At 35.7% G+C, this 72,089-nt stretch overlaps 3 protein-coding genes across 3 annotated transcripts; 2 read left to right on the top strand and 1 right to left on the bottom strand.

The window, feature by feature from the left end:
- The first annotated feature begins 18,404 nt into the window (after positions 1 to 18,404).
- On the top strand, positions 18,405 to 26,678 carry LOC110784581 (floricaula/leafy homolog). Its single transcript, XM_021989033.2, has 4 exons — positions 18,405 to 18,905; positions 19,484 to 19,761; positions 20,415 to 20,884; positions 26,103 to 26,678. The coding sequence occupies exons 1-4, from the start codon at positions 18,607 to 18,609 to the stop codon at positions 26,460 to 26,462; spliced, it is 1,407 nt and encodes a 468-aa protein (XP_021844725.2). The 5' UTR covers positions 18,405 to 18,606; the 3' UTR covers positions 26,463 to 26,678.
- Positions 26,679 to 29,575: 2,897 nt separating this feature from the next.
- On the bottom strand, positions 29,576 to 36,404 carry LOC110784605 (glycine--tRNA ligase, mitochondrial 1). The gene is made up of 9 exons (XM_021989054.2): positions 35,760 to 36,404; positions 34,936 to 35,318; positions 34,725 to 34,842; positions 34,186 to 34,380; positions 33,856 to 34,080; positions 33,639 to 33,698; positions 33,447 to 33,527; positions 32,696 to 33,101; positions 29,576 to 30,022 (listed from the first exon to the last, which is right to left on the bottom strand). The coding sequence occupies exons 1-9, from the start codon at positions 36,294 to 36,296 to the stop codon at positions 29,790 to 29,792; spliced, it is 2,238 nt and encodes a 745-aa protein (XP_021844746.1). The 5' UTR covers positions 36,297 to 36,404; the 3' UTR covers positions 29,576 to 29,789.
- Positions 36,405 to 47,890: 11,486 nt separating this feature from the next.
- Positions 47,891 to 53,853, top strand: LOC110784608 (E3 ubiquitin-protein ligase ORTHRUS 2). The gene is made up of 10 exons (XM_021989056.2): positions 47,891 to 48,491; positions 49,581 to 50,110; positions 50,415 to 50,540; positions 50,893 to 51,016; positions 51,098 to 51,162; positions 51,254 to 51,356; positions 51,535 to 51,652; positions 51,791 to 52,005; positions 52,278 to 53,079; positions 53,417 to 53,853. Exons 1-9 carry the CDS (start codon positions 48,024 to 48,026, stop codon positions 53,046 to 53,048), a joined length of 2,520 nt encoding a protein of 839 aa, XP_021844748.1. The 5' UTR covers positions 47,891 to 48,023; the 3' UTR covers positions 53,049 to 53,079; positions 53,417 to 53,853.
- The last annotated feature ends 18,236 nt before the right edge of the window (positions 53,854 to 72,089 follow it).

Here is a 72,089-nt window from a genome sequence, read left to right on the forward strand (position 1 = left end):
GTAAATATGAGCAATTGGTAAGGGTATGAAATCCTGGGCCTGCTGGAGGCTGAGATATGGGCCCCGGAATTCTGGTCTGAGCCCACGTACTAGAGGGTTCGTGTTTGAGGGTATTTGAGTAATTTCCCCTAAGAGGGATATTTTGGTATTTTACGTAAAAGTGGGTCCCACAAGGGGGCCCGAACATTAGCCCCATGCCAAATTTGCGAGTTTGGTCGAAGACTCGGGAGTTTTGTGAAATAACTTCGATTCTTACTTTTTCCATGGTGTTTTGAGCGACACTTGATGTTCGGCTTTTGATAGACGCACATGGAGTGGCATAGGGAGCGTGTGTATGCCGACTTCTATTTGCCGCACATGATGGTGCGATGGCTTCTATTTGCCGCACATGGTGTTGCGCTTGCTTCTATTTGCCGCACATGGTGGTGCGCTTGCTTCTATTTGTCGCACATGATGGTGCGATGACTTTTATTTTCCGCACATGATGGTGCGATGGCTTCTATTTTCCACACAAGGTGGTGGGTTGGCTTCTATTTGACGCACATGATGGTGTGATGGCTTCTATTTGCCGCACATGATGGTGCGCCGGCTTCTATTTGTCGCACATGATAGTGCGACGGCTTCTATTTGCCGCATATGGTGGTGCGCTGGCTTCTATTTGCCGCACATGCTGGTGCGCTGGCTTCTATTTTCCGCACATGATGGTGCGATGGCTTCTATTTCCCGCACATGCTGGTGCGCTGGCTTCTATTTGCCGCACATGTCGGTGCGCTGGCTTCTATTTCCCACACATGCTGGTGCGATGGCTTCTATTTGCCGCACATGATGGTACGTTGGCTTCTATTTGCCGTACATGATGGTACGCTGGCTTCTATTTGCCGCACATGATGGTGCGATGGCTTCTATTTTCCACACAAAGTGGTGCGTTGGCTTCTATTTGCCGCACAATCATGTGCGGTGGCTTCTATTTTCCACACAAAGTGGTGCGTTGGCTTCTATTTGCCGCACATGATGGTGTGATGGCTTCTATTTTCCGCACTTGATGGTGAGCTAGCTTCTATTTGCCGCACATGATGGTGCGCCTACTTCTATTTTCCGCACATGATGGTGCGATGGCTTCTATTTTCCGCACATGGTGGTGCGCTGGCTACTATTTTCCGCACATGATGGGGCGATGGCTTCTATTTGCCGCACATGAAGGTTCGATGGCTTCTATTTGCCGCACAAGGTGGTGTGCTGGCTTCTATTCGCCGTACATGATGGTGCGATGGCTTCTATTTGCCGCACATGATAGTGCGTTGGCTTCTATTTGCCGCATGCACATGATGGTGCGATGGCGTCTATTTTCTGCCCATGAGGGCATGTGGTGCAATCCCATAGGGGGCGCTGAAATTTGGGTTGTCATTCCATGCCCCTAGCAGGCTAAGCTGTTGGCGTGCGGATCGAGTGATGAGGGCGCGTTGGGCGCTTGATATGCGCATGTCTGGCGCTTGCTAGGCGTAGGCTATGCGCCTGAGGCTGCTACTTCGCGCATTTTAGACAATCAGAGAGGCGGGCAAGCTTGTGCGCGGGGGCAACGCGGGCCTTGCTGCCATTTCTCTCCTTATGGCTGCCATTTTGCGCCTTGTGGCTGCCATTTTGCGTCTTTGGGCAGTGATGTTGCGTGTCCTGGATATGTTTGTCGGGCGTCGAGCACGCTAAGCCCATTTGTTGGGCGGTTATGTGTGATCAGCGCCCATCGGGCTGTTATTCCTCGCACTTTTGTAAGGTGATCAATGTGGGCTTTAGCAAGCCAACGAGTGTTTTTGCTTGGTGTGTGCCTAGCCGGGGCAGGGGATGCTCGCACTTGTTGGTGTGCGATAGATATGTGGTTGTTATTCCACGCTCGGGGGCTGCTAGCGCGCTTTGAGCATTTTTAAGTGTGGTAATGGTGCGCGAGGCGTTAACTAATGTGGCGTGGCTGTTGTATCTCGTATATACGTCATCATGCCTCGCACGAGGCTATTCTTCCTCGCATAGGGTTAATGCGTGTTTGGTGAATGAAAGACTCATATTATTTTTCTAAGTATGAGATGGGCTTTTGATCTCCAATATAGGGTAGTAATCCCCATGATTGGGCGAACAATGAAGCGCCATGCTTGAAAGACTTAGATTATTTTTCTAAGTATGGGAGTGGGCTGATGTTCTCCAAAAGGACTAATGAGCCCCATGCTTGAGAAAACAACGATGCCCCATTCTTGGAAAGACTTATATTATTTTTCAAAGTATGGGAATGGGATTCTGTTCTCCAAAAGGAGTAATGAGCCCCATGCTTGGGCGAACAATGATGCACCATTCATGAAAATACTTAGATTATTTTTCTAAGTATTGGATGGGCTTCTATTCTCCAAAGGGACTAATGAGCCCCATGCTTGTGCGAGCAATGAAGCGACATGCTTGAAAGACTTAGATTATTTATCTAAGTATAGGATGGGCTTCTATTCTCCAAAGGGATTAATGAGCCCCATGCTTGGGAAAACAATGAAGCGTCATGCTTGAAAGACTTAGATTATTTTTCTAAGTATGGGGTGGGCTCTATTCTCCAAAGGGACTAATGAGCCCCATGCTTGGGCGAACGATGAAGCGCTATGCTTGAATAGACTTATATTATTTTGCTAAGTATGAGATGGGTTCTTGTTCTCCAATAGAGGCTAATGAGCCTCATGCTTGGGAGAAAGATGAAGCATCATGCTTGAAAGACTTAGATTATTTTTCTAAGTATGAGGTGGGCATTTTTTTTCTCCAATAGAGGCTAATGAGCCTCATGCTTGGGCAAACGATAAAGCGTCATGCTTGAAAGACTTACGTGTGCATTACAATCAATCCGGCTTAGCAACATAGTATAGCGCATATCCCTAAATTGATTCGTGACCCAAAGTTTCAGACTAGTAAAGACCATCGAGGGCTGATACTGGCCACTCCCCGTATTGGTAACTTTATCCCCGAACCCAAGCTCTACTCTACAGATATATGTTGGGGAAATTTCCATTCAAGATCACAAGGGAACGATTTGCTCTTGTAATCAAATACTTGAACTTCTGTAGATCAATCTATGGTACTCTTGTATCACAAAGACGGGGTTTTGTCAGTTTTCTCTGATGTGTAGGCTAAAACTGCATGGGGGCTCCATTGAACTAGTTAAGGCAGGATAAGCTACCCTCCTTAATTGATTGCCACAACATAAGAGAATAGATGAAAATCAACAATAGTACACAATCCATTCTTGCAACAGAAATGTTGTGCATCTGAAAATTGCATCACTTTTGTACCCCTCACACCTACCACCATTTATCTCTCATGATATTTTCACATTTGCAAGAAAAAGGTTGGAACAATATTCCATTGCTCCCCAAGTCCCCATGCCACGTGTCAACCATTTTTAGCATGAAATTAGTTTTCATGAAAACATGGTTTCAATCTGACCTCAGGACCATTATGGCCAGGACTAAATCTGATTGGCGAATGGTTAGAGGTGATATTGAATTCCTGGAAATGGGAAATAACTGGTTTTTAATCCGTCTTCCAAATGATGCTGATTTAAATCTTGTTTGGTCAGAACGCCCATGGCACGTCCAAGGGAAACTATTTGTTCTTCAACCATAGAAACCTTTTTTTGATCCTTATATAGAGGAAATTAAAGGAAAAATTACTTTAAATAATCCAACCTTTTGACCATTTTCCGTTAATAATCCAACCTTTTGATTATTATCTAATAATCTAACCTTTATACCCTATTAATTTTTATTGCACCTAAACCACTTGCAACCGGCACAACAAGTCATCACCTTTATTTATTTATTTTTATTTATTCTAAAAAGAACCCATCCTTCCTCAAAACTGATTGCTGTATTTTTTTTCCTTTTTGATGGAATTATTTTATTTATATTTCTTAAAATTAATTTTACCTTTATGTAACAAAAAATTTCTCTCCATCCTTTTATTGTCTGTACCGCACCACCACCACAACCACTACCCAACCAATTAAACCAACCATCTTTCTCCTTCACCTCTCCTCCCCACCGTCTATTCTTCACCACCAACAAACAATCACTAACACCCAAAATCAACCACCACTGCTAATACCCCTCACTTCGGAATGTCCCTAACTCTGTCACCACCATCAAAACCATCTACAAAGTGGGGCGGCAAAATCTAGCAGATATATAACCACACCCTCATCAAGATCTACAAATCCGTTTCCTCATACTAAAATTTCAATTGAAATTCTCTTTAGTTATTTGAGTAATCCTTCATTAATTTTTTTACTAATCATAAAAAAAAAATCAATAGAAATTTCACTAGTTGAAGAGGCATAACTTGTTGGTGATTGACAAGAAGAATAAAGAAGGAATGATGATGAAGCGGAAGAGGAGGAGTTGCGGTGGTGGATATAGGAGATGAGGAAGTTTTTTTTTTAACGTAATTCAAAGAAATAATATTAAAAATGAAAAAAATGGTTTTTATAATGGATTTGGTTAAGGGTTAGAGTTCTGGTGGAGGCCGCGACTAAACAAGGAGGAAGGGTAAAGAAAAGAAGAAAGAAAAAAACTAGAAAAAGGAAGAAGGTAAAGGGAAAAAAAAAATATATTAATTATTTTCTAATATAAAAATAACAAATGGTTGCATGACACATATATAGGTGACCTGCTATACCGGGTTGGTGACTTGTTAGGTGCAATGAAAGTTAATGGGGTGCAAAGGTTAGATTATTAGATAATAATCCAAAGGTCGGATTATTAACAGAAAATCGTCGAAAGGTTGGATTATTTAAAGTAATTTTTCCGAAATTAAATGGGTCGACCTATGGGTAAGAATTCCAAGGTTTCCTTCCGAACTTATTAATGTTGAGTCAATAGCTTCTCTTTTCTCTTCTAATGAAATTGGAGCATTGATAAGACTCGACCAAAGAACTCTGCTTAGAAATAAAATCCGGTTTATTAGAGCTGTGGTAAAAGTAGATATCACTAAACCCCTCTCCACCTATGCTGAAATTCTTAGACATGGGGGACAAGTTTTTTCATACCTAGTATGGTATGAGGACTTCTCCCTAGGTTGTTCATTCTGTGGAGATGAACTCCATACCATAGAGAAATGTCCACTTCTTACCAAGCCACATAAAGATATAAAGATTGTACTGGAAAAGAATCCAAAGAAAAAACCAATTGTCGGTCAAGCACCTGCATCCAATGTCAAGTCTGCTCAACCTGCTCCACAGGCCCAGTCAGCCTATGTGGTGCAGGCCAAACCCAGGCTTAAGCCAAGAAATACTTTTGAAGATCCCCAAAAAAAACCTTTTAATGCATCAAGTGGAAAAAAGCCAATTTTACCCACCCCTCAATCTAGGCCAAAGGCTAAAGGCATTATCATCAATGAGGAAGCTGCTGCATTTGCAGCTGCCAAATCATTGGAAAAATTGTCTGTTGCTGCTTCTAGCTATGAGAAAGGTAAGGAGAAGGCTATATATCCATCTTCTCTGGAAAAAAGCAAAAAATCTACTAAGCCTCCCATCCCCCCATTGGTTCAGTCAACTCAGGGGGGATCAAGTAGCATTGTAATTGCTCCCCCAAATATTTCTGTTATGGTTCCAGTACCTGCATACCCCCCGGGGTTCGAAATCCAGACTCTTTCCAAGGCACTTCCTATAGATGAGGATGCCTTGGATGACTATGCTTATGATTCAGATGTCAACTTTGAGGATTATGATGCCTCTGGCATTATATGTGATGAAAACTTCTTCAATGCACTAGATATTCAGCCGGACCAAAATCTTGAGTCCTTATTCCCAGAAGAGAAGCAGCTAGCTATTGAGTCCTCTGAAAAATCAGATTCTTCCAAGAGGAGGAAGGATGGAAATGATGAGGACACAGCATCCACATCTCTGAAGAGAGCCAGAAACTAAGTAAGTTTAAATGACGCTAGCCTTTTGGAATGTGAGAGGGTGTGGAAGAAAGGACCTGTCTGAAGAAGTGAAAGTATTTTGTAATATGTTTAGCATTTGTATTATGGTTCTTTGCGAATCGAAAAGTAAAAAATCCCCCTCCTTAGCTAGCATTAGAGCTTGTGGTGTAGTTCCCACTATTGGGATGTCTGGTGGAATGTGGATTATGTGGAAAGAATTCATCTCTAATCCTTTTGTTTTCACCCTTTTGCATAAAGCATCTCGATTTGTAGCTTATAATTTGAAGTTATTAATAGCAATGTTTCTTTTGTTATTTTTTTCATTTATGCCCCTGCTAGAACAAATGGTAAAGATGAGTTTTGGTTGGAATTCTCTCAATATGTAAGCACTTTAACAGAACCTTTTTTAATTGTTGGAGATTTTAATGAAATTAGCAAAAGGTCTGACAAAATGGGAGGAGTTCCAATTACTTTGTCTCGTTTTAAAAGAATTGATGATTTTATATCTCAAGTCAATTGTATAGAACTCCCTTTCTCTGGCCAAAATTTTACCTGGAGGAAAAAAAAGATGGTTCAAACAATATCTTCGAAAGACTAGATAGAGGTTTAGCTAATTCTGAATGGCTAAATCTTTTCCCCACAGCTCATATTCAACATCATACTTTCACTACATCAGATCATTGCCAGATTTCCTTAAATTTAGCCCTTAATAAATCTTTTAAATGTCCTCCATTTAGATTTGAAAAAATGTGGTCACAAAGATCAGACTACATGGCACTTGTGGCTAAAGTTTGGAATAATAGATTTGAGGGATCAAATATGTGTTGCCTTACAAAAAAGTTAAAGCTTCTCAAATCAGTTTCTAAAGAATGGAACAAGACCAAATTTGGTAACATTTTTAGACAATTAAAGAAAGTTGATCAAAACTTGGAAAACATTCAAATTAAGCTTCATTCCCAGCCTAATAACCAAAGGGCCATTAACAAACAAACCATATTTCTTTCTAAACGAGAGTGTCTTATTAATTTCAATGTTAACTATTGGAAACAAAAAGCCAAAAACAATCATTTAAAGCTAGGGGATACAAATTCCAAATACTTTCAGACATGTGCCACCATTAGAAAAAATAGGAACTTTATTAAGAAGTTTCTTTCAAAAAAATGGCTCCTTACTACAAGACCCAATCTCAATTGGAAGGGAGGTTAGCAAAGAATTTGCGGAAAGTTTTACTCATGACTCAAATTGTAGTTTTGACCCTCATACAGATTTTGATGTGCTTTCCCCCATAATTAGCCCACGAGAAAATATAGAATTAATAAAAGAAGTTTCTTCTGAAGAGATCAAGGAAGCTGTTTTTCAGCTAGCCGAGGACAAAGCTCCAGGTCCGGATGGTTATCCTCCATTTTTCTTCCAAAAATATTGGAAAATAGTTGGAAACTCGGTGATTAGAGCAGTCAAGGCCTTTTTTCATTCTGGGAATTTGCTAAAGGAAATAAATCATACTTTTTTGGCTCTCATTCCTAAAATAGCCAATCCGGAAAGTTCGAACCATTTCCGTCCAATAAGTCTTTGTTCAACTATTTACAAAATAATTTCAAAGATAATGGCTAATCGCCTTAAGATTGTTTTAGGAAAAATCATTCATCCTCTCCAAGGAGCTTTTACACCGGAAAGACTCATTCAAGATAACATCCTCGTTGCTCATGAGGTGTTCCATTCCTTTAAAAATAAAACTGGAAAAAAAGGATGGATGGCCATTAAATTAGATATGGAAAAAGCTTATGATCGGTTAGAGTGGAATTATATTAAAGCCATTTTTCAAAAACTTGGTTTTCATGAAAAATGGGTTAATTTGATTTTTCAATGTATTTCCACTATCTCGTTTTCCGTCCTAATAAATGGATGTCCAGAAGATCGTTTTTTCCCTTCTAGGGGTATTAGACTAGGGGACCCTCTACCCCCCTACATTTTTATCCTTTGTGCAGAACAACTTGCCAGAACTTTTCATTTACATAGTCTAAATTCTCCTAAATTAATTGGAGTAAGCCCGGGCCATTCAAGAACCACAATCCCTTTTCTAACCTTTGCGGATGACACAATGATATTCGCTAAGGCTTCACCGGAAAGTTTTTCCCTTATTAAGGAAATTCTAAATAAGTATTGTTCAATGTCGGGGCAACTAGTTAACTTCAATAAATCTGCTTTTCAATGCACAAAAAATGTTCCTAGAATTTTAGTAGAGCAATGCAAATCCATTCTTAATATGGATGAGTCTACTTCATTAGGTAACTATTTAGGTTGCCCAATTATTGTCTCAAGAGTTACTAATGAGACTTTTGGCGAGGTTACCACAAAAGTAAAAAAATCAACTCTCTAAATGGAAAGCTAATTCCCTTTCGCAAGCCGGGAGGACTATTCTTATCCAATCCAATCTAGCTTCTAAAGCAAATTTTCAAATGCAAAGTTTTACATTGCCTCCGACTATTCTGTCATCCCTAGATAAAACTTATAGGAATTTCTTTTGGAATAAAGATGTTTCCAATAAGTCTCCAAACTTAATTGGGTGGGATAAAATTTGTAAACCTAAATGCTATGGTAGATTAGGCTTTAGAAAAGCCGAGGCTAACAACAAAGCAATGCAAATGAAGTTACTTTGGAAAATTATTTCCAACCTTGAAAACCAATGGGTAAAGTTAGTTACAAAGAAATATTTAAAGAATAATAATCTTTTCAATTATAAACCCTCCTCTAACTGTTCTTGGCAGTGGAGAAAGCTAATGACCTTGAGACCTCTTTTTAAAAAAGGTTTGAGATGGCAAGTGGGTAATGGTCATTGTATCCAGTTTTGGCATGACAATTGGATTTTTTCCACCCCTCTTAAGAATCATTTTCATCAGTCCATTATTTTTCCTCCTAGTCTTGTGTCTGACTTTATTACTAATGACAAAAATTGGGATAAAGAGTTACTGCATCAGTACCTTCCTCCCCATCTAGTCCAAGATGTTCTGTGCATCCACATTCCTACTAATCCCATAGAAGACAAATGCTTTTGGGGTCCATCTCCGGATGGAGAATTCTCCGCTAAGTCAGGAGCTTGGCTAGCCCAAGGGTTAGGCCCCTCTCCTCCCCCAAAAGTTTCTTACAAATGGATCTGGACCCTTGATGTCCCCCCCAAAATCAAAAACTTTCTCTGGAAAATTTGCAACAATGGGCTCCCTTCAAAGGATAGGCTTAATAGGAGAAAGTTTTTGTCCCAATGGATTGCCCTCTTTGTGGTCATCATCTTGAAGATACTTTTCATATTTTATTCTCTTGTAACTTTACTTGTAATGTAAGAGCAAAGCTCGAGGTAGAGGAAGGTTGGCCTTCAATCTCTCTTCTACCTAATAGCCAAGATGTTATTTCTAATCTAGACTACTGCAAAAATAAATTAGGAGGTCCTGCCATGTTTAAATTGGCTTTTCTTTGGTGGACAACTTGGTACATCCGTAATAATGTCACCTTTAGAGAACAAAGTTTCACCTTTCCCCAAAGTGTGGAACTTGTTAAGAAATTTTCCAATGACTGGAAGATAGCCAAAATTTCCGATTTTCCTCCCTTACAGTTTCTTTTTCAGTTACAAATGAAGTTTCTAAGGAGCCTAGTTCTTCCCCTCTTTATGTTTGTTGGTCTCCACCGAATCTTCCTAACCAATACAAGCTAAATTTTGATGGCTCCAAACTTGCTAATGGTAGTTTGGCTTTGGGATTTGTCATTAGAAATTCCAACAGTGATCTATGTCTTGCGGGTTCCAAATTTTTGGGCTATCATGGCGACGTCCTCCAGTCGGAAGCGTTGGCTCTTCGGGAAGGAATTAAAGGAGCGTTATTTCTCGGGATCACCCATATTATCATTGAAGGTGACAATTTATGCGTCATCAACGCAATCAAAAGGCAATGGAAGATCCCTTGGGCAATTTCCTCCATCATACATGATGCGGAAATGGACCTTCGTTCCTTTACTTCTGTCTCCATCAACCATTGTTACCGTGAAGCAAATCGGGCGGCAGATTTTATGGCCAATCATGGCCACTCTTCTCCGACAATGTCTTCTTGGTTCACTTCTCGTAACAATGAGTTCTCTCATATCATCCGAAAGGATGCTTTAGGTTATTCTTTTGTTAGAGAATGGCCTAGTTTTTTCCCCTTATCAAAAAAAAAAAAAAATTCCCTATGTTCCTTTATTTCTCATCTCTCTAGATGTTTATTTTTTAAGCTCGTCAATTTATTTATCATCATTACTATTTGTTTTTTCCGTTTTGAACTCTCGAACAAATATGCATATGTTCCTGATCAATGACCTAGAATGAATTTGGACTCTCATACTTCTCCCATTCTCTTTCAAGATTGTTTACATTTGGGTAATGAACTTCAGGCTAACTCAAGAACATAAGCATATTTGTAATGATTTTGGTTGCATATGATATATAATAACTTTTTCATAAGTAAACTGTTATAACCAAACGCGCGCGTGCCACGGATAATTAGGAACAAACCTACAAATATAAAATAGAACAAATAGCAAAAATAAGAATAAAAGACACGAGATGAGTGTTTGTGAGGAAATTTAGATTTCCTTCCCTCAAATATTATCGTATTACTAAATTCATGCAAAATAATACAATAACCCCTCAATTGATGATTCCTCTCACCAATGTATTTTCCCTCTTATTTTCTAGTTAGGCCTAAACCCTTTTTATAGACTAAACTAGAAACCATCATCTACTAGAACCCAAATTCTTATATGAGACTGTCCTCACCATCAACTGATGGTGAGACCAGTTCACACTTGTGAATTTAGGTATGTAACTTCTATAGTTTAGACATGTTACTTTTTTTTTATAATTTTAGAGGAGTTACTTATTTTAGTTTAGGTATGTTACTTCTATAGTTTATACATGTTACTTTTTTTATACGGAATAGTTTAAGGGGAGATACCTTCTTAGTTTAGGTATGTTACTTCTATAGTTTAGACATGTTACTTTTTTTTTTTATAATTTTAGACGAAGTACTTTTTTTAGTTTAGGTATGTTACTTCTATAGTTTATACATGTTACTTTTTTTTATACGGAGTAGTTTTAGGGGAGATACCTTCTTAGTTTAGATATGTTACTTCAATTCTATAGTTTAGACATGTTACTTTTTTTTTAATAATTTTAGAGGAGGTATTTTTTTAGTTTAGGTATGTTACTTCTATAGTTTAAACATGTTACTTTTTTTTATATAATTTTAGATGAGGTACTTTTTTAGTTTAGGTATGTTACTTCTATAGTTTAGACATGTTACTTTTTTTTTATACAGAATAGTTTTAGGGGAGGTACATTTTTAGTTTAGGTATGTTACTTTTATAGTTTAGACATGTTACTTTTTTTTATATAATTTTAGAGGAGGTACTTTTTTGGTTTAGGTATGTTACTTCTATAGTTTAGATCTGTTACTTTTTTTTTATAGTTTTAGAGGAGGTACGCTATTGGTTTCGCGCTCGTCACACCATCAAGTTGATGGTGTGACTGGTCTCACAGGAGACGCGCTGCTACTAGAATTATACTTGCTCTCCAAGCATAAATAATTGTAGAGATTGTTACATACCAAAATATATCTAATTTCCTAATTATAGTTCTACAAAAACTAGGAAACTAAACCAACATATTGAATTAAGGAATAATTCATACGAAATATAATTATATGAATCATGCAGGCTTTCCATATGCGTGCAATATTCCATTGCAAACAATAGATTCCACAAGAACCTTAGTTGGCAACAACTTCTTATGTAATACTCCCTCCGTCCCGGAATACACGCACCGGTTTGAGTCAACACGCTTGCCAATGTACAACTTTGACCACTAATATTTTTAACTACATATTATAAAAACTTATGAAATATTAATATTTTGAAAATATATGTTAAGATGAAGCCAACAATATATTATATGCTTACTTTTGTTTTCATATACTAGAAATAAAATAGGGTCAAAGTGAATTATGTGAATAGTGCAAAAAGTCAAACCGGTGCGTGTATTCCAGGACGGAGGGAGTACTTTGGTATATCGCTTAATAATCTGGTGTTGACTCCGATCTCTTATACGAGTACTCGTGGGTTTAATTAAGTTGCGTTTTATTCCTAACAGAAATAAACCAAAAAAAATATTTTACCATTGTGTTTTTCCTTGAATATTGTTTTTATATGTTGAAACAAACACTTTGTCTTATATTTCACTTTAACTGATGTTGGTGATTTCATATATAAGGAAAAACAGGCATGTGATACCTATAAAATCATCTTAATTTATAGTTTTCAAATACTCCACTAACTTGTAATAACTTTTACATACTGATAATTCAATATATTAATAGGTAAAGTTATACGCTGACAGATATAAAAGTCAAATGGTGTAGATTAAATAAAAACGAATGCAATATGAACTACAGAGTATGTATTTCTTTTAAATTCAATAAACTTATAAAATTTTATAGTATGGTCACAACAAAATATCAGTCTCAAATTTTGATTTAATATGGATTTGAGACGGAAATAAGCATCTTAATACGAGTCGTCTCAAACATGTTTAATACGAAATTTTGACACTCCATTAATAATTTTGAGAGTGAATTTTGACAACTCCGTACACAACTTTCATTTACTATTGCATTGATTTACTATTTCATTGATTTACTATTCCATTGCACAATGGTGGGTGATTGAGTTACTATTCCATTGGCCAATGGTGGGCTATTGAGTTACTATTCCATTGGTGGTTAATTTATGGTTGTAAATTGGGAATCAGCCAAGCTTAAACGATGGAGAAGATGACACGTGAATAGTCAGAGAAGTAAAGTAGTACAACTCCATCATAAGTGTATCAGCTCTGTTATAATAGTACATCGATCTTGTTGCATTCTTACAGTTTTACAGTCTTAAATTACCAACTGATACTGATAGATGTTCTCTCTTTCCACTTGATTTGAAATTTACTTCATTACTTTGCCCAAATCATAATCAGAACTCCATATTTCTAAACCTACAATTCGTGTAATACGAGTACTTCCATCGTATATTTATTTTTACTACTCCGTAGTTTTATACGCACTCGATGGGCGTGCGGGATTTTTACTACTCCGTAGTTTTCAATGTGTGCGGGTATACATACAAAAATTAAAATTGTATAATTACAACTAATCACCACAAATAATAGGTAAGAAAAACTTTCAGAAAGTTCATTTAAAGAAAAAATAGACATCATCAATCTCAACATCAACCAAACATCTAAATAGTGAAATAATGTATGGAGTAGTATTCATACCGTTACACGACGAAAAAATCTAAATACCAATGCAAAAAAATAAACATATAAATATTGGGTGTTTCGCCTTTTATATTTACTTTGCTTACAATATTGCCTAACCATGTGCACTTCTTCTCCCAATCGATTTGCACCTCATAACTAACACTATAAGAATGCTCTGGATTAAAATATTCAATTAGTGTAGCTGTGTAGGTAGCACCCGTGAAAAAGCTTTGCATTGGTTCCGAAAATTGAGAATTCTTTTTCCATGAGCCGATTACGTCTATTAGGATATATAAACGTAAAAAATTTCTCTTTCAATTTTAACACAATATATATGAGCTAATTAAAATCAGAGGAGTATGCGGTTATAGTAGATTGAAACCTGTTGAGATACTTATTTTATTTTAGTAGCCAATCAGTCTAAATTGTGTTGTGCAAGGTGGATGCGATAACCTATAAAACCAAGTCAGTTATTGATTTTCCCTTAAAAAAAAATCAAATACTTAGTTTTGACCTTCAATTTTGCGTATCTTAATATTCGTTTCCGTCCAATACATAACTCTAGAACTACACATTATTTTACCAATAATCAACCTTATGACTATATCTTTTTGTTAGTCCTACATCTTTAGTGTATAATTTACATAACATAATTTACTGCTTTTTAATACTTTGTACTGAACATTAACCTTTTAACGAGTAAAGCGTAGTTTTTTGAAAGAAAAATGGCGAAAGAAAAATAAACTTTGGAAAGACTTTTTTGGAGAGAGGAAGTTGTGCTCAAATATACTTAAAATAAACTAGTCTATGCACGTGTTGATGCACGGGAGTTCAATTAAAATGCTATTAAAATAATGCATAGCATTAGATAAAAACAATTACGGAGTACTCCGTACTATGTATAATGGAAATGCCAACACACACGAAGTATTGTAGTTATGAAATTAATCAAGGATGTACGCATTTATGTGATAAATAATGTTTTCTCAACGATGTTAGATAATTAAATTGGAGTTAGATGTCTAAGTCAAATGTCATGCTCTAATTAATAATGACGTAACGTATTTTATAACAGTTCTTAAATGACTTTGCAGAATTAATAGTATTGTATGATTTTATGGTTGTTAGCTACTTTTTTTTTTTTTTTTTTTTATATTGATTGGTCATTTATGTTTATGTGTAATTTGGTTGTTTAATATGTGAATGTCTATAACTGTATTGTGATTTATTACTAATACTGAGTTGAGTATAAAGTCTACATTCTATTGAGAGTTTCCTTATTTTCTTTGTTTATATGATCTCTATACCAAGCTTCCATATTGTTGATTAAATGTCTATAATAGCAATAATGTTTTGTACTTTGGACTATATGTACGCATGTTATATTATCTACTTACTTACATGTTTCTCATAACAATATATTTTTTACAAATGGCAAAAATTGAATATTGGCGAAGTAAGTGTAGTAATATTGGTATCACAAATGAGACAGAGCATTTTTTATATTTTAGACCCGAGTCTCGATAATGATGATTAGCTTTAATTTAATCTTGCTAGATTGATTTTCTCCTTTAAAAGAACAACAAAGGGGTTTGGATCAGCTCCTATCTTACACACGAAAAACCATTGCTCGACTAAACTACTAACAAGCCCTACCCAACTACTACAAAATTCTTCTCACCGCCAACAAAAATCTCCAAACCAAGCCATAACCAACTAATGCCATCAAAACCTCCTCCATTGATGAAAATGGTCTCACCTCATCCACGTACGTACGACACAAATAACTATATACCCTGGTAAAAGCCCATGAAAACCACTCTTAACCTCTACCCACCCACCCATCATGAAATCAACCACCCACCACCCCCTCTAAAGCCCACAAACAATCATGATCTTTGGCTTTAGATAGTTAAATTCGACCATGAAAGCTTTAGTTAAAAGATTAATTGTGGAGGTCTAATTTGACCGAAATAAGATTCAAATTAGAAAACTAATAGTTATGCAAAAAATTATATTATCTACTTTATTACATGTTTCTCATAACAATACATTCTACAATGCTTCAAAAAAAAAAAAACAATACATACTACAAATGACATGAACCGAATATTGGTGAAGTGCCTAGTAATATGGGCAATACAACAATACTCTCTCTTTAAAGGGGAGAAGGAGTTTTGAACATTATTTTAATTGTAGTTTTTTTTTTTTTAAATACTCCCTATAAGTTATAAAGTGTACGGTTTACTATCATTTAACTAAAGTTTTCTATTTTTATTAAAATGATTAGAGTAGAAGTAAGCGAATCATACAAATAAAAAAATTTAAAGGGTGATGTTTTCTATATTTATTAGATTGATTGAAATTTAGCAACTTTGGAAATATGTTTTAAAACTTTCAATCCATTCTTTTTTGTATTCTAGTTTCCAATTTAAAATTTTAAAGGCATTTAAGTTGATTTCATTGTTTTTTTTTCAAATTTATTACGTTTCCTGCATGAGAAATGGGGATTGGGGGTTTGGAGCCCTCACATTCTCTATCTCTACCATTCCGTTTTAATAATAGATAGATTGTTTTCATTGTAAAATTTGTGCTAACTTTCTAAATTTTTGTTTTACAAATCGTGATAATCATTGAAGACGTTGTACGAATAATTAATGATATATTTTCTTTTATAAAAAAAAAACAATAATGTCATATCTCTCTCACTTAGGTCTCAATCGGTAAAACTAGCGGTAGCGGCCTAGCAGGGTAGATTAGCGGTTGAGTAGCGAATAGTGGTGATAGCAACGGAGAACAATTAACAATCAAAATAGCCGGTAACTATTATGAGTGTTCTGTAAAAGTAGTGGTTGAGATTGTAAAATACTATGTACAATAAAAGCTATAAATATTGTTTAAAACTTTACTACTTCGTATAATTTTATCAAACTCGACCATCTACCTTTAAAAGCTATTATTTTTAACGTTTGAGAAAAGCTAATCAACCGCTACCTTTATCTCTAATCGTCATTTAAGCCGATACCTTACCAAACACTTACAAATTTTACTAATAGCGTTTGGATAAGTCAAATTAACATTACATTACCTTAAACACTACCTTAAACACGTCTTTGACAACACGTAGGGAAAAGGAAGCTAGGGTTTTGGATAAATTGGTGTAAAAAATGTTCCATATGTTAAAATTTTGTCTTGACCACTAAAGGTAATATAAGAATGTGTGCACATTTATTCTCTATATTTAACATATTTTCATGCCTTTTTATTGTTAAATTATGATTTTTTTTAATAAACTAATTTGGTATAGGCCAAAATGTAACATCCAAAAATTGGTTCCTTTTAGCATTGGAAAAGAGGAAATGGATAAAATTAATAAAATAAAAAGATGGGTAGTAATGAGTTTATATGATGGCATTGTTTTAACTAGTGGATAAATAAAAAGAGAACAGTTGAAGTAGTTGATGGATTGGAAGAAGAACTTGAGACATCGATACCCAAAATAGGAAAGAAAACCACAACGGATATTTCAACAATCACACTCATATTACTCGTTTCTCCCCACTTGCACCTCCCCCTAGGAAACCTATTTTTACTGTTAGCCCTGTTTATTGGACACCCAACGTCTAATCTATATTTGTTACGTTTTAAATGTTGAAACACTCGTTTTATTTTTTTATTTTTTTTTTTTTGATAAGGAAAGAAAAAACCAGGTTAGCCCCTTTGAAAGGGATAACCTAAAGCATCCTTGCGGATGATAAGGGAAAGGGAAGGATCAAAAGACGAAAACTACAGCGACATAGAAATACAAGAGCTTCCTTTTGCCGCCATAAAATCAGCCTCGTTTTATGGGTAGGAAAGGAGTACGAAATTTTCAATCGGGTGTACATAGACTTATACTCCTTCCGTATTTATTTAAGAGATACACTTGGTCAGACACGAGTATTAAGAAAAAGAATTGAATGAAATAAAATAATAAAGAAAATGGGGTTGGGTAGATATTTTAATAAATAAACATGCAAGTGAGGACCATGTCATTTTGGGGGGTGGGTGGTGGGGTGGGTTTATGAAATTATTTGTTTAATATGTTGGTGGATCATAAGGTAAATTAGATGTATTATTTAATTAGATGGTGGGGTTGATAAGTTACTAAAAATGGCAAGTGTATCTCTTAAATAAATACGGCCGAAAAAGGCAAGTGTATTTCTTGAATAAATACAGAGGGAGTACATGTTTGCGCACTTTGAATTATAATTTCGTACTCCTTTCCTAACCATAATTGGGGAACAAAGCTCTAAGCGAGTCTAGATAAGGCTATTTGTGTTATGTGAACCGGTCAGGTGAATTAAGTGGGTAAGGTTGGGTGAGTTAGGTTATCGAGTGGCCAGTGTCAGGTAAACCGTGGCGTGATAGATCCAAGTAGGTTGGGTTGAAAAAACTAAACCCACAACACACTAATGCCTAACCCTAGATATATTGTACTTGGATTGAATCGGATCAGAATAAAGCTTGACCCACGAGTCAAGTTTGACCATGCTCGACTCTGCCCAGTGACCATATCTACAACAACCACTATATAATTGTTTTACGTGTTACGAAGTTCAAGCCTTACATGTTCTCTTTGCCCTATTTTTTTTTATTATTTATTACTTATTCTTCTTAGAATCAAATTAGATGAGAAAAATTCAGACCAGAATAAACACACACATAAAATATTAAAATCAGACCAGACTAGAAACTAAAAAAATCATACTAGACTAGGGGTGCGTTCTCTTCACCTGAATTTCACTTAAATTATCATATTTTATTGGATGTGAACTTGTTTTATCTAATTTTATATATCTTATATTATCTTATCTGAACTTATTGACCTTTATTTTAGCTTATATTTCGTATGCATTATCTTATCTTATTAGGCCTAAAATAAGTGAAAATAACATAAACAGAACACAACATTATAAGTTTGTCACCATGGATGATGGGGTGGGACCAAATCAAATTTAGTAGCAAAATTAAAGTGTGTAGGCTTAGTTACAAAAAGGACAAGAAAGTTAGAAAGACATGTCCTATCCAGTATCCTATACCCTTATTTTCCGAATGTTTAGCTTTTATATCTAGCTAAAGCTAAAACCCAACCCAAATTAGCTATTTATATTCACATAAACAAATTCATTACCTCATCTAGACCAAACACAAACACAATATCCCACCTTCAAATTCCCTTTCATACCTTCCTTTTTGGGGTTTCTTTTCCTTTCTAGTACGGAGTAGTTACAAACATTTGTGAAAAAATAAACACTCCAAAAAGAAACCCTTAATTGTTGAATTGTGTGGAGTATATATAAATGGATCAAGACCCATTTACAGCAACCCTATTCAAGTGGGATTACCCACGAAGCAGCCTTGCGCCGGCTCCTCAGCCGTGCACGGCACAAGCACCGCCCCCGACGACACTTCCACCGTACTTTGCTCGAGGGATGTTAGGTGTACATGGTGTTGGAATGGGTATGGGTATGCAGGGAATTGCAATGGGAATGCCAGGAAGTGGTGGTGCTGCTGCTACTACTACTGCTGCTGCAGGAGGAGCAGGATCAAGTTCAGGTTCTGGTGGCTTGGAAGAGTTATTCCAAGCGTACGGAATAAGGTACTCAACTACATTATAATAGTCAAGTTTATGAATTTTGATAATTTATGAGTATTATTTTTTAATTTATTTTTTAGGAAAACATCGAGCTATAGTTTCATCAAGTCAATTTAAGTTCCACCAAGGTTTTATGCCTTTGGGGAACGACTTCTTACAAATACGTCCCATCTAGATATAGTAAGAGCCACAAATTAATGAAGCATAAACTCACTTTGATTGATGAAATCTCTACAAAAAAAACTCCAAATTAAATTTAAAAAAAAAAGTAAATATTTAATTGAGTATTTGTAGCTACATCTATATTTCAAATAGTTCACAAAAAGTGGTCTGAAATCATAATTTTATAGGTTGATTTTGAAAAGTCAATTAAAACTATTAATTTTTGGTGTATAATAAAGAATCATACACATAAATGATTTCGCGCATAATTTTACTCACTAAGCTCAAGAACTTTTGTACCCTAAATTTTTAATTTCATTTTCCCTTTCTTTTTCATTTGTTAATGAAGCATAAAGTTATTTGAATACTAGATCTTTTTCATTTGTTATAATAATGTTGTGGTGTTGTTCAATTAAAAGGTACTACACGGCGGCGAAAATAGCGGAGATGGGGTTCACGGTGAACACACTAGTGGACATGAAGGAGGAAGAGGTGGATGAGATGATGAACAGCCTCTCTCACCTCTTCCGTTGGGACCTTCTTGTTGGTGAGCGTTACGGCATTAAGTCCGCAATCCGTGCTGAGAGACGCCGTCTTGAGGAGCTTGAGGAGTCTCGCCGCCACCGTCACCACCACCAGAGCTTCTCAAATACGCCCGATTCGACCCACCACCCTCATGATGCCCTCTCTCAAGAAGGTACTCATCCCTCTTAACTACTCTCTCTATTTCTTATTGTTCTTTACGTTTGACTTTTTACAAATGACTAATTAACGTACATTGAGATTCCTCTATTTTTTTTTGTTTAAACAAGTCAAATTATTTTCTTTCCTTTCACTTTTATCAAAATTCTCATATTCGAAAATGAAAAAAAAATTAATGTCCCAATGAAAAAATGTGAAAGATATTAAATGATCCAATGAACTTAATTGGTTAAAATAATCATTGTACACAAATTTTGATAATATTTTGAACCACCAAAAAAAAAAACATTTGGAACAAAAACAAAAAGAAACAGAGTGAGTAGTATATAAAACACTAATTTCATTGCAAATTTAACACCAATTACACATTTACTTGTATGCAAAGTTTTACCAATTTCTTTCGTATGAGTGAAAATTGTTACTTTGTAAATAAATTCATTACATGCTATTATAAGTTCGGGGAGGGATTATAGACTAAATTAGTATCTTACGCTCTAAAATAAAATGATATTTGTTCCACTAAGATTCAACCCTATGTCGTTTCGATTCGTCTTTTTAAAAACACAAACCGATAATTGTGTAAAAGTTAATTAAGTCCATTTCCAAAATTGTTTGAATTTGATCACCTTTATACTGAACTGACTGCAGGGCTATCAGAGGAAGGAGTACATGAGAAAGAGGTGGTCGGAAGTGGTGGCGGAAACTGGGAAATGGTGGCACCACATCCTATTAATAATAACCAACATGATCATCAACAGAGAAAGAAACACAGGAAACAGCAGCATCTTCAAGCAAGGAACACAGTCCAAAATATGATGAGCTTATCAGCTGCTAATAGGAAATTTGTAGGGCACAACAACAACAACAATAATAGTAACATAGATGATGAAATGGAAGAAGAGGAAGTTGATGACGACGAGGATGGAGGCGGAGGTGGTGTTGGCGGTGTTACTGAGAGGCAAAGGGAGCATCCCTTCATCGTTACTGAGCCGGGAGAAGTAGCGCGGGGGAAGAAGAATGGGTTGGATTATTTGTTCCATTTGTATGAGCAATGCCGTGAATTTTTGCTACAAGTTCAGAACATTGCTAAGGAACGTGGTGAAAAATGCCCTACTAAGGTACTCCCTAACCTTTTAATTTATTCTTTAATTAATCAATCCTTTTTGGAGTATATTATTTCATTTATTTGTTCACCTTAATTAATCAACATGGTAATTACAATTATCTTAAATTGCATGTTTTTCTAATCTAACAATTCATTGGATTTGGTAATTATTTGATGTTAAAATAGGTGAAATTCGAATAAATATTAAAATTCTATGTACGGACTATGACACACTAACAATTTAAATTGATATGGATTTGATATTTAGAGAATATTCCTATGATAAAAGGCTAGATTATCAACATAAAGTCGTAGTATGCCAAACTAGGTGATCCCAAAACATAAAATGAAGTACTTTCAATTATAGGTTCGTTGAATTGGGTTGTCTTTTCACCACTTCTTTTTTTAATCAACGTAATAGAAAGTAGTACATGGCAATTTTTAGCCATCCCCCCCTACCCCTAAAAACATCACTTTTCATTTTGAAAGCCACTTGATAAATTCGGATTAATTTTGGTTATTCTAAATGCATTGATTATTAACTTACTAAATTTAGAAAGTCATTGTTTATTTTGTGGTACAATATGATGGTATATTTAGGATAAGTTATAAAATAGACCTTGAAATCAACATTCCCATTGCTCCACAAATCCGCATCATCATCAAGTTTCTCCCATCGTAATCATCTTTCTATTAATAGAACAAATTATAAAAAGCCGGTTGCGTTGTAAGACATAATAACCTGTTCTCTTTTGTTCTTCCTACATTTCTTTTGAAATTAAAAAGAACTAATTTATGTAAGTACTTGGCACTTGTCAGTTGATAACTTTAAACATATACGGAGGTGCAACTCAATTAAAGTCTCATTAGATAATAACCAGTGGCGAAACTACATTGGATCATGAGTAACCTGACACCCTAAATAAAACAAACATTATAAAAACTTGTTGTTTTTCCTGATTTTTTCTTCGCTTTACACTATAATTTTGCTAACAGACAATCCCCAATTTTAAAATCCAGTAATGAACCTAAAATTTAGTACTACTGAATTTACCGTGAAGAACCCTAACTGAATGATACGCACGTACGGATGAGTGTGTAGAGTACAATTAATTATGACATTTGCGGGGTAGAAAGGGAAATATCAAAGTCTGTTTTTGTTTTAACCAAAGTTAACAAACAAACCAATAGAAAGTGAAGTCCAAAAGGGAAGCATTGGGTATTGAAAGTGAAGATTCATTCACCTACTGACAGCTCGACAAGTGTTTAGTCAGAAAGTATGAAAACACCAAAACAACTTTGATTAAATTGTGGGGGATTCATCAGAAGAAGGTGTCAAGGCTTGGCTTTTGACAACTCATTCTCAATTTATAAAAGATATTTGCTAATCATCATCATCTAACTAAACATTAAACCATACATTTGTCTAATGTTAATAATAGGTTATATTTTAATGTATTATATTGAAAAGGTCATCAGGCCAACCATTACTCTCGTAATAATCTTACAAAAGTTCCACTTTGTCCAACTCCTTATTTAACTTTGAGCTTAACTCAAATCAATAAATGACTTAAAATTAAGTTATATAATTTTTGGAAAAACAGTTTTCTTCTATTTTCAGTTTTACATTGTTTGGTTTGCAAAGGAGTGTAAATACCTAGAAGTAAAATTGTTCTCCCAGTGATGGAAAACCATTTCCCCTTCAAAATGAAGGGGAAATTGTACAATCCTTCACTACTTGCTTTTGTTTTATTATTTTTCTTAGATGGAACCCAACCAGTGGCGTATCCATGATTTTGAAACAGGGTAGACACAAAAAGTACATTAAAAAAAAAAAAGATACAATGAAAATGACAATTTGCGGAGTACTAATTATAATGTTTACATGAAATTTATCAATTTCACCGTTTACTGTTATTTTATAAATTCTAAGATTTTAAAGATTATACAATACGGAGTATAAATGTATACGGAGTACTCTGTGTTATATAGAAAATAACAACAAAACTTTAACAATAAACGAAGTAAAAATTAAAAATCAAATATGACATGCAACCCCCGAAAAAAAAATGAATTTTAAATACTTGGCGAACTAAAAATAAGGTTTATATATTTAATCTGCAACAAAGACTCAGGAAGGAAAGATGTTGGAGTGGTTAGTGAGGAAATCTAGTAATGTTAATGTCTCCATTGGTCATGGATTCAACTCCTAGATTGAACAAATTCGTGTTTTTTTTTTCTTTTTTAAAATACTCAGCCTATTAGAATGATTTTTCAATTAAAAAACATAGTAGATCCGCCCCTGAACCCAATAAAAAAAAACTAATTTTGAAATTCTGTTTTTCATTGTAAATTGTTATACTTAGTAAAATTAAGTCATAATTCGTAGTCTCACCCTCTCACATATCAACGAATTCGGACACCCTCCTCGTTTGAAATTGATGACGCGATTGTTGCTCATGGATCTATGATTGAAGTACTCCATATTAATTGAACAACTTTTTTTAATTATTATTATAGAAATAGGACAACAAACAGAAAAGAGAGCACGTTATAGATCGAGTAGGAAAAAGATAAGAATGGTGTTATTGAATTGGTCTCGTAAATCCCAACAAAAAAAAAGGATGAGTAGTGAGATATGAGGCTGCAGGCCTAAACATGCTAAAACGCTACAGTGCTAACATCAATTCGTCGTTGTTCCTCTGATAATAGCGTTTGATTACTCATACTTGTACTACTGTACTACTCAAATCCCTACTGTCATAACTCATAACTCATAACTAATCAATTTATGATTGCAGCCTTCAATTTAACTTTAAACTACAGTACTTCAACTGTTTCTCTCTTACAAACTACGTAGTATTCTACTGTTTCATTCATTTTTTTTTAGTTGTACCTATATTGATTTGCAAGTTTCATAATATTTTGTATGAATGCTAATATATTAAAAGACGTTTGTGAGAAAGTATACAATGCTATGTGGCGATCTGCTCTTGCAATCGAACCCATGACCATATGATTTGAACACTAATAACTTGTGTATGCAATATTACATGTTATCTTTTGCAAACGAATACTCCTACATAAATAAACTTTATTTAATTAAATAGGAACTAGTCATAATTATTTATTTATTTTTTTGCGAAAAATGCATAGTTAAGATTATCTAAATAAAAACTCGGGACATAGCCCGAGTCCAAAACTAATTTTTAAATTAGGACAAATTGTTTTTTACCACTTAAAAAATCAAAAAACTGTTTTTTACCACCTGAAAAACTAAAACTTATATTTTACCACCTAAAAAAAGTTTAAAACTTGTTTTTTACCACCTGAAAATTGGAAAATGGATTAAAATGTTAGGGGGGCCACTACAATAACGGTAATATTTCTAATATATTCTCTTTTTCTACGATTTCATGTACTTAACTCTTTTATCTTCTCTCGTTTCCTAATTTTTCATTAATTCACTTAATTTTTCACCACTATTAATTCACAAAATTGACAAAAATTAATGGAAGTAAAGAGAGAAAGGTAAAAGACTTAAAGAAAGTCACATAGGGAGTGTAAAAAATGGAGGGAAATCGAATTAGGTAGCCATACATAAAGGTTTCATCTTTTTTTCAGTTACGGGTGGTAAAAAACAAGTTTAATTATTATTTTTAGGTGGTAAAATACAAGTTTTAATTTTATAGGTGATAAAAAATAATTTTTTAATTTTTATAGATGGTAAAAAATAATTTGTCCTTTAAATTAAACTAACTTCTGAGCCCGTTCAAAGAACAGGCGGTTATATAGTGGCTATTTAATCGCCCTCCTAAGTTTTAATGTTATTGAGTTTGTGATTTTAGTGAGAATATATATGATTTAAATAGATGGGAAATTTGAAGGTTTAAAAAATACATAAATTAAATAGTAAATTAATATTGAGTGTTAAAGGGGAAGATGGAGCTAGTGAAAGTTGTTGAGTGAATAAATTGAAAAATTGATTATGTATGGGGAAGATGAAGTGGAAGAAGCGGTTGGAGTTATAAAATACTTCCTCCATTCTTTATTAAATGACACAATTTTTTTGTCACGTTTGCCAATGCAATATTTCAACCATTAATACCTTTTATTATCAATGGTTAAAAATTATAAAAGTTTGATATTATAAATCTATAGGATGAGACGATTATAACAAGATCCCACATGACTATATTTTTTGTTAAGTATAAATCACAATTGATGGTCAAAGTATATTATATGAATAGGGCCAAAAGTACAATTTTGTCATTTAAAAAAGAATGGAGGAAGTAAAGCAAACAACAACAAATTTGGGAAATATAATAATAAAAAAAACTAAATTGATGGTGGAAAGATGAAATGACACGTGTCATCTAATCCAATGTGGTTTTATAGAAATTTTTGTGTAAGACCGTCTAACGGTTATACCATTTTTTTGGTACTAACTAAACTAATGTAAAACATAACTAAAAGTAATAAAATCACAACTAATTAAATAACAAAATAGTTAATGTATAAAGACAAATAATTAAATTTATCAGTCGAATAGTTATTATTTTTTAACAAACTTGTTATTAACTAAAACTCATAAAATCTTAACTAATTGATCTCATTACTTAACTAATCAGTTTCATTGTTTAACTAATTGGTTCAGCGGTTAACTAATTGGTTCGGTTGCATAACTAATTGGTTTTGTTGCCTAACTAATTGAATTTCAGACTTAACTAATTGGTTTCAGTGGACAGTGGTTAACTAATTAGTTAAAGTGCATAACTAATTGGTTCCAGTGCATAAAAGTGGTCTAACCGTTAGGCCGTCTTTTCTAAAAGTTTGTGTAAGATCGTCTTACGTGAAAGACCACTTTGATTGTTTAACTAATTGGTTCCATTTCTTAACTAATTAGTTTTAGTTCTTAACTTATTAGTTTCATTGTTTAACTAATTGATTTCATTTTTTAACTTATATGGCACTAAGGTGGTCTTTTGTGTAAGACCGCCTTACATGAAAGTTTGTAAATGTACATTCAGAGGGATTTCTATTTTATGGAATTCTCACAAGTAGTCCATTTGTAAGTGACTAGGTGTTGTTTAATTAACAGGTTCTATTTTATGCAAAATGCTGTTCTTTTTATTTTTGCTACTTGTATGCTGGTCTTTATGTATTTTGCTGTATTCAGATTAATCGACTGTTTGCCTGGAATTAACAAATTTCATAAAAAAAATACACAGGTAACAAACCAGGTATTCAGATTCGCAAAAAAATCAGGAGCAACATACATCAACAAACCGAAAATGAGGCACTATGTGCATTGCTATGCTCTGCACTGCCTAGACACGGAGACCTCGAATGCCCTGAGAAGAGCGTTCAAAGAGAGAGGAGAGAATGTAGGTGCCTGGAGACAGGCCTGTTACAAACCCCTTGTTGCAATAGCTGCACGCCAAGGATGGGATATTGATGCCATCTTCAGCTCTCACCCACGCCTCTCCATTTGGTATGTACCCACCAAGCTTCGCCAGCTTTGCCATGCTGAGCGCAGCGCAACCAACTCTGTCTCTGCTGCTGCTGGGTCCCACCATCTTCCTTTCTAGTTAATCTCACATGCTGATGCTGATGCTTCAATTTCTGCTACTTTTGTTGTAGAACATAGATCATGTATCGATGTATGGTTAAGAACTTGAACATCCTTCGATCTCCTTCATTCTGCCCACTTCTAGGTCTATCTCCCCTGAAAATGCTGAAAAACCTACTTGTGTTGCATGCATGATGAATTTTGTTTAATCATAAGCGGCATGTTTTGAATATCACACGCAAGAAGAAACCCAAGTGCTGTAGATGTAAAATCCATATCATAAGTAAGAAAGTATGTAGCCAAGATCAATTTGTTATATCCTGACAAAATGACAAAAAGCACCCGGATTCAATCTTCACTATTTGCGACTGATGCTCTTTTACATGCAAAAATGATGCACACAAATATAAAGATACAACTTCTATAAGCCTATCTGGCAGATGATTTCATATTTAATAGATGACCGATGTCTAATTCTGCCCATTTAGAGCATTAGCTCCAACACGACAAATTTTCATGTTCTTGTAAGTTTGGTGTTCACTGAAAATTTATTTCCTATTCAAACTATTGTTTTAGCGCGCAGAAGTGTTTTATGGACCGCATATATATATGAGCACCCACGACTATGCCTAAATAGATCATGTGTGGTCTTAGAGACGGACAAAGACAATTCTACGTAAATCGAACTCTATAAAAATAAAACCCAAACCCAACATAAGCAAAATCAAGACGAACTCGAATTGATTATGCCCGCTATAGCACGATCCAATGACCCCTTTGTGCATGTTTATCAAACACTAACATTTGGTGCTCAAGAGAGAGAATTGAATTAAAAAAAAAGGTAGAGAGATGAGAGAGAAATGTAAATAGAGAGTGAAACCATTTAAGAATTGATGTACATGAACGAAAAAGGCTAGGTGTACACATGGCGTATAAGAGCATCTTGCACCCCACCAATTACAATTTGCCACCTCACAAATCCCACTAAAAAAAGGAGCGATTTCCTTCAATATTGCATAAAGATTCAATAATTCCCAAAATACGTTACTTTCTAAGTTAATTCCCACCATACCGTCCACGTCAGCAAAATAGAAACGGTCTATTTTTTTTATAAAATTTACAGTAAACCGCTATCTCAAACAACGGTTTATAGGGCTAAACCGCTACCTGAAATAGCGGTTTATGTATTTAATGAACCGCTATTTCAGATAGTGGTTGAAATAACACACCAAAATCAAGTCAGGGGTTAGAGCGTTCTTATTGATTTCAAAATAACAAAAAAACACATCTCCCTTCCCTAGTTCCTCGTTGCTGTGGACAGCGCTGCCCCCACCCTGCCTCTCGGTCAATCGTCGGCCGACCAGTCACCCACCGACGTCGCGGCCAGACCACTCACCCACCGACGCTACTCGTCTGCCGCATAACCACCTGTTGCGGTGGCTGCAACCAGGTAAATCCCTAATTCTTTTTAAATTTTATTTATGTAATTAATTGTTTATTGAATGGAAAATTGATACAAGTATTAGGTTTTCGTTTGTTTAGGGTTTAGGGGTTTGCTCATAATTCTACACGGTTTAGGGTTTTGCAGACGCCATTGATGATGGTTGTTGAAGGTTTTGTTTGATGGTGTTATTATCAGATTACATGCGCAATATTTTTTTTTGCTTTTTGCTTTAAAATAAAACCATCTGAGATGGCGGTTCAATGTTGAACCGGGAAAAAAGAAATATTTTTCTTTCTCCCTTGCTGACGTGGACGATATGGTGGGAATTAACTTAGAAAGTAACGTATTTTGGGAATTATTGGTTCTATGCAATATTGAAGGAAATCGCTCTAAAAAAAAGAGGGGGAAAAGCTTTCTGAAAATTTTGTTTTGGGCGGCAAAAAATTTCAGCTATTTGCCCCTTTTGTTCACTTGAACGGGAATGTATTTGTGGTGAGCACCAAAGACTACTTCACCTCCATTTTACATCAGATGCTCTTTATTCTATGAAGGCTCATGGCTTTGGGAAATTTCTAAGATTGGTACATAGTTAGGTTGTTATCCTTATCTATATTATCCAGAAGCTTCTACACTGAGGCATTCTATTAGATTAGTGTAGAGGTGTGTATAAGAGTTCCAAAAGAGGTGGGAACTCTCTAGACTAGGAAGGCAAGGCCTATAAATATGCACTCCCTCTCATTTGTACATCTTTGACGCATTGTAAACATAACCCAAGCGATACACATAATTATGCAATTCATCATAAACAATTTTTTATGAGACTTGTCTCGGAGATTCACACAAAATGTTCTATTTCTGCTAGAGTAAACTCACGAACTCTAAGAAGATCTTGGCGTGGAGATATCTATAAACATAAAATTATGACATAAGAAATCTGATATACGAAAACATAGTAAGAAACCTAAATTGAAAAATATACATCATTCATTCACCCAGTTTCCTACTTGCTTGTACCTAAAAGATCCATTTTTACCCTTTCCCTATCTATTTTATTAATCGATTGCATTTCCATCAATATCAAGAGCACTAATAGTAAAACCAAAATGACCCTTATGCACATGGGGTGACAGGTTACTATTGGGTAGAATTGCATATACCACAAGCAACTATAAATGCTCGAAACAATTATGGTGTACGTCTCATAGATGAAATACGAGGTTTTGCAAGAGCTTTTCAAAACATCTCATACGAAATTCGTAATGGATTCTCAATTTAGGATTAAGGTATTGCACAAATTAGCCTAACCTGGAATAGTGTTGCAGTATGTGACTTCATAGGATTAATATATTTTAGTTGTAGGACAATCAATATTGTCTAATTGCCAAAAATATCTAAAGACATAATTCCTTCGTAATATTCAGTTAAATTAAGTTTAATTCAAAAGCATTCAGTTAAGTTCAATTCAGTTAAGATAATTTCAGTTCAACTCAAAAGAACAAAACCGAACACAATAATGTATTACTAAGAATATGAAAATCCTTCTTCATTCTGCTGACTTCTAAGGGTTCCTTGTCTATCTCCCTGGAAAATGCTGAATCCTACCCATTTGCATGCATTATGAGTTTTACTTTAATCATAAGCAGCATGTTTAAAATATTAGGACACAAGAAGAAACAGAAACAGAGGTGTTGAAGATGCAAAATCCATATCATTTGGTTATTCAGTAACTAAGAGAGTAGGTTGAATTTTAAAAAAGATAAACATATTGCGTTACAAATTGACTAGTTATCTGAGGTGAAAATTGGCCGTCAGCATTTCTTGTATCATGTGTTCTTGTACAGTTAACAAAAGCACCTCTTTCAATCTTCATATCCTTGAACAACTCCTTTTTTTACGCTATTCTTACTCATCTGCGGATACAGATGAATGAGTTGGGTATCTCCATTGCACATCTCCCCAGGTGCTCTGACCATCAGTCACCTCTTTAATAACAGATGAAACCTCATCAACCGGGACTCGAATCTGTTGCTTGCTGTCTCTCTCCCGAACTGTGACAGAGTCTATTGAGTCAACAGTGATGGCAAAGGGTACTCCAAGTTCATCAGTTCTTGCATAACGCTTGCCTATCGATGTGCCTGCAAAAGTAACATTGGTGGTCGGTAATTTATAACTACAAATGGAACTGTAGTCAAGCTACTGATCTCTTTACAAGCCAAAACGAGGCAGACAAAAAATCTGGCAGAGACTATCAATAGTTAACAGATGAAACTGAAAACTGAACTCACAGCTCTCTACCAGATTCCATGAAAAATACTACATACATGACAGACCAAGTTCAATATTGAAAACAATATCAAATGCCAAGCTATCTGAGAATATTCACATACTTATATGACAATGCTTTGACCATATCTCAAAAGCTCTCAAGGTCCTACAAATAGCTGAATAATTAATTAAACTCTTTGGTCCCACTAAATAATTAGGGTTAATGCATTTAGCGACAAATCAACAAGACAATATCACTACCCCAATGTAAACGATATCCAAGGTTCTACAGATTCTACAAAGGGCATACCTTTGTAGTCCTGTTGAAGTGAGATTATCATTTCTTGGAGGTTTCTTTTGTATCCCACAGAAAGGATCCGCCATTTAAGATTTAATCACCAGACCAAACAAGAAAATCACTACTTATCACTTTATTAGCACTGTGAGTGTGGACAAAGTATGTACCTTGAAATTTCAAGGACATATCAGAATATAAAGGGTTCAACTCATCTTGTTAATCAAGTAAAAAAAATGATAAAAGCATAAAACTATACGCACGCAAAAAAATACTAGTACGCTTTAGACTAATGCTAAAAGTTTCAAGCTCTCCTCTTTCTCTGCTCTTTGTTTCGTGTCTCAAAAGACCATTTCTACGGCCTTTAATCCATCAGCAATCATACTAGAAACAGCAAACTCACACCTTAAACTCCCTTTCGCTGCATCAATTATCTCACTCCTATACATGCCATTTTGGGCAACCACCGTTCTAGAACCAGCAAACCTTACTGGGAAAGCAATGGTAATTTCCAAACAGAGGGGGGGTAATGTTGGTTAAAGCCTTAAAGGTAGGCATCTTCTTTTGAAGTTTGGCTCTCAATCTCTCTTTGCTCCTTTGGATGCCTCCGGTATACATGTATAATATTCCATGATACCTAGCACTTCTATTTTTTAAGAAAAAAATTGACAGAGGGAAGGAAAGAAAGAAGAATAAGAGAGGGGAAACAATTATCAAAGGCCGGAATCTTCACATTTTTTCCTGGAAACCAATGGTAATGTTCTACCAAAAGAAATGGTTTGATAACACACCGCAAAACGAAAACAAAAAAACTTAAAGGTACTTCTCCCTTCACTCCTACTTAATTTACACTATTCACATACTCTACATTAAACATCGTGTGTGATATACACATAGAAAAACATAGTCGTGTTGGATCTTGTTAGATTTGTCTCAATGTCATTTTCAAAATATCAATTTTTTTATTTTCATATGTTCATAAGTAAAATTACTGCATCAGCAAAGGTGAAAGTAATTTTATAGATATAAAAGAACAAAAGTTGGCCTCACAAAAAGTGCTTCGACTCTTAAGGTCTTATTTTGACAAAATTTCCTTAATTAGATTTCCTCTTTATTTGATAGAATGACAAGCAAAATTTAGAACCAAGTTCCATCTTACGATAGTGAGCAGGATTAACTTCTCAAATACCCAAATAAAAAGTGAAAAGGACCCTAGAAGAAATTACGTAGTTTTATATATTTGCAATCTGAACAAGTTGGTCACACCCCTCACGCCTTAGTTCGACAAGCTGACTTCATGGAAGCCAGCACAAGTTGTCAACTCAGCATGACAAGGTAGACACACTAGAAAGTAGCATACTTCTGCGGCTAGCAGTGCATCTAATCAAGCATGCAACAGTTGTATAATCCATGCTATGCATAACTCTCCTTTCCAAAACCATTGGCCATACTTGACTTTTGAGGTCAACCTCGCAATTTCCAAACAATCAATTCCTATCAAGTGCAATTTGGCAATAATCACAACACTTGCCTCTTTGGGCCGTTATCAAATAATTGCTAAACTTGGCATGAGACCACTACTATTTTATTGTTTCACTCTCCTACAAACCAGTGAGGTTATTGTACTATTTTTTACTGTTTCTCTCCCCCACTGTCCCACAAGCAATTGAAGTACCACATTAACGGATTAACGGATTAACACCAATTGCACATTAAAATATCGCTTTCCATGTACTACTCACTTGATATCCTAAAACTACATGCTGTTATTTTAAAACGGGGGAAGTATAAATTGATGATCTTGTAAAAGGTTCTTTCAAAAAATATAAATAATTATTTTCACAACTTCCCATGTCACTGCTTTTGACAAATATATATATCCATTAGCCAACATAAGTGAGTTGTAACCAATAAAAATAACAAATGACCTATTATTTCAGTTGATTCATCAAGCAGTTCTTACGCATGGGATAAAATTTTCATTTTTAGATTATAAAAACTTCAACGGAATATACAAATACATATAGTGGCTCATCTCCCTATTTTTTGGTTGAAGGAAGTTCAAATTTACTCATGAAGTATAGTTCATGCATGTGATGAAATCCCTTCTCAAAGTAAAGAACTTCCATGCTCATACAAACACAAATACTGACTCATGTCATTTTTCTTTTTCCAGTACAAAGAAAGTCATCTTAGGAAATCACAAAATTAGTCGCCAGAGCTAGTCAATGAAGGATGATAAGCGTACCTGTAGTGTCAATCTTATGCGAGATACCAGCCGCAGCCAATGACTTAACAATCTGTCCAGCGACTTTCTCATAATCCTGATTTTGAACCAGAGGAAACACAGTGCATTTTATTGGAGCCACAAGAGGGGGGAAACGGAAGACGTTCAATTGCTCATCTCCGGCTTTGCTTGCCCTGGTGTAAAAAGAATGCTCGTACAAACAGTATATGATTCGCCCAATACCAAAAGATGGCTCAATAACTGATGGCGTAAAAACCCTTTGATGTTCCTTCTTCTTCTCCTTCTTGATCGTTACCATCTTGTTGGTTATTGTCACATTTTTCTCAAGAGTGCACACCTTGAATTCCACTTCACCCTTAGACTCCAAGTTGGCCTTCATATCCATGGCGTCTTTTTCATCCATGGCCTGCATAAAAACAACACCAAAGCAAATAAGAAAATCATTAACATTCAACTAAAAGGGTCTATTGGTTTCAAACTTATTTTAACTTATTTTGACTTATTTCAGAAAAATAAGTTCAGATAAGTTCATATAGCAAAATAAGTTCAGCTGTTCAGATAAGTTAAGTTTTTCCGGCAAAAGTGAGTTTTTTCCAGACAATTTAACACACAAATAAGTTATTTTCAACAAAATTACGTTTAAACAAAATAAGTTCAAGTTCAGGTCAAATTCAGGTGAACCAAACATAGTGAAGTAACCAGTAATATAGTCTCACTGAAGCATAGTATAAATGGAATCTTAAGCAATTACCTCCAATGCTTCAACCACCATCTTCTGGTTCCCCTTAAATGCAAGGCCAAGCTCCCTTTTAACTGGAGTAATAGTAACTTTCTGAAAGTATATCATATACATACATCAGCAAAGTTGGCCATGACCACATGCTCTAGGACCAGAGGTGAAAAAAGAAGAAAGGTTATAAGGAAGATAGGAAAGTGGTAATACCTCTACTTCTATTGGTTCTGCGTATTTCTCATGAGCCACAAGAGCTACGCCACTTTTATCCTAAACAAGGTTAGAACGTTGTAAGTCCATGGACTTCATTGGCATCTTTTGTTTAAAGTTAACATAAAATAATATTATTATCATCAAACAAAAAGGATGTGTACTAACTGCATAACGTTAGCATTTGAAAAACAAATAATTGTTACCAAACTTTTACCGTGTGAGCATGCAAATCATATGCAGATCTGTCAGCAATGCCAACACACTCAATCCAACCATATGAGCATTCAATCTCAGCATCCCAACAATCAGCAGCATAGTGAGCCATCTCCTTTGAAAGATGCTGACGGAATCGCAACTTTTCTTTGTCAATACCAAGGCTGGTGAGGAAGATGTACACCCTACCAATGAAATAACCCAGAGTTTCATTGTTGACAGTGCCCTGTATAATAGGAACACAAAACATCAGCAAAAATTAATGAGATTACTCAGAGTGCTTAAGAGGAACTATAAGGAGAAAGGACATAGAACATCAATATAATCTAACCTTGCTAACTGCTTCACCGAGGGCCATTTTCTTTGCAGACTGCCCAGACTCCTGTAACTCCCTCGGAAACATCAAAAACTCCAAACTTGCAACATCAGGAAATTTTTTATGAGACTTGTCCTGGGGATCCACAAAATGTTCTATTTCTGCTAGAGTAAACTCACGAACTCTAAGAAGACCTTGGCGTGGAGATATCTATATACATAAAATTATGACATGAGAATTCTGATATAGGAAAACATCATAAGAAACATGAATTGAAAAATATGCATCATTCATTCACTAAGTTGCCTGTCAACAGACCCATGTTTACCCTTTCCCTGTCTGATTAATTATTAATCGATTGCATTTCCATCAATATCAAGAGCACTAATAATGTAGTGTTGGAAAGAATTGCATATGTATGTCTCAGAGATGAAATACGAGGTTTTGCAAGAGCTTTTCAAAACACAGCACACCAGACTTAATCTACCCGACCACAAATCAGCATGTCAGAATAGCTGAAATTTATTCACAGAAACACAGTGAAGATTACAGACCTCATTTCTAAAGGCTTGACCAATTTGGGCAGCAGCAAAAGGAAGCTTATTTCCATTATAATAGTACAGGTCCTTGAAGTTCACAAAAATACCTTGTGCGGTCTCTGGCCGCATAAACCTACAAGCAACGGCATGAAAGCAAGGCAAGATAACAAAAAGCAGGGGTAGACAAATTCAGCCAATATATGATTTGAGGAAATTGCAAACTTACCCAGGGCTTACACCAGAGGGACCTATCGAGGTCTGAAACATCAAATTAAAGGGATACGGATCAGAAAGCTCATTTTTGGTCTCAGGTGCAGTTATGCCATATTCCTTTATCTTTGCACCCAATTCCTCGGGAGAGAGACCATCCAACACAGCCAAAACATGCTCAAATTCTTCTCTTTTTTTGGCAGGTAAACTGAGATCCTTCTCAAGTACCTCCTTGCAGAAATCCTTGATCAAGTGGTCTGCACGGTAACATGTGCCGGTCTTTTCATCCTTGACCATAAGGTCAGTAAACTTATCCACGTGTCCTGAGGCTTTTAGTACAACTTCCGGCGTCACACATGGGCAATCAACTTCCAACATGTTTTCTTGCATGACAAAATGCTGGTGATGCACAATATTTAAAAAAAAATCAGATCTTTAATACAGGTCCATATTAAGTTTTTGAGCCTAAGATTCATCATCTTAAAGTTTCTTAGAACATGTAAAATCACCATAATCCAAAATCCAAAATCCAAAATTCTCAGTAAGCTACGGAACAAAAGTCATATGCTTTGAATATGCTTTGATATTAAGCTAGTAAAGTAGAGAATTGGACATTAATATGGAAAAATGCTCATTGACAATACATGCAATCAATCAAATGTTTCATGTTTCAAATATTCGACACCAAATTTCACATGAATCAAATATTCGACACCAAATTTCACATGAATTTTCACTCAACATATGTATAACCAAATCACAACGCCTAAACAATCAAATCAATCGAATAGATCATCAGAATTACGCAATTTATCACTAATTCAAAAAGTATATCAGTACCTGACGCCAATAGGCAAGAACGTTCTGCTTAACAGCACAACCAGGAGGACCATAATCATAAAGACCAGCAACACCACCATAGATCTTAAACGAAGGAACGTAAAACAATTTCCTTTCCAGCGTATTAATCACGCCTTGTCGAAATGCCTCCCTACTTTCACCGCCATTACTCTTCAAAATCGCCTGAAGCTGCTCCTCAATCGAAGACTTCTCCAATTTCAGGCCCTTGAGAGCTTCAACGGCGGCGTTGACGGAAGCCTTATCGGCGGCGGAAGATCCCTTGAGCTCCCTCACGGCGGTTGCTTGGGCGTCGACGGCGGCTTGCTTCTCAGCTAGGGATTGCCGGAGTGAGATTTCAGTGGAATCCATAGATGACGGAGGTTGAAGATTGGTGGCGGAGGTACGGAGGTGAGAAATGAAGATTAGGGGTTTTGAGGAGAGAGAAAGGGGTTTAAAAGAAGGGTGTGGTTTTGGAAGTGGATGAAGTAGTGAGCCCACTCTTCTGTAAATATTCCCTAGTATCAATCGATGATACATGAAAATATGAAATGCTGTTTTACGTTTCGTGACCTTATCTATCACTTTAGATCCACTTCTTTGTCCTCTATAATTTTTCAACTAAATGGTGTTTTAGGTTTCGTGACCTTATCTATCACTTTAGATCCACTTCTATCTCTTCTTTGTCCTTTATAATTTTTCAACAAAAGATTTTGCGCACACAAGGTATATAATAAATTTAGTGTACACTAAGATAACTTTTATGTGCAGTTTTATGTAACTTTAACCTAGTTGATTTTAAATATATTTTTTTTATTAAAATGAAAAATTTATCACTAAAAAATAGATAATTTTTACATATATGAAGGTAACTTTTAAGCATTTTGAGTCAACTTTTACTCCGGTGTACAATATTTATTGTACACCACTTGTAAATAAGAATTTATGATTTTTCAACTAGTATGTGCCCGTGTTAATACACGAGATATATATAAATATATAAAGTTGATAAAGTAATATAAAAAACAAAATCTTTACCTATAAACATTAAATTAAATCTGCAGATGTCTTGTTGCAAATAATAATAAGTACTGAGTAAAAAAATTAATCTCGTCTTAGTTTTCCATTCTCTGCATATATGGTTTAAGCAAGTGACTTAGGCTCAGATAATATCCAGATCATAACTGATCTGTACAGATCATGTCCAGATCATGTTCAAATCTGCAAAGATCTTGTCTACATAGAACCGATCCTTACAGAACCAATATGTTCATATCAAAACCTATTTGTACAGATCATATCCAGATCAGAATCGATATGTCCAAATTATAATTGGTCTAGATATCGACTCTGTACAGATTATGTTCAGTTCAGAATTGATCTGCAAAGATCATGTCCATATCAGAATTGATTTGTACAGATTATGACCAGATCAGAACCGGTCAGTACAGGTCATTACCAGATCATGTTGATATAAGAACTGAACTGTACAGACCATAACTAATTGGAACTGATCTGTACAGATCATGTCCAGATCAGAACTAATCTATACATATCATGTCCAGATCAGAACTGATCATGTCCAAATCAGAACGGATATGTTCAAATCATGTCTAGATCAGAACCGATCTGTACAAATCATATCCATATCAGAACTTATATGTCTAGATCATAACCGATCTATCTAAATCATGTATAGGTCTATCTAATATAAGGAATAGTTAAATCATGAGAAAAGTCAAATAAATAATAACAATATTATAAAATGTAGATTTTTGTTTAAACTTAATTCTGAAGAATCATATCAGATTAGATTAGATCAGATCAGATTAGATCAGACCAGATCATATCAGATCAGATCAGAAAAAATAAGTTCAGATCAGATCGGATCAGATCAGATCAGATCAGATCATAAAAAATAAGTTCAGATCATATCAGATCAGGAGAAATAAGGTGAACTAAACAGGGCCTTAATTAGACACTAAGTTAAATATTACTTCAAAATGTATGTGTCTGATAATTATGCATAAAATATTATGATTAGTACGGAAGACATTGAAAATGTGATAAATGTCATGTCATCATTTTTGGTCCCGAAAAAGTCAAATGTTGACTTCTATTATTAAATGACACATAAAATTGTTTAATTTGGGTTATAAATCAAATAGGCCAATTTTATTCAAATTGCTTTTATTTAATAGAAGTGGGTTATTTAAATGGGTAGGAAGAAAGGAAGCTCAATTATCTATCAAAGGGGAAACACTAAACCTAGGAGAATGATATAAAAAGCTATCTCCAAATCATTTGCCTGACACACTGAAAGTAGTATACAAAACCTACTACTCTTTAGATCGAAAATCCTAAGACTGCTTCCAAGCACACAAGTCGACATCAAATCCCGGTGAAAAAAAGAACAAGAAGAACAAGTGTCGTTCTACCTCCATACGACGTTATTAAAAGAGAACAAACCTGGTGGCCCTCGCTCAAGACGTCCGACAAAACAAGTTCTTACGGTTGTGGAGATCGAATAAATGGATAAACATCTTAGAGATTGTACCAGAAATTACACAAATCAATAAAAAATATTATGTTCACTTATTTTGAGTAGCCATGCATAAGTGTTTCATCTACTTTTTAGCTTTTAGGTGGTAAAAAACAAGTTTTAATTTTTTTTTAGGTGGTAAAATACAAGTTTTAGTTTTTTAGGCGGTAAAAAATAATTTATCGATCTTTTTTAGGTGGTAAAAAATAATTTGTCATAATATTAATGTTATAAAAGTCTAGTCTAGTCTAGTCAAATGTGATCTTCAATTTAATATGTTTTGGTTGACCTTACTTATGTTTTATTAGTATCATGTTAGAATTGTCCGTTTAATAGAATCATGTTAGGATTGTTCGTTTAATAGAATCATGTTAGGATTATTATTCATTTAGTATGTAGTACTCAGCTTTGCTAATTACGCGCTTTGTTTGTGTGTGTTGATCATGGCTATGCCTCATTGATCCTGTGATGACCCATTTTGGTGAGCAGTCTCTAAGGATCAATAAGCATTGTCTATCTGTAGGTTTGAAGATGATGCATCATTGGGTTCAGGATTGGAGAGCTTGTAGTTTAGTTTTAATACTCTAAGTTAACTTGGGTTTGTTTAAGTGGACTTTGAACTCGTTGAATTAGTTATGATAACTATTTTTCATTGGTTGATTCTGGATTTAATTTCGTAGTTGACTATTCATAAACTTAAAGTTAGTTATTATGTTTTCCGCGGCGAAATTCTGAATAAGCCGATACGTTTTCACACGGGCGATAATGCCTTGATTATTCTCTATATTTATGTTTTATTAAAATGTTATTTTAGAAAAGAGTGAATTGTCGGGGTGTTACAATTATTGTCAGTGCACTGGCTTCCTAGCTTGTCAAGCAATTGAGAAATGGGTCTTGGTCCATATTCACAACAAAAAACCTGATTTGGGTCTTATCTCACAACTTTTTTTTTTAAAAAAAAAAAAGGTCATTTGTCACAATTTTTTGATCATAAAAGGTCCTTTATGACAAAAACTTATTCGTTTTTAATGGGTCACATGCAGTGCACGTGGTGGTCAACGCAGGAGAAATGAGTTTGACTGCCGGAAAATGGGTATTGGTCCCTATTCACAACAAAAAACCTGATATGAGTATTATCTCTCACATTTTTTAAAAGGTTTTTTGTCACAATTTTTTGACTATAAAGGGTCATTTCTAACAAAAATTCTTAAATATTAATGTTTACAATTAGTAGCAGGTGTGCGGTTCGATCCTTCCCACCTTACATTTACTCTTCCTGTTCTTTTAAAATTGACAACTTTCCTTCTTTTTTCCACCTGCCTTTTTACTTTTCTATTTGATATAATTTTCTTTCAGCTCTACTATGATTTATCATATTCATAAAAAAAAAATCTATTTTTTGTTTTCACTCTTCCACAAAAAGGTAAATAAGTTTCATACTCTTCCATAAAAAAGGTGAATAATTTCATAGTATTCATATGAACGTAACAACTAAAGTCTTTCGTGCTCCAAACATCTCTAAATGTACGTGTTATATTCCCTAAAAGAATCGATATTTAACGAAGACATAATCATTAATCCGTAGTCCGTACACTGACATTTCCCCTAACTCGTCCCTCTTTATTCCTTATAAGATACGTAGTATAAAGCACTTTATCTATGAGATTTAATTAGATATATAAATACTAGGATACTATTAGTTACTATATACGAAATATATTATAAGGGGTCCTAATCTCTTAACTTTGCCTAAAGCCCTTAAATTGTTAGGAACAAGCCTGCATAATTTTATGGTGTTGCAAGATCTGTCTCGATATATTTTTACAAATTATAAAATCTCTTACAATATATGAACGTTTAGGGATTGCATTATACTTGATGCAAATAGTGATTGTCAAGAACATTTAGAATCAAAGGTAGTACATGACAAGTATTCTTGCTCAATTAAAAAAAATATTACTAAGTCGTTATTTATAACATACGAGTATATTTTTGTGTGAAAGTAGGCCAAAAAATCTTTTTTTATGTTTAATCCGGGAGATATAGACTTTAATTTCTTCGTGGTGTATTTTTCTGTAACAAACCATCTTATTACATTGAAACCCACACTTAATCATGTCAAGTATTTCCCTTTTAAGAAAATACGAAAAGCGGATTTTATTTAAAACGACGCCGTTGAATCTCATAGAAATAAAACCTCTATTAATATCCAAATCCAATTATTAGTGCACTCAATATCATTTTCCCAGACAACGAAAGAGTATAGAAAAAAAAACCTAGCCCCCAATATTCACTTTAAGTTTCAAATCTAGAAAACATGTATGAGGATAACGCGCAACCGAGGATGGGTAGCAACACAATTAGATCTATTCATGGTGTTGGTCATCGAAAACTCATGGCAGGTGAAATTTGGTTATACGTTTCCCCTTTTTTGTTTAGAGTTTATATGAATAACATAAATGGTTGTTTTTAAAATTGTCGCAATGAATTTTTTTTTTTTCCATTAAATAAATGGATCTATGTTCTAACTACTTCTTTTTTTGAATATCTGATGCATGATTAGTCGATCAACTTATTCATTGATTCATTCTATACATTTTTAGCGTGTTTACAATTTTTTTTATGTTGTTTCATGCAATTGAGAAAGTTGGATATCCGATCTGAAATTCTGAATGGAGAAGACTTTGACCCAAATGAATCGAATATTAATTTTTCTAATATCCAAAAAATTGGATCTTGTAGCTGGATATGATGGATATCCGATGCAAAAAATCTTCGTGAATTTTAATCAAAACGGTGTTGTATTCTAATTAAATTTGAGTGTGCTAGATGATAAATTATGTATTCAATACATTTAGAGGTGATCGATCATATAGAACTCGGTCTGTTGGCCCTACCCGTCCAAAAAATGACGAGTTTAAGCATAACTAATTGAACATTGTTTTTATTTTTAGTTTCAGGAAATCCCAAAACTGAAGTATTGATCACAAATTTAGCCAGGCACAAAAATGCCTTGAAATGGAAGAATTTGGGGAGGAAAATTTAGCCCAAACTTGGACCCAACCAAAAGGCCCATATTCTTTACCAAGACCCGACCCGACACAATTCATAGCCAGGTGTAAAACACTCTAATTGTTATACAAACACGATTTGAAATTTATTGGATATATAATCTAAAATGTTGGAAGCATAAAATTCTCAGTATAACACATCCAAAATTATGAATCCGATCTAAAACTTGCAAATTGGGTTCAATTGATTATGATTTTCTTGCATATCCATAGTTTTCTACAAGGAAAAGTAAATAATTTTAGTGTTTTTTTAATCATAAAATGTTTTTAAATTAAGCCATTGTGTTTGCTTTAGGTTAAACTTATTTGGTCATAAATTATTTAAGAAGAAGATTATGAACATACAAAATGATTAGTAAATAAAGATGCATTTTATGCTTGAAAAAAACGTATCATAGATTAAATGAAACTATTGTGACAAGAAATTTTGGCTTTGAATAATGCGACTTTAAGTATTTATTGTAAATAACACCAACTTTAAATCATTGTGTGATAAACACTAGTGGAAAAGACACTTATTGATACGGGCATTTAAAACCACGCCTCAACAACCCAATATGATGTTGATCGGAGTATGAATTTACGAGAATAATCCGACTAGGGTAATATTTTATTATTAAAGTTTTAATAAAATGACCATAATTGTTAATTAACTAACAAAAATAAATTCATAGCTAACTAAAAGTTTATGAACTAACATAAAATAATTAACTCTAAACAAAATTGTTAATTAAAAAACAAAATATAATTTATAGATAACCAAATTTCCGACTAACAAAAAACAATTTAAATACAACCAAAAGGCCAATTAAATAACAAAAATCAAATTACAGCTATCCAAAATTGTTTGATAAACTAACCAACATTGTTTTAAAAAAATTATTTACAATTTTATTAGTTACAAAATAAGTTTACTTCATTTTATTGATTTATATATGATCCTCAAGTCTTATATGTGACCAGCCACACCATCAACTTGATGGTTTGACATGTTCACACTTATAAATAAGTCAAACGCGTTTAAAGCCCATCATGTTGGTTAACGGAACATAAAAGTAAAGTAAACATAGAAATTAAAGTAACATCAGTATATAGAAGGAACCTCTAATATGAAATTGAAGAAAATGCTATAAAACAAGAAAAGTAACAGCGGATACAATGTATAAGTAACACAACATAGAAAGCCAAGTAACACCAGTCAGCCAGTCTATACAAGGAACCTCTAGCATAAAATTGAAAAAACTGCAATAATTAAAAGTAACACTATCATAGAAAATCAAGTAACATCTGTCTATATCAGGAACCTCTATCATTAAATTGAAGAACCTGCAATAAAATAAGAAATGTGACAGCGAATACAATATATAAGTAACACCAGCATAAAAAAGTACAGTAACACCAGACTGTACAAGGAACATTGAACATGAAATTCAAGAAACTGTAGTAAAACAAGAAAAATAACAGCGAATACAACGTATAAGTAACATCATCATAGAAAGTCAAGTAGTATCAGTCTATACAAAAAACTTCTAACATTAAACTGCAATAAAACAAGAAAAGTAACAACGAATACAATGTATAAGTAATACGAGCATAGAAAATCAAGTAACACCAGCCTTTACAAGGAACCTCTAACATGAAATTCAAGAAACTCCAGTAAAACAAGAAAAGTAACATCGAATACAATGTATAAATAACACCAGCATAGAAAGTCAAGTAACATCAGTCAATAAATTTTTCCATATTAGCTGCGCGCGTCACACCATCAACTTGATGGTGTGGCTGGTCACACAGGAGACGCGCTGATTTATGATAATGAAACGATTTCAATTGGATTATTTTCTTATTTTTTTATTTTGGGCACCTACAATTATTGAAAGTCGGTATCATTTACAGTAAATACCTACAATCGTATTATTTATATAGCACCTGTCAACGATAGTTGATATTATTTAAACCAAAAATATTAATTGAGAACCTAATTAATACAAATCAAGAGACATAAGGTCTTATTTTTCAAAAAAAAAAGGAAATTCTCTTTGGTAGCATTGTACTTTTGCAAATTCTCATTGGTAACAAATTTTTTGCCACTTTCTCTAAAATAGCATTAAGAATCTAAGTTTTCTCTAATATAACATTATTTAATTAATTTCAGCCTAATTACATCACTAATTCTCTTTAGAAATTCTAGTTCCCGGTTATAAAACAAACGGTCCCTCATTTCCCCTTTATCTTCTTCGTGTTGTTCTTCTCACTCCCTTCGTCTCCTTCCTCATATGTAGTATTAAACTATTTTTTTTCTTTCAATTTTGTTCAATTCTATTCCTCTTTCATCAGTTCTGTTCAAATTGAATTCTATATTGAATTCCATTTTCGGATAACCCCGAATTTATCTTGTCTAACTTCTCTTTTCCTCTGATTTTCTCATTCATCTCCGGTGAGAGGTTTTCACCGCCTCCTTATGTTTGGACTCTTGGAGTCGCCGCCGTCCCTGGCCATCGACGCTATGTTGGGGTCGTCACTAATAGCCGTTATTGAATTGCTCTTGTTGTTGTTGCAGTTCGATGTTGTTGTTCCGCTTCTTTCTCTATGCTTTTATTTTTCCTCATGGAGGTGTTGTCACCATTGCTTCCTCTCCTCTACTCGACCTCGTCGGTGAACACTTAAAATCACAAAATTAAACTAACTTCAAATAACCACATAATTTACAAATTTAAACCCTTCTTCTCCAATAGGACATTTACAGTGTTTAAAAGTTACCTGCTTTGTCCAATGTTGGCAGCCACTATGAAGATTGAATTGAGATACACGGAGTAAGAGAGATTTATAAAGGAACTTGAAACCCGTGGTTTTGCAATTAACGAATGGCCAGTGAAGGTGTTGGGAAATTTGGCTATTCTAAAGGGAGGGTTATTTAGTAGTTTTACCTATATTTAACCATAGTTAGGAGTAGATTGGTTAATTATGCTGAAATTCATGAAATGATGTTAAGTTAGAGAAAATATATATTACTAATGCTATTTTAGATAAAGCGACATAAATTTTGTTACCAATGAGAATTTGCAAAACTATAATGCTATCAAAGAGAATTTCCAAAAAGAAAAAAAGGCCAAGTCATATTTTCGCAAAAAAATGAATTAAAAATTCAGTTCTCATTTTGTTTCATCTTATCGGCCCTATAAGTGAAACATTGATATTGAGGGATTTTATTGTTCTAGTTAACTACAAAGTACATGTTTTTAGTCACTCGGTTACCATTGTGTTATTATTTTTTTTGTTATTTTTTTTGTTTTTGTTTTTGTTTTTGTTTTGATGAATCCGTTATATTAATGGCTAAAAGAAATAAATGTTCATAGCACACTTGTAGCGGAACACATTCATAAAGAGTGGTGGTGCTTCATACTTGTTTTCTAAATAGATTTTGACTGTAGATGTCCCGTTTTGGTAAAGTGATAACAATCGAGCTTTAATGTAGCAAATTTTCGCCATTATTTATGTAATTTTGTAATCCATAACCAATTTTTTAAAAGTAAATTAGCATCATAACCTTGTTCTAATGGTGCAATGATTGCAATCAACACCTAAACTTGCTTTATGGTGTAACAAAAAAACACAATTATTTGAGTGTCCTTTATACTCCAATGAAATTTAATTACAAAATTTTGAAGTATGTTGAATGTATCAACATGTAAACATTAATAAAAATATTTATATTTTAAAATATACTATGTATTTCATTATGTGTAAATAAACATTCACCAACAAAGTAATTAAGTAGTGAACTTAAAGTGCGTAAAAATTAAAAAAATCCCCTAAAAAAAAGTGTAAAAAAAGTCTTGGATTTACAGAATATGCAATAAATTTATTGTACATTGAGTAACTTTTATTCAATTTGTCTTAACTTTTAAAATTATAATTTTTTTAATAGTAAAAGTAATTCTTTAATAAAAAACCATACGTCATCTACAAAAAGAATTTGAATCTAACAAATACATCACAAATCGAATCAAATAAATATTTCCTTTATTAAAATTACGACCATTGAGTAGATCTTGCACTGTACGTAGGATAACTCTTTAACATATAGCTGAAATGTACAACTTTTTCAGAAGGACGATCTAACGATTTGTTGTAGTCGCGAGGGGAGTTTTCATCTGATTCATCTAATTGCATTGACAAATCGATAACTTTTGCGATTCCTGCTAATTCTCTACCAATGAACCAATTTCACGGTAATCCATTAGATTTGCGATCTTGGACAATAGAAAAAACAAGAAAAAAGTCCCTCTCAAAAGGAGGAGAAGAAAAATCTTGTCTTTTTGACGGAGAAAAGATCATCGCAAAGGAGGAAGCGTTATTATAGACCTAAAAACAAGCAAACAAAGCAGAAGGAAAATCAACAAAATAAACAAAGATTGAATTTTCCACCGGTAAAAATCGATGGAAGCCCCTTCAAAAATCAATAAGGAAGGCTAGGGTTTGAGAGAGGAGAGGGAGAGAGAAAAGAAACGACAGCGGGTACTCGACTCAATTAAAAAATGTTTTAATTAACTATAGTATGAAGTATTTTTTAATCGATAAACTTTTTGAAAGGTTACATTAGTAAACACTGTTTAAGGTACAACCTCTTAAGGAGAAAATATGATAGGAACCATTAATGGACAATAAAATTTCTTTGGATGTACGATGCATCTGAGTGCATCTAATAATTTCAGGGTTATATGGTTAATTTTTATAGGTTATGAGTGATTTTGAAAAGACAATGTTTATTATAAAAACTTTATCACTAAAAAGTAATTAACCTTTACGTTATTGTATTTATTGTATATTTAGACCATAGTTATCAAACACCTTGGTTTGGTGTTTAGGAGAGAGAAGTGAATAAACAATAATAAAAGAGGTAGAGAGATGATTGAGAAAGTTAGAGAGATAATGAAACCAAAAAAAAAATGGTGTTCATGAACACCAAATGGAAAACCAAAGTCTTGCTTGGAGATATTGGTATGTGTCCTATGGGGACCAAAATTATTGGTTATCTATTTTTTAAAAAAAATTGCAATGTGATTTATGACATAGATTTGTTGTGTTAAAAATACATACCTATTGCAAATTTACAATGTCCATAAAATAAAAATATTACAACTCAATAAAAATAATAATTATAAATGTCTTTATTTTTTTATGCTCTATAAATAGACACTAATATTGATCCACTTTAGATCACAAAAAAATTCTTTATTTTCTTCTCTCTTGTTTAATTCTTTTGTTGTTAACAAAAACTTAAACAATGGCTAACAACTCATTTTTTGTTGTTTAATAAATATGCACTCTAGTACTCTACTATGATCCAACACAATATGAGGAACAACAACCAGAACCTTCAACTAGTGCAAGGCTAAGGCAAAATAGGACGACCACCGATGAACCTTTTGAATATTCCTCAAACCGCGCATTGCAAGTTTATCAACATATATGTCCAATAGAGCTCGAGTGTGTGATCATGAAGTACACAAATCTCTTAAGGAATACCTTATTGAAAATGTATGGCAAAAATATAGACAAACTAATGATTCATTAGTTATATGTTAGTAGTATGCAATACCACTTATTTAAGGGTCGTAATGATCGAGTTTTTAGGTAACAAGTTAAGTTTATTATTAATATAAATTATATACCTTAACAAGTGAAATTTTACTTAGTTTAATTTTTAAGTATTTTTAATTAAATATTTATTAGCCAATTATAAAATTTAATTAATAAACAATTAATATGTCACTAACTTAATTAATAACGATTAATTAAGCCACTAATAATTTGATTGTATACTTATCCATAACAATATCATGAAATATAAATGTAGGTGGGGTATGGGTGATGTAGGAGAGATATGAATTTTTGGTGTTTGATAAATGTTGTTAAATATTGTTGGTGTTGAGTTTGGTGTTGGGGGGAGAGAAATGGAAAAATATTATATTTTATTAGGTTGTAGACCAAAACCAAAATGTTTGATAACTATGCTCTTAGTAGAGCATTAAAAATAAATAGCAATACCGAACGAGCACTAAACTGCATAAAACACGCGGCAGACGATGCGAGAAGTGAGAATTTTCGCAACCTAAGCCACCTAGCCATACACATACAGTAAAAGTAAACCCAAAAAAGTGAAAGTTACTATAAAGTCTAACCTCAATAAATGGTAACAATAATAATTTAAAAAAAATCCAATCTATATTACCTTTTCTGTAGTATGATTCTTTTAATAATCCCATTTCCACTGGATATTATCAAAATCCAAACATAAAAAAGAAGCAAATCACCAATAAAATCCCGGATACTATGGAAATAAATAAATTAAAATTAATAAAAAACGGACGGCTCAAAATGATTTTCGTAAATTTAAATGAATCGAAATGAAGTCAAAATGCGGTCACACCGTAAGTTAATTGGATATAAACACAGACAATCACTTCCCAAATTCAAACCACCCCCCTGAAAAATATTTCAAAACCGCGCCGTCTCTCTCTCTCCTCGGTTTCGCACCCTCACTATAAAATCACCACTCTCCATTGGCCCATTCCATAGTCTTTCTCTCTCCTCCGCCATTGCTGTTTTTTCTCTCTCCATTCGAGCTTTTTTAGTGTTTTCTCTCTCTTAATGGCGAACACTAACTCTGTCTCTCACGCTCAGCAGCTCCCTTGCGATGGCGATGGAAACTGCATGCTGTGTAAAAAGAAGCCATCGGAGGGGGAGAAGCTAGTGTGTAACACATGCGTAACTCCATGGCATGTGGAATGTCTCGTTTTGAAGCCGAAAACCATGGCTTCCACTGCTCAATGGGAGTGCCCTGACTGCTCCCCGACGGCGGAGGACGCGGTTGTGTCTGCGGCGGTGGTAGTTACTGGCGCTGCTGGTGAATTGGTGGCGAAAATTAGGGCGATCGAGGCGGATAAGACCTTGTCTGAGCCAGAGAAGGCGAAGAAACGTCAGCAGTTGCTGAGTGGGACTGGATCCGGTGCAAAGGAGGATGAAGTAAAGGCGAAAGATGATAATGAAATCCTTCAAATTCTTGGCGATAATATCAAATGTTCCTTCTGTATGCAACTTCCTGACCGCCCTGTCACTGTAATTTCTCTCTCACTACTCTCTTTTCTGTTTTCTCGTCCAATTTTGTCTTGCATTAACAATTCTCTTCTCTTCTATGTTTTCTCCTTTATTTTTTGGTTGAATTCTGTTTTTTCATGATGATTTTAATTTTTGTTTGTGGTAATTTTAGAATTGTAATTTTGCTAAATGTAGATGAATTTGAAGGGTTTAATTAATTACAAAGATAATTTGATACATTCAATTAATCACAAGTTTGCTTTAAAAGCCCTGTAATTTGCAAATTAAGTATCATTTAATTACCCTAATGAGGTTGAATTAACACCATAATTACTCTTCCATTATAATTGTGGGTTTAATCAGAAGCTGTAGAAGCCGTAATTATCGGTCGCCAAAAAGATCCAGTAAAAGATTGCAAATTAATTTTTTTTTTTTTTTTTTTGTTTTTTTTGTTTTTTTTGTTTTTTTTGAGACAAATGTAAACATCAATTTGGTACTACTTTGTTTGTTGGGCGTACCTACTATGGCATTAGATTTGCTTTTGTACCAATAGTCTTAGTCATATGATTTATTTGGCAAGTTTTGCACTTTGATTGTGATAGTTTAGATGATGTATGCAAATTTAGTGCAATAGCAGGAACATTATTGCCTATTTTTGGAAATTTATTGGGCTTTGGCCTGGTAATAGAGCCAGCTACTGTTGTGTACGGGCTTGGAGAATGATAAATTTGTTTATTTTTTATTGACTTATGGATTCCTTTTATGTGTTGTGTTAATGCAATGTGTATTGAGGGTTAGTCTTTCTTAGTAAGGAGTTGATTATGTGAAGTTGACATGTTTTGGGGATCATAATTCATCATTTCGTATTTTAAAGAGGGAATAGTGTTGTGATCTTAGGATCCTTGTTGTGGCACTTTTTATATTAAGTGGATCTGTTACATGCTCTACTTATTAGAAATGCAGGATATATTCTGAAATTATGTGATATATTTGTTGATAAAGAAATTCATACAATTCAGATGCTTCTTTGCTGTATGTTTAATGTACGTAAGCTGCATCTTTTTAATGTTCTTCATTAAGGATAACCAAGGCTTATGTTTACTTGTTCAGACTCCTTGCGGGCATAACTTCTGTTTGAAATGTTTCGAAAAATGGGTGGGTCAAGGAAAAAAGACATGTGCGAAGTGTAGGGAAAAGATTCCTGACCTAATGGCCAAGCAACCCAGAATCAATTCTTCTCTTGTTTTTGCAATCAGAATGGCAAGGACGTCCAAACCTACTGTTATTGCGGTGCCTAGACAGTTTCAACGTGTGCTCAATGAGGATCTTCCCGATAAAGCATTCACAACAGAAAGGGCTAAAAAGGCAGGAATTGCAAATGCTAAAAGTGGAAGGATATTTGTCACAATCCCACATGATCATCTTGGACCTATTACTCCCGAGTATGATCCATCTCGAAATGTAGGAGTGGTGGTTGGTGACTGCTGGGCTGATCGCATGTCATGTAGGCAGTGGGGTGCTCACTTCCCGCATGTTAGTGGTATTGCTGGACAAGCTAAATTTGGGGCACAATCAGTAGTTCTTTCCGGAGGATATGAAGATGATGAGGACCATGGGGAGTGGTTCCTCTATACTGGAAGGTATGATTTTTACCATTTGAATTGATTTCATTTATCCTATTATCCATGATGCAATTCAGCATTGACTCTTCCTCAATTACCAGTTAACCATGTCAGTTATTTTTTACACTCAAAGGTTATTCCTTGTCAACTTAAACATGACTTACTTACTGGTTGTCCTGAGTGATGTATCCAGAAGAACCTAAGATCTTCTTTTGCTTGTCATTGTCCTAATGTTTGCTTGTGGTTATTTGTTATGCCATAGACTGATAAATTATCTGGTGGTTATTTTTGTGCCATTGACTGTTTTAATCTTAAATCACAGTGGGGGTCGTGATTTGAGTGGAAATAAGCGTACAAGCAAGGAACAGACACATGATCAAAAGTTTACAGCTGGAAATGAAGCTCTTAGGACAAGTTGCAGATATGGATACCCTATTCGTGTTATTAGGTAAATTATTAGAACTTGATTCTGTAGTGATATCAGTTGAAAAAAACCCATGACTTTTTGGCATTTAGTTTTCAAGTCTAGACATCACATTGTATCAACACATCTATAGCCTACATGCTTGAGTTATCCAGTTTCTTGTATAATATCTTCTGCAAAGTTTTACCTTCAGCGCATCCCCATTCTGACATTTACATGCAGTTCTCTCTTATCTTGAAGAATGACTTTGCATAAGGCGTTGCCTTCCTAACTCCATGCAATTACAATAGTGTCATTGAGCACTTAATCTTTGTTGTGTTGTTATTGGGTGCTTAACTAATGATGGAAATGACCTATGATTTTATACATTGCACAGATCATTCAAAGAAAAACGCTCCAATTATGCACCAGAAACTGGGGTTCGCTATGATGGTATCTACAGAATTGAGAAGTGTTGGACCAAGTTAGGGACAACCACAGAGAAAAATGTTAAAAAAGAGGTTGTAGTTTGTTATCTTTTTGTCATCAACATTGGGTTGTGGATGATCTGACAAGCTTTTATATGTTTTGTTGCTTTACAGTCCCCACATCTAGTCTGCAGATACTTATTTGTTAGATGTGACGACAGCCCTGCACCATGGACAAGGTCTGCATGATTAGTTACCAAATCATTTGTATGCTTGAAACTTGCTTTAATAAGTGCAAGTAATAATTTTAGTCTGCGTGTCTTACCACAGTGATGATCATGGTGATCGACCAAGACCATTGCCTGACGTTCCAGAGCTAAAGAAGGCAAAGCATCTGACAGTTAGGAAGGAAAGCCCCCACTGGGACTTTGATGTGAGTGTTGAATTATCTGATTGCTTTTTCTCTGAAACGTAAACACAGTACTTTATATCTGTCTGAAATCTGATAGAATTTGATTTAATGCAATAATTGAAGCCAATTGCATCTTGTATTGATTGTATATGAGTGATAGTTCTCAGCAGCTTATCTCAAGTTCTGTTTTGTATTACAGGTAGAAGAAGGCTGCTGGAAATGGAAAAAGCCTCCGCCAACCAGCAAATTCTTCAAGGAGAAGAAAACTGGAGGTTCTGCTCGTTCAAAGAAAAGCTCCCAAGCAAAAATTTTGAAGGGTATGTCTAGTTCTTTTATTAAAAAATGAGTCACAACTGCCTTGTCAGCAAGCTTTAATCGTCTTCCTTTGCTTTTTCCCTTCTCCTGGCCAGTTGGTCTCTATTTCAAAATTTCCTGAAAGATTTAACACTTTGCAGAGTTTAGCTGCTTACTTTGCCGTAAGGTGTTGACTCTTCCAATAACAACTCCATGTGCTCATAACTTCTGCAAATCTTGTTTGGATGGAGCATTTGAGGGCCAAAAGTTTTTAAGAGAAAGAAAAGCAGGTGGACGGTCACTTCGAACCCAGAAAACTGTCATGCAATGCCCTTCATGCACAACAGACATCTCTGAGTTTCTTCAAAATGCCCAGGTTTGTCTAACATCTGCAGTGTTTCTCTTTGGTGTAATGCGATTCTCTTATGTGTTAAGACTATTAATCGATTTACATAAAATGGGGCTTAGATACACACACAATGTAGTCCTGCTAAGCTTTTCCTAGTTGGTACTACTGTGGGTGACTAAACATATTGGACCACAGCAGCAAGGGTGTTGCATTTCTATGCCAAGTGCCAACCCATTTGTTAAATTTTCCGTTTAAGAGTTGCAAATTTGTCTTACGGCTTAAAATGTAATTTCTGGCAGGTCAATCGGGAGTTGGTGGGAGTGATAGATTCATTAATGCGGAAGTTTGAAGAGGAGAAAGCAGGTAGTGAGGAGAGCTCTGGTGACCTAGAAGAGGATGAGATTTTGGGTGAAGATCCTGATATCAGCACCTCAGATATTGAAGAGGATGAAATAGTTTCAGCTGAGAAAGAAACTGACACAGTAATTGAGGAACCCCAAGGTGAGAAAGGAGACCTTGATGAAAGTGGCTGTGAGAATCCAGATGAAGTGATGGCTGAGCCTGCAGCTGCCAAGAAACGAGGCCGGCCAAAGAAAAGTAATGTTGCTAATGGCGCTGCTGTCAAACCCCAAGGCGAGAAAGGAAACCTTGATGAAAGTGCCAGTGATGAAATAGATTCAGCTGAGAAAGAAACTGACACAGTTATTGAGGAACCCCAAGGTGAGAAGGGAGACCTTGATGAAAGTGGCTGTGAGAATCCAGATGAAGTGATGGCTGAGTCTACAGCTGCCAAGAAACGAGGCCGGCCAAAGAAAAGTAATGTTGTTAATGGCGCTGCTGTGAAACCCCAAGGCGAGAATGGAAACCTTGATGAAGGTGCTAGTGAGAATCCAGATGATGTGAAGGCTGAGTCTACACCTGCTAAAAAACGAGGGCGGCCAAAGAAGAGTAATGCTGCTAATGGTGCTGCTGTGACTCCTGTGTCTGCTGTCCGAACAAGAGGAAGCAAATCCCGTAAAGTGGGTGATGATGGAAATGGTTCGCCATCCAGTCCTCTTCAGCTCAAGTAACTCTGAATCCTCGGTTGGAGACTAAGAAGAGGTGTGTGCCTGCATCACAATTTTGTATAGTTAATTTAACTCGGTAGCTTATAGAGCTAGTTGCAACACATTTTGTACTTTGATTAGTTGCAATGCGGTTTGTTAAGGCTGATGGGTGTGTTGCATCTTGATGTAGCTACTTTATTATTAATTTATTATTCTCCACAGTTTCTGAACGTTCTGCATGCAGATCTAGTTCAGAAGCGTAATTAGTTTATGTCATTAAATCTTATACAGTATGTTACTTAATGCAATTGGTTATTTGGTACCATCTTTTATTGGTCTTCTACTGATAGCTGGTTATCTTATTATTCACTTTGTTTGTGTTCATTTGTTAGTGTTGAATTCTCCCAAGTAACCCAGGTGATGTTGATGCGTTTGCCACTATAAGAAGCTGTGCAGTGAAGGGCTGATGTTCGGGCACACCACACCGCACCAGTGCTTTCATTTGCTGTGAAGTAGGCATGAGCTTTACCAAGTGCATGAGTCTGCCCCCCTCTCCGGCTTCTCATATTCATCGAACTCAAACCTTTTTTTATGTACACTTCACATTAACATGTACTCCGTATGTACTTAGTTCTTTGTGTACAGCTTTACTTTTAAAAACCCGAATCTTTTGAACTTCGGTAGAGGAAAACTGTCTCCTGGAATTCTATCGAGTGTGGTGCTGATAACAGTCAAGTTCATAAGGGTGTGCTCAAGAATGTTAATATTTGAGCTTGAGCATATATGTAAAGTTCACGTACGGAGTAATTAAGGTTTTAAAGTCTCAAAAGTAAGTTTATGCAAGGGCCTTTGAGTCTTGAAAGGAAATACTGTCTGCAAATACCCCGTCATGTAACATTAGCCATAACGTACATTTTTTTCATTTACTATTTACCGTACGAATTTATTTAGTGTTAGCGTGTGAAAATAAAATTGTGTTATTATCTTGTTCATGGAAAATTGATGAAATATAATCATAAAGCACTATTCTAAATTTCTAATGTGCGATATTATATAAACTCGGGAACTTTGATTTTAAATCATCAATGCTTGTGCTAATTGTTCTTTTTTATTTTTTTGGGTAAATGAAGCTTGTACTAATTGCACATATACATTATTTATGGAATAACGAAATCCCAAGAATTTGAAGGTGTGTTTATTGATAATTGATACGATATGCATTGCATAGAAATCGATTGACTAGCTTATTACATGGACGAGGTGGTGGACGACCTCTTTGAAATTAGAGGCCCAAAATGAGGCCCAAGTCCAATGGATCATGAGTTAATCACCAATTGAACCTACAAAACTCCAATTAATGCAAATTATGTAATTTAGGGGTCGTTTGGTTCGCTAAGGTGGAATGAATTGGTATGAGATCTCATACCTGGGTGGTAATGTGGTATGGATTCTTTCTCATACTAATGGGAAACTGTTTAATATGTTCTTGGAATGCATTCTACAACCAAATTATGTTTGTTAGTTTCACAGAGTTCCTCAAGAGGGGGGGGGGGGGTGAATTGATATTTTACGGTTTTACAAAAATTAAACTACTAGGAACAGAAACAATAAAATATGCAAGCGAGATTTAGCGTGGAAAACTCTCTAGGCCCAATAGAGAGGAAAAAACCACGGCCCCTTTGGGGACTTAAACACATTCACTAATTAGGCAAAACAACTCAGTTTCTTTACAAGCCTAATCTACTCGGGCCACAATCTGTTAGTCGCCTCTGACTACAGATGACCAGGAACAACCCCTCGTTGTTCCTTCCCTTACAGAAACAGTCCCTCAACTGCTTCTCCTCACAGATCTCTTGTAAGATCTTCTCTCTTGCTCAAGTAAGCCTGACTCAGGCTTATCATACAATATCTCAACACTTTTGACTGAAACAAAGTAATATTAAACTTAATACTAAATACTAGATATAAGACCACGTAACAAGTACTGCTCTATATGGGAACAGGAACAGATTCTTTAAAGATTAAGACTTTAAGGGTAATACCTGAAAGCTTCCGGTTAATGTAAATAAGTCTGATAAAAAACTTTCGCAGAGAACTTAAGGTGTATATATAGGAAAACCAGAGTTTACCCTAGATTCTAATTCAAACCAATTTAGGACTCTTTTCAGAAGATATATTTTCGCAAATAACATATTTAAAACGCGTTTTAGATAAACTCAATCCTTACGGATTTGAGAGTTGTGAATCAACTTAAAACGTTTAAGAGTTTAACCTTAAGTAAAATAGTAAAATCAGTTTTGTAAATCGACACTTATCTTTTATAAAATAAAACTGATTTAGGACTATATGAAATATTCTGTTCCCATACTAAGCTGCATTTGTTTCTACTGATCTTATACCTTTCTGGACTCTAATTGACTTGCTGGGCTTCATACTCCTTGGCCCACGATTCAATCTGTCCATACTCTTTAGACTTGTATTCTTCATGATGTTGGACTTAATTTCCACGCTGCTTCACAGCTTGCCTCGTTGTGTACTTGTCCTAACTTATAGTGGCTTGCTCCTGTTAATCCTTATTTCAACAATCAGTAGAGTGTAAGCTTGTCATCATCAAAACCCAGGAATCAACAATTTCCCCCTTTTTGATGATGACAACCTTACAGCTTAATAAAATTAAAATATATAAGAATGACTGAGGAATGGAACATGTAACCTGACAGTCAAGTACCAAGATCAATCTTAGCCAGGTACAGAAGAGTCACTGAGGTGTCGAACCTATGTATAGACACCAATAGTTTTGAACACATGTTGCCCCTCTTAATATCCTCTTAATATCTTCCCCCTTTGGAATTATCAAAAAGGGTGCTAGGGAAAAACGGTTTCTCGACGGAGAGGAAAGAACATATGTGAATTATGTTACCCTTCCAAGCAGATTGACATCATGCAGCTCAAGTCGGTCAACGTGTTTGACCGCACCCCTGCAAGCAAAACAAGGAAAACGCAACAAAGAGCACAATACAAGCAACCAATTCTACAAGTCAATGTGGGTCAACTATCAGAACGTAGGAAAAGCGCACTAATGATCATTAGTCATAAACTTGGCGCATCAAAACCAACCAAAAAAAATTGTTTAGAGAGCAAACAGAGATGAAATTGTTTTTGAGATAGCAGAATTATAGGGGGTGGGATAAGATCTGGTTGTAGCAGGGTCAGGGTTGGGGTGCGTCATCATTAGCAGGAGCCACCTCTTCTATCACCATGTCAGCTAGGCGCTCCGTCATGTCATTGAAGAACTCAGCCTGGTCCTGCTGCATCTTGTGTATCAGCTCCTGTAAAGATGTGACAGCAGACATCAGAACAATATTGTCTAGCTGCAGTTGATCTACCTTGGTCATTAGGAGCTGAATTGAGCCATCTGGTGAGGGAGCGGAAGACTGAGTTTCCCCTTCCTTGTCCGAGTCAGAATCCTCAACCCGGTACACCGGAGGTGCGCCCTTGGAGGAACTGGCGAGACGGCTGCTACGGCGAATAGGCTGAGTGGACACAGGGGAGAGATGAGGTTGTTGAACAGGTGAGGCAGATGGTTTTGGACTTTGTTGTTTTGGTCCCGCATTGTGAGACACATCCTCAGATTGACCCTCTTCGTCTTGACAGGGAACGACTACCTCTCCCTCTTCCTCAGAGAAGTCCTCCTCATCATCGACATCTTCTTCTCTCTCTTCCTCCTGAGGTGTAGTATCTCCCACATTCGTCTTACCAACACAGACGACTCCATCAACTACACTCAGGCTAATCCCATTCAAGCAAGCTTTGTTAAGGATATGGGCTGGAGTAAGAGGTTCAGCTGTGTAACGAGTAAGGTCAACCCCAACCTTTCTCATGATGAAGGTAAGAAGAGACCCATACCCAATCATATTGTTCTGGGAGACGGAGTGAGTGAGATGGGAGATAAAAACGACAGGAAAGTTTATTTGACGTTGAGATTCTAGGAGAAAGATGTAGATCAGATCTAACCTGCTTGCCAAAGCACGTTTGTCATGACGCGGAACAATACCCCTTCGGACCACATTAAAAAGGACCTTTTGAAAAGGAGTGAGGACAGACTGGTTGAGAGATTTTGGGTGCTTCCCTTGACCACCAAAATAAGAGTAAACTTCCTTCATTGTTGCACCCCCGAGCTCAATTTGACCCTTACCCTTGTGATAGACTTCCTCTCCTAACACAGGGACTTTGAACCACGACCCCAATTTCTCAGCATCGAAGCTAAATTGCTTCCCATTAACTTCAGAACTACAAACCCCCTTTTGATTGACAAAGTTTGAGCAAAGCAGCGACTTCCTGAGTCAAGACCAGCTTTCGTTTGGTGGTCAGTTTTGCAGTTGATTTTGTGGCTGGTGGTTTGGGAGTTGGTTGTTTGGGAGGCATTGTTTCTGGATGAATGGTTTGAAGAGGTATGACGGTGATGATGGGTGTAGAAGGAGAAGATGAATTTGTAGGGTTTGGGAATTGAAGTTTGTAGAGGGTCATGATTTTATAGGGAAGGCTGTTGCGATTTACTAGGAGAGATAAGTGAATTTTGAATTTTAAAATTGGGGATTTGATAAGAAGGAGGGGATGTTCCGAGATTTTTATAGGCGGAATGATTGGAATGGGAAGGGTTTTGATGTTGGGAATCGGAGTGTGGGAAGCGTGTTTGAGTGAATAAAAATGGAATAGTAATGCATGCACCGGGTTTTGTAAGATTCGATGAATCAAATTAAATGCTTTCCATTCAGTTTTAGTATTCCCACTTAGACCTCGAATTGAAAGCAAGTATTGGAAATAAGTGCGATTACCTTAATAGTGCGCAGACGTGGCTGTGGTAATGCACACAGCTGGATTTTGCAATCTGAGTCTGATGGTTAGTCCATTCATGAAGAAAAGTTTTATAAATAAAAACAAGGAAAAAACGTAACAAAAATATAAATAATTTTTTTTTTTTTTTTTTTTTTTGTGATATCCAGTGAAGTTAGAAAGTAAGTAAGGGCAACAGTTATCATTGTATTCGTATCATACCAAGTTCTAACCTTAGCTTGTCGTGTCTGTCCCTGTTAAGTGGTTTGGTCAAGATGTCAGCTATCTGATCTTCTGTGGGACAGAATTCAAGTTTGACCAGTTCCTTTTCCACATAGTCTTTTAGAAAGTGATGACGAATGTGAATGTGTTTGACTCTTGAGTGGTGGACTGGATCTTTTGATATGCAGATAGCACTAGTGTTGTCACACAGGATAGAAACTTATTTTAATTTCATACCAAAGTCTCTAAGTTGTTGCTTGATCCATAGCATTTGGGAACAACATGAAGCAGCAGCTACATATTCGGCTTCTGTTGTGGATAATGCCACGGTGTTTTGTTTCTTGGAAGCCCAGGAGACTGCACATGCTCCTAGGAACTGCACCATCCCTGATGTGCCTTTTCTGTTTACTAAATCACCTGCATAGTCAGCATCTGTATATCCTTTGAGATCAAAGTGATCATAGTTAGGGTACCATAGGCATAAGTCATCTGTTCCTTTTAGGTATCTTAGAATTCTTTTGACTGCTGTGAGATGGGATTCCTTTGGATTAGATTGAAAGTGGGCACAGACACCTACACTGAATGCAATGTCTGGTCTGCTTGCTGTGAGATAAAGTAAAGAGCCTATCATACCTCTGTATCTTGTTTGATCAACACTTTTACCTTCTTGATCCTCATCTAGTCTTGTAGTTGTTCCCATTGGTGTGTGGTTGCTTTTAGCCGACTCCATTCCATATTTCTTGATGAGGTCCTTTATGTATTTCTGTTGATGTATCATGATGCCTTGTTCCGTTTGTTTGATTTGAAGACCTAGGAAGAAGTTAAGTTCTCCCATCATGCTCATTTGAAATTCTTGCTGCATTAAGTCAGAGAATTCCTTGCAAAGATCTTCGTTAGTAGCACCAAATATAATATCATCAACATAGATTTGAACTATTAGTATATCTGTATTTCTTGACTTAAGGAACAGGGTTCTATCAACTTTACCTCGATTGAATTTATTGTCTAGTAGGAAGTGAGAAAGTCGTTCATACCATGCTCTTGGAGCTTGTTTTAATCCATATAGTGCTTTGTCCAGCTTGTACACATGTGAGGGGTATTCTGGATCTTCAAACCCTGGTGGTTGTTCCACGTAGACTTCTTCCTTGAGATGTCCGTTTAGGAACGCACATTTTACATCCATTTAGATAGAGTTTGAACCCCATGTATGATGCGAACGCTATAAGTATACGTATTGCTTCCATTCTGGCAACTGGAGCAAATGTCTCTTCAAAATCTATCCCTTCTTGCTGATTGTACCCTTTGACCACCAATCTGGCTTTGTTCCTAGTGATGGTTGCATGCTCGTCTTGTTTGTTTCTGAATACCCACTTTAGGCTTATTACTCTGTTGGCTAAAGGTGTGGGCTCAAGATGCCATACCTTATTTCTTTCGAATTCATTGAGTTCCTCCTGCATGGCAATGATCCAATCAGAGTCAGTTAGTGCCTCTTTATAATTTTTAGGTTCAATCATTGATAAATAAGCATAAAAAGCACAAAAGTTTTTAAGTTGTGATCTCGTTGTTGTTCCTCGTCCAAGATCACTAATTATTTGGTCAAGTGGATGTGAGCTTTGATGTTTCCAAGGTCTGGGTTGGAATGGTGTAGAGGCTTCTTCGGCATGCTGTTATGTTTGAGCATTTGGTTCTGTATGATCCTCATTTTGCGTTTGTTCTACTTCAACTGTTCCTCCTTCTGTTGTTTCAACATCCTGTGTCTGTTCTTCTATTTGAGAAGTCCTTCTTACTTCTTCGTCTTCAGTTTTTCTTGTGAGTCCTAGTTCGAAATTTCCTTCAGGAGTTGTACCTGTAACAGAGTTTTGGGAGTCAGTTTCATCAAATATAATATGTATGCTTTCTTCCATGCACATGGTCCTTTTGTTGAATACTCGATATGCTTTGCTGTTCGAAGCGTATCCTAAGAATATAGCTTCATCACTTCGTGCATCAAATTTTCCCAGTTGGTCTTTTCCATTGTTGTGGGCGAAACACTTGCATCCAAAGATTCTGAGATGTGTTATGGAGGGTTTTCTTCCTCTATATAATTCATATGGGGTTTTGTTTTTGATTGCTCTAATCAACACTCGATTTAGCACATAGCATGCTGTGTTTAGAGCTTCGGCCCAGAAACTTTTTGGAAGTCCACTAGCAATCAGCGTTGTCCTTGTCATGTCTTCAAAAGTTCGATTCTTTCTTTCTACCACACCATTCTGTTGAGGAGTTCTAGGTGCAGAGAAGTTATGATCTATTCCTGATTCTTTGCATAGGTCATCAAATTTCTTGTTTTGGAATTCAGTACCATGATCTGATCTGATGTGGACCAGTTTGTGATTGCTTTGTCGTTGGACCCTAGAGGCAAATACTACGAATTCTTCAAATGTTTCTTCCTTGCTGGCTAGGAAGATTACCCATGTGTATCTTGAGAAGTCATCTACAATTACAAGCACATATCTTTTTCCACTTCTGCTTTGAGTTCTTATTGGTCCACATAAGTCCATGTGGATCAGCTCCAGTGGTCTTGTTGTACTGATTATTCCCTTTGACTTGAAAGAAGTCCTTACTTGTTTTCCTTTGATACATGCATCACACACTGATAATTTTGCGAACTTGGTATTCGGAAGACATGTGACTAAATTTTTTGAATTCAACTTGTTCATTAGAGAGAAACTAGCATGACCAAATCTTTTATGCCACAATAATGGATCATCTTCAATAACACTGAGACAGGTCAGATTGGAGTGAGGAACAGAGTTAAGATTAACCACATAGGTGTTCCCTTTCCTCTGTCCCTCTAAGATCACTGTATCAGTGTTACTGTTGATAATAAGACATTTATTCGAGAAGAATTTAGCATAATTTCCTTTGTCACAGAATTGAGAAATGCTTAATAAGCTATGTCCTAGACCTTCAACTAAAAATACATTATCGATGGAGTGAGACTTTGACTTACCGACCTTACCAATCCCAATGATGTTACCCTTTTTATTATCGCCAAAAGTCACAGTTCCACCTTCATAGGTCGTGAGTGAGAGAAATCTGTTTCTGTCTCCTGTCATGTGTTTGGAACAACCGCTGTCTAGGTACCATGTGTTGTTCCCCCTCACTTCGACCTGGAATTTTTCCGATTCTGAGTCAGATCCATCTTCTTCATGTTCAGCTACAAGGCATAGGTGAGCTGTTTCTTCGTTGGGTTGTTCCTGTTCCTCATCCGAAGAAGTGTCTCCCCATGCAGCAATCATGGCCTTTCTCACGTCAGTTTTGGAGAATGAGTTCCTGTTATCTTTAAATATGTCTCTGGTTGTTTCCTTTCCTTTTCCTCGTTCTTGATCCCAGAGAGGACATTCCCTAATGCGATGTTCCAAGTTTCCACACTTATGGCATCCAGTATCAGTTTTGGAGAATTTCCGGTTAGGTTTCCCTCGGTGATCTCCATCTTTATAGTTCCTGAACATTCTTCTGAATCTCCTAGCAAATAGAGCTGTTTCCTCATCCTCTTCAGAGTTTTCATCATTTTCAGTTTTTAGAGCAAGAGCCCTATTTTTGTTATTCTCTGAATGTCGTGCATTTAGTTGCAGTTCATGAGTCAGGAGGGATCCAGCTAGTTGTTCCAGGTTAAACTTGGTGAAGTCTTTAGTTTCCTGAAGGGCAGTTACCTTGGCCATCCAGGGATCCTGTGGAAGACTTCTTAGAACTTTTCTAACTTGTTCCTCAGGGGTTATGATTTTGCCGAGAGAGTTCAATTCATTGATGATGTTAGTGAAGCGGGTGATCATGTCTTGAATTGTTTCAGAAGGTTTCATGGTGAACAACTCATACTGGTGCATTAAAAGATCAATCTTTGATCTTTTGACTTCGTTTGTTCCTTCATGAGTGACTTGGAGCAGATCCCATATTTGCTTCGCATTCTTGCATCCCATTACTCTATTGTGCTCGTTTGGACCTAGTCCACAGTGAAGAATTTTGACAGCCATGGCATTAAGCTCGAGCTTTTCATAGTCGGCTTTGTCAAATTCAGCAATCGGTTTAGGAACGGTTTCACCAGAGGTGTTTAGCTTAGTGACTTGGAAGTCTCCAACTTCAATGACTCTCCATACTTGATAGTTCTCAGCTTTGATAAAGATCTCCATCCTGTTTCTCCAGTATGAATAGTATTTGCCACTAAACATTGGAGGTCGTTGTGTTGAGTATCCCTCTTCGAGTTTCTCAGTTGTGTTCATAGCTTCAGAATCGTTTTTCCCGACAGAATTACCTGCAGTTAAAGGGTTCTGGCTCTGATAGCAATTGTTAGTTTCACAGAGTTCCTCAAGAGGGGGGGTGAATTGATATTTTACGGTTTTACAAAAATTAAACTACTAGGAACAGAAACAATAAAATATGCAAGCGAGATTTAGCGTGGAAAACTCTCTAGGCCCAATATATAGAGAGGAAAAAACCACGGCCCCTTTGGGGACTTAAACACATTCACTAATTAGGCAAAACAACTCAGTTTCTTTACAAGCCTAATCTACTCGGGCCACAATCTGTTTGTAACACCCCGACAATTCTCTCTTTTCTAAAAGAACATTTTAATATAAAACGTAGAGAATTATCAAGGCATTATCGCCCGTGTGAAAACGTAACGGCTTATTCAGAATTTTGCAGCGGAAAACATAAAACTAACTGTAGGTTTATAAATAATCATTTTCAGAATAAATCCCAAAAACCAATCAACGAAAAACAAAGTTAATGTTACTAATTCACTAAGTTTTAGAGTCCACTTAAACAAACCAAATCCAACTTAGAAAATCAAATGAACTACAAGCTCTCTAATCCCGATCCCAATGATGCATCATCTTCAAACCTGTAGATGGGTAACGCTTATTGATCCTTAGAGACTGCTCACCAAAGATGGGTCATCACAGGATCAATAAGGCATAGCCATGATCAACACACACAAACAAAGCACGTAATCAGCAAAGCTGAGTACTACATACTAAAGCAATAATAATCCTAACATGATACTATTAAACATAATTAAGGGCAGACAAAGCATGATAATCTGACGGCCATACTTAACTAGACTAGGCTAGACTGGACTAGACTTTTATAACAATAATATTATTTTAATTGAAATAGGCAATGGACCGAGTTTTCTAGCTAGACGAGGTACGGGCGCGACTCCGTAACCTCAGTGACCTGCGATATCGAGGAACGTTTGACTGAAAATAGGACGCGGTGATCAATCCGGTCCGAATGAAAGGCCATGGGCTACCACCATGAACCCCAACTCCTGTTTGTCCGTCACTTTAGACGTGCACAGTCTAAAGCTATTGCTACTCAGTTTCACTTTACATGATTTACAAATTGACACCCTGTTATGACTCAACAATCACATAAGGCATGCAACTCACATTTATTTATAACTGTTTTTATCTTGGAATTGAGTAAGTGATCACAGAGGCATCAAACAAGACTCATTCCAATTAACTCCAATCTTTTCTCTAATACTGATCAACCCCTGTATATGGGTATAAGGTTTCAACTTACTAAATGAGGTCCTCCGCCCTCATAAAGTAGTGAAAAGCTAAAAGGGAACAACAATTAACTGATCTGAATTATATACTAAATAATCTAGTGTTCCCAATCAAACATGTTTGCATCAATCTTCCATACTAACATGTTACAATTCTCATAATGCAATATAAGTTCAATATGCCCGTCCAACAATATTAAACATGCAATTTCAACCTAACCGAGTTCGTCAATAATATCAACATAACTAAGTTCAACAACAATCTCAACACAACCAAGTTCACCAACAAGTTCAACATGGTTTCAACAATTAGCACACATTCCAAGCACACAGGTATGTACGTACCTTGTGTAAACAAACTGATAGGCCACTTTAACGAATTCAAAAATCGCCTACAAAGAATTCTTCGCCTAAAAACAGCCAATAAAATTCCCCAATCAATATCCAACAATTTACAGCAATACTAAAGTATTCTAAATACATCCTAAACATATTTTGAACCATCCCAAATATCGAAACTTAACTAAATAACCTCCAAGCATAATAACTATTAAACTAAGGATCCCAAAACGTTCTAGACTCCAATAAAACATCCCTTTTAAAATTTCCAGCAATATAAAATAATTTCAAACGTCCACAAAACATAATCAGCGTTCTTAAAATCATAAAAATAATATCTTTAATAATATATAATCATTCTATTATGATTTAAATCATTTTAAACCTTAAAAATTCACACTTTAATAATTAAAATCATTCTTTCATTTCAATTACCTAATCTAAAAATTAATAATTTAATTATGCAAACTTAAAATTCTGAAATCCACAATTAAAGCATAAAGCTTATAATTTAAATTCAAGAAACGCAATTTAAATTATTAAAACGTTATTAAATTCATCATTTAAACATAATATGTAAATCTGAAAATTCTAGTTAAATCATAAAAACATATAATTTAAATTCAAGAACGTAATTTAAATCCAAGAGAATAAATTCAAATTAATTAACTTAATTAAAAGATTTAAATAACTTAGGGTTTAAGAAACAACCAAAAGGAGAGGAGAGAGAGAGCAGCCGGCGGTCAGAACCACGGCGGCGCGACAGCGGTTGCGGCTGGGATGGGTTGCTGCCGTGGGAGGCAGTGGTGGTTGTTGGCCGAACCAAAAACCGCAAGGAGAGGGCAGAAACCGAAACCAACGAGGAAGGAGGATTTCCGGCTGGACAGGCGCGGCAGCGACGCTGCAGGTGGGCGGCGCAGCGAAGGGGAACGACGAGTGGATGGCGGTGCTCGGTGGTTGTGCGTGGCTGCGCAACAACAGAAACAGAGCAACTATTAACGTGCAACCGAAACCAAGGAGTTTAGGAGAACGAAAGAGAGAGAAGGAGAGGGAGGATTACCGGAGGATGGCGAGGGACGACGGTGGTCCGGCGGTGGCGCGACGGCGGCTGAAGGGAGGAGAGAAAAACGGCCGAGAGTAAGGAACGTGAAGGAGGTTTCACGTGATAGCATATATGAGAGAATGAGGGTTTGCTTTTCTTGTTTTTTTTTTTTTCTTCTTCTTTGGTTACACGTGAATTAGGAAAAGAGAAAGGGAGTATGTAGTTTGGGTTTTATTACTTTGGGCTTCACCAATTGGGCTAGAGTTAGGAGTTTAATTTTAGGATTCGAATCCAAAACCGAAATATGATCGTTTTCTAAATTCAATCGATTTTCGTAATTCAAATTCTTTTTAACTTAAAATTCTAAAATTATTCTTTATTGCAAAAACCGTTAAAATGTTTAGAATATACTTAAATAAAATTAAATATACATTAAATATATAATAAAGTTCTAAAATCGTTAAATATTCAGAACGTACTTAAAATAAAATAAATATACGTTAATTATATATTTATTACTTAAAATTCATAAATTCTATTTAAATATAAATAATGTACGTTAAAATATATTAATAAAATTTATAAATTTACGGGGGATTACACTGTTAGTCGCCTCTGACTACAGATGACCAGGAACAACCCCTCGTTGTTCCTTCCCTTACAGAAACAGTCCCTCAAGGCCTCAACTGCTTCTCCTCACAGATCTCTTGTAAGATCTTCTCTCTTGCTCAAGTAAGCCTGACTCAGGCTTATCATACAATATCTCAACACTTTTGACTGCAACAAAGTAATATTAAACTTAATACTAAATACTAGATATAAGACCACGTAACAAATACTGCTCTATATGGGAACAGGAACAGACTCTTTAAAGATTAAGACTTTAAGGGTAATACCTGAAAGCTTCCGGTTAATGTAAATAAGTCTGATAAAAAACTTTCGCAGAGAACTTAAGGTGTATATATAGGAAAACCAGAGTTTACCCTAGATTTTAATTCAAACCAATTTAGGACTCTTTTCAGAAGATATATTTTCGCAAATAACATCTTTAAAACGCGTTTTAGATAAACTCAATCCTTACGGATTTGAGAGTTGTGAATCAACTTAAAACGTTTAAGAGTTTAACCTTAAGTAAAATAGTAAAATCAGTTTTGTAAATCGACACTTATCTTTTATAAAATAAAACTGATTTAGGACTCTATGAAATATTCTGTTCCCATACTAAGCTGCATTTGTTTCTACTGATCTTATACCTTTCTGGACTCTAATTGACTTGCTGGGCTTCATACTCCTTGGCCCATGATTCAATCTATCCATACTCTTTAGACTTGTATTCTTCATGATGTTGGACTTAATTTCCACGCTGCTTCACAGCTTGCCTCGTTGTGTACTTGTCCTAGCTTATAGTGACTTGCTCCTGTCAATCCTTATTTCAACAATCAGTAGAGTGTAAGCTTGTCATCATCAAAACCCAGGAATCAACAATGTTGTTTGGTTCATTCTTGGAATGGATTTTGTATCCAGTTTTACATTTATTAAATAAAAAAATGTACTAATAACTAGTACTCTGTAATATATCATCATCAAGACTGACATTCCAGTAAATAACATAAAAATTCATCAAAAAAAATATTTAAAACATGAAATAATAAATAGTACTCCGTAATATCTCATCATCAAGCCTGCAATTCCAGTAAATAACATAAATATTCATCAACAAAAAAATAACTAGTACTCCGTAATATATCATCAACAAACCTGCAATTCAAGTAAATAACATAAAAGTTCGTTAAAAATAAATTTAAACATGAAATAAAGGTTCAACAGCTAGTTCAAGAAGAAACGTAATAGAAGGACGAAAGAAGGAGTAAGATGCACATCAAGCCGGAGAAGATGGACTCCAAAATCGAAGGTCATTTGGTTAAAAATCAACGGGAATCTATCACACCGGATAAGATGGAAGCTAGTCGGTGATTGGTTGCCCAAATCGGAGGTCTCCGGCGATGACTACAAGGTCGAAGGTCGTTCCATACGATTAAAGAGTCGAAGGCCCTTGTGATGGTCGCCGATGATAGCTCCCGGATTGAAGGTCCCTAGTGATGGCCATGGTCGAAGATGGTGGACGGCTGCAGTTTCCTCTCTCTCCTCTCTCTGAGCTAGGGTTAGTAACCTTGGTGGAATGGAATGTGAATCTTAGGGTAGGAGGAGGAAATGAGATTTTAGGGTTACAAAATGGAGATAGAACCCCCTTGATACTCTATTCCAAAAAGGCCTAACCAAACAATAAAGTGGATGGAATAGATTCTAACTCCATTCTACATATACAACGAAACGACCCCCTAATTATTTCCTCAATAGTAGAGCTGTCAAACTGAATCTACGATTGTTCACATATTAGGTCTAATCGGGTTAGATCATATCCAACATATTTTTTTGTGCAGAGTCATTGTGTCCATACAGATTAAATGTGCGTAGTATACTTTTTTTACCGGCCATCCTTCAGTGTTTTATTGTTTTAAATCTCTACATGTTTTTCTTTTTTGTTCTAAATCCATTTACTTTTTTTTATAAAGATTGCCTAAATAGTTACTCCACTTTTCTCACATGGTACCAACTTTATCATTCTCTTGTCAAACTTGTCTTAAGTTATGTGCAAATAGTAACTATGAATATAATTTAGTAACATAAGTAATGAACTAATTTTTCTTTAGCAAGTAAGATTATACAAAGAGTTATCCTATTAGGTTAAAATCCTGCACCATATTAACCTGACTCATATTAATAGAGAAGCCCTTTAGAAGAGGGATAAGTGTAAGAGCTACCCTGCACTCGAAGTGCTTTAGTGAGGATTGAACTTCCAATCACAAGGTTGAAATGTATAATGCTTACTACTTAGTAGTTAGTACTGAAAATTATTAGGTACACCTGACTGTACTGTTAGGAATTCTAGAGTTACTAGAATTCTTGTAACATAATGTAACCTAAGATTTGATGTAAGAATTAATGTAAGAATTAATGTTTTCCATTATTGTTTTTAGGAGTTTTGGTAAGTTAAGTTTCCTATTCTTTGTATATATAGGTATGCATATTGTAACATAAGACATATACTTTTATCCTCATATTTGTGTGCGTGGATTTAACATGGTATCAAGCCATCTCTAAATTAGAGATTTTCCCCCCCTTTCAAACATACGTGTTCTTGCAACTTTTTATTTTTTGTTGCTGTTTGCGCAATTCCCATTTGTGTTTCATGGGTGATGATGATAAATCTAAGGCTCCTCGCTACTATGAGCCATTTTCTGAATACTACCTTCACCAAAGTGAAGGTACAGGGGAAGACATAAGCCCAATCCAGCTGAAAGGAGACAACTACGAGGAATGGTCTCGTTCCCTACGCAATAATCTTCGTGCGAAGAATAAACTCGGCTTCATCGATGGTACCATTAATGTTCCAGATGCAATATCATATGATTTTAATTAATGGGAATTGTTAATATATTCTATGCTTGTTGCTTGAATTTTTTTATACATTAGATGTTTCTGTTCGTTCTACTATGCGTTTTCTTGAGAATGTCAAGTCTTTATGGGATGATTTGCGGGATAGATATTCTCTAGAAAACAGGCCTCGTATTCTTAAATTAAAAAATAAAATTGCTGATTGTAAATAAAGGGGGAGACGTGTGGTTGTATATTATGGTGAATTAAGTAGTTTGCAATATGAGTTATCTAGTTATACAAAATTTCCTACACGTACGTGTTCAGCAGCTAATGAGTATGTCCACATTCGTGAAACGGAGATGCTCCATCAATTTTGTATTGATCCCGAATCAAAGAAATTCGGGAGTGTTGTTTCCAATTTGTTAATGATGGATCCTTTGCCATATCTCAATGTTTCTTACTCTCGTGTGGTTGTTGATGCGAGAAAGCAAACTATTTCAGAGGCTCAAGAAAATCCCCGTCCCGATGATGTGGGGTTTCCAACCAATGGTGTGGCGTATTCTCGTTCTGGTAAGGCCAGGGGAGACTCTGATGGTAGGTAATTATGTACTCATTGTGGTCGAGCAGGCCATGAGAAAGACAAGTGCTTTGAACTTATTGGATTTTCTGAATGGTATGTTGGTGGTTCGTATGGTGGTCGTGGGGGCAGGTTTGCCTTAGGGCGTGGAAGTCGTGGTTCTGGTCGCAGTGGGCGCAATTCTGGTCGTGGCTCCACTGCAAATGTTGGTAGTTCCCGTGGTGGAAGTTGCCAGGAAGTCGGTGAGGCTGATAGAAGTAGTGCACCAACATTGACTGATGAGCAGTGGGCTCAATTCATGGATGCATTTAATTGGTCTGAACCATCTTCTTCATCGTCCAAAAAATTAAATGGTACGTACGATTTCAGTGATTGGATAATTGATACAAGATGCTCAAATCACATGTAGGCTAATATTTCTTTATTCACAAATTTGCGTGATATTCATCACCTGTTGGTATGTCTAACGACAAAAGTACTACGACCACGAAAGAAGGAAATATTTTGGTGTGCGATGGTTTATTATTGGAGAATGTTTTATATGTCCCTGCTCTAACTTGTAATTTGTTGTCTGTGTCTCAATTACTAGACTCACACAAATTTATTGTTCTTTTCACTAACAAGCTATGTACTATCCAAGACCACAATTTGAGGAACCTGATTGGAGCGGGGTGCAGTCTAATGGGGTTAGGGATGTCAATGGGGCGGGGCGGGTGCGGATGTAGGTCCCTCCATCCCCATCCCCACCTAAAATTTTCATCCCCATCCCCGCCCCATCACCCATGGCGGGTACAAAATTCATCCCCATCCCCGCCCCAACGGGTGTAAGCTAAAATCCATCCCCGCCCCGCCACCCAACTGGGTATCCATCCCTGTCTTATCCCCGCTTCATACCCGCGCTAATACCCGCCTAATTTTTCTTATTTAGCAAACATTTTCCATATATACGGAGTAATCAAAGTTAACTATAGAAAAAAAAACCTTATGACTAAAGTAACCTATATAATCGAAAAAATACTCGTCATAACAAAAAAATCCAAACAAAAAACATAAAAATCTCACCTAAATTTATATTATCACCTAAAGATGCAAATAAATCCAAACTCACCCCATCACCCATGGCGTGTATGAAGCGGGGCGAGTAGGGATGGGGCGGGGCGAGTGGGGATGGGGCAGAGCGGGCGGGGATGGGGCGGGTTCAACACAAAATCCACACCCGCCCCATCACCCATGGCGGGTACGGTTTATATACCCATCCCCGCCCCATCACCCGCCAAACCTACCTCCATCCCCGCCTACTTGGGGCGGATGCGGGGCGGGTCTCCCGCGAAACCCGCCCCACTGACATCCCTAAATGGGGTCTATATATTCATGCTAGTTCGTGCTCGTGATCGTCCGCAAGCAAATAAAGTGGTTGTTTCAGATGCAAGTATGTTATGCCATAGACGTTTAGGTCATCCTTCTATGAAAGTTATTTCTTCTTTACCTAGGGTAGTTAGTAGTAAGATTCCCAATAGTTGTGATTTTTATTGTCCGATTCGTTTTATGGGCAAACAACCCCGAACCTCGTTTTTGTTAAGTTTGAATAAAGCATCTGGTATTTTTGAGTTAATCCATTGTGATATCCGGGGACCTAATAAGGTGCTTTCTAGTTGTGATGCACATTTTCCCCTCATTATTGTTGATGATTTTTCCCGTGATAAGTGGGTATTTTTGATGTGCGGAAATATGAGGTTAGCAATTTAATTCATAATTTTATTCAATGGTAAAAACCCAGTTTGATAAATGAATTAAGATTTTGAGAAGTGATAAGAATTCTTAGGTATGAGGTATTTCTTTCAGAAAAAGGGGATTTTGCATCAAACCTCTTGTGTAGATACTGCTCAACAAAATGGTCGTGTTGAACGAATACATAGGCATATTCTTAATGTTGCTCGTGCAGTAGGGTTTCAAGCAAAATTGCCTAAGTACTTTTGGGGGAAATGAGTTCTCACTGCCGTTCACCTTATTAATAGGACTTCCACCCAAGTATTAAATGGTAAAACTCCTCACGGATGCTTGTTTGGTCATATTCCTTCATATAATTCTGTACGTGTCTTTGGTTGTCTATATTAGGCTGCAAATAGACCACGTGTTAAGGAAATATTTTCCTCAAGATCTAGGCGGAGTATTTTGGTTGGATTTCCTTTTGGTAAAAATGGTTGGCGAGTTTATGATCTTGATACAAAAGAATTTTTAATCAGTCGCGACGTCCAATTTTTTGAAAATTATTTTCCTCATTAGTCACTTCCCGATAAACAAAAATTGCAACGGGAGTTGTATTTTAATCAAGATTTTTTGTGGGATGATACGGATTTTATTGACGTTAAAGGGAGTGAGACTATTGGAAATTCCGGTATGCCAAGTATAGTTGAGGGTAACACTGGCAGCATGGGTGATTCTAGCAACATCGATGTTGTTGTTGATGCTAGGCATGGTAGCGTACATGACGGTGATGCAATAGTGGATGCTAGCCATAAAACCAATCCACATATGGTTTCCATTGGAAATGTGGATAATGTTGATGGAATACAAAATAATATAGTTAATGAGAATGTTGGTCGGGGTCATCGTCAAAATTTTCCTTGAACGAAACTTCGTGTCACCAATACAATTGTGCTACAAAATATAGACCCTACTTTATTGACTAAGGCTCACCCTCCGTCCAATTAAGTCCTCATGTAAAACTTTTAATATAGCTTGTTATGTGGATTATAATAAATTTTCATTGAGACACAAATGCTTTCTAACAACAATTAGTAAAGAGCCAACTTCTTTTAAAGAGGCAGTTAAAGATCCCGGTTAGCGTAAGGCTATGCAGGAAGAATTTGGTGCTCTATAAAATAGTGGTACTTGGGCAATCGAAGATTTACCACATGTTAAAAAGGAAATTGGTAGTGGTTGAGTCTATAAAATAAAATATACAGATAAGAGAATTGCTGAACGTATGAAGGGGCGTCTTGTTGCAGGTGTGGATTATAATGAAACTTTTGCTCCAGTTACAACAATTGGGATTGTACGTCT

Source organism: Spinacia oleracea, chromosome 5 (assembly GCF_020520425.1).
Source record: "Spinacia oleracea cultivar Varoflay chromosome 5, BTI_SOV_V1, whole genome shotgun sequence".
Taxonomy (NCBI): Eukaryota; Viridiplantae; Streptophyta; class Magnoliopsida; order Caryophyllales; family Amaranthaceae; genus Spinacia; species Spinacia oleracea.

Bases quoted from the DNA above. Each gene is read 5' to 3' on its own strand.
- LOC110784581 (XM_021989033.2), top strand. From the start codon at position 18,607: ATGGATCAAGACCCATTTACAGCAACCCTATTCAAGTGGGATTACCCA. The intron at 18,906-19,483 runs GTACTCAACTAC...TTCAATTAAAAG, and splicing joins TTCCAAGCGTACGGAATAAG to GTACTACACGGCGGCGAAAA. The intron at 19,762-20,414 runs GTACTCATCCCT...AACTGACTGCAG, and splicing joins TGATGCCCTCTCTCAAGAAG to GGCTATCAGAGGAAGGAGTA.
- LOC110784608 (XM_021989056.2), top strand. From the start codon at position 48,024: ATGGCGAACACTAACTCTGTCTCTCACGCTCAGCAGCTCCCTTGCGAT. The intron at 51,017-51,097 runs GTTGTAGTTTGT...GTTGCTTTACAG, and splicing joins AGAAAAATGTTAAAAAAGAG to TCCCCACATCTAGTCTGCAG. The intron at 51,163-51,253 runs GTCTGCATGATT...GTCTTACCACAG, and splicing joins AGCCCTGCACCATGGACAAG to TGATGATCATGGTGATCGAC.
- LOC110784605 (XM_021989054.2), bottom strand. From the start codon at position 36,296: ATGTATCATCGATTGATACTAGGGAATATTTACAGAAGAGTGGGCTCA. The intron at 35,319-35,759 runs GTACTGATATAC...GTGCATCACCAG, and splicing joins TTCTTGCCTATTGGCGTCAG to CATTTTGTCATGCAAGAAAA. The intron at 34,381-34,724 runs GTCTGTAATCTT...TTATGTATATAG, and splicing joins GTCAAGCCTTTAGAAATGAG to ATATCTCCACGCCAAGGTCT.